Genomic DNA, 72,089 nt, shown 5'->3' with positions numbered 1-72,089 from the left:
TGGCATTAGCAAAATTGTTTGCCCCTAATTATTTGATGACCTTTGTTTACTTGTGATGGAAACTTCTTCCATTAGGCTCATTTATAAAGTTGACAATGAATATTCAAAATACCAAATTCTTGTTTAATTATATTTGTAAATTTGAAGCTGATTTATTTTGTACGTTTGTTTTTGAAACGGAAAAATGAGAATAGATATTCATTAGTTAGAGGATAAATTGCATGCATTGGGAATCTCCACATTGTTCTGTCATGTGTACTTGAACTAGATACAATTCTGACCATGTTGTAAAAATATTAGTGTTACGCTCTCTTTGGCTTTGATAGTTATTGTTGCATATTCGTCTTACAATATCTACAATAATTGCATTTAATAATCAGAGTTAGGTTATGTTTCAAAAGAGTTTTCTTTGTTTTTGGTGCAGGATGCTTGCAACTTTGGATGCAGAACATTACCTCTCCAAGGGGTTGGTTCACAACAGGCTAAGAGTGATTGACTAGCTAAGGGGTGTCCTGAACTCAGATTGTTTGATTTTAAATAAAGATTGAAAACAGCTCTTTGTGTACTCTGCTAGCATCTTTATTTGTTCGTTGTTATTCAAAATTTGTTGGTGAGTTAGACTTGCATTATTTTAGAAGTATTAAAGCGTATAGACAATGGAATGAGTCTCTCGTTTTCATGGTGCAAAGATATTTGTTTCCTTAGGTGTGTTTGAAAAGAAGAAGGGAAAAAAATGGGATATGACAACTTTAGTTGTATTTTTTGTCACAAGTTCAAGTTGCCTAAAATAATAAAATAATCAGTTGTCCACCGAACATTGTACATGACAAAAATTTGTTTAATACTTTAAAAATTTATCTTGTATTGTTATATTTTGTGTTGTTCTGTTAGGATTTACCTTTTGCAAACCAAACAGACCTTTAATATATAGTACAACGATGTTGTTTTCGTACTTCCCCCCTTTTCGCTCTAACATTCTATGACCTTAGTCTTTAAGGTCCATTTGAATTTAATATTGTTTTCACAAATTTATCCATCATCCTAGTATTTTCTGTTGGTTGCAAAAAAATTATGTGAAATAATGAGATATAATTGCAAAAAATTATGAATAATGCTACCAATACTCATTTTAATATACATATTTTTTAATATTCAGTTTTTTATTGGATGAAATACAAATGAATCTCACATCTTTATCTTTATGTAGTCTCTATTTCCAAAATATTGTGATCCATATATCTTTCATCTAATAAAAAATGAAATGTTAGAAATAATGTGTTAAAATGAGTATGACAAACATTACTTGAAAGGTGAGAATGAACATCTATGAAAATGAATTAATGTACTTTTAAACTTTTTTTCAATTTACTCTTAAGATCTTTATGTTATGTTTTTTATTAAATTGGAGAAGAGATAAATTATGATCATTTTTCTTTAAAAAAAAAATCATGATTATTTAAAGTGACATTAACCGTCGTTTTATAAAATTTTGTTTGTCACGATGTAATACCCAAAAGGATTTTTATAAGAAAATGAGTGAAGGGGTTGGACTACTACCTGTGTTACTTTCATTGTTTTAATTGCCAAAGGAAATTCTACCAGCTCCAAATTAGATTGTGATGTCAATTTTAAAAGAAGAAAATTAACTTGTGCTTAGTACGGGTCATTTGTGTTAGTGTATTTTAATTTTTAATGTTTAAATTACTTATTTGTCAAATTTATAAAATTTTAGCTCTACATGTATCTATTTTTATTTCAAACAAATTTTGTTTAAAAAAACAAATTTGATTTTTTCAAATATATAGTTTTATACTATTTTTTGCATTAACCCTTCAATTCCCGAGGAAAGAGGAATGGTAGCAACATTCATTTTCGAACACTCTATTTAGCAACCACTCTTTTATTTGATGAAATTAATGTATGTCCCACCACTTTGTGTGGGTTCTATTTTCAATGTGCATACTCAGTGATATAAACCGATAAAAGAGTGAGTATTAGAGAAAGTGTTCAAAAGAGAGTGTTTTTTTTTTTTTGTTAGAATTCAAAAGAGAGTGTTGCTAGCACTACTTGCGTAGGAAAAGGACTCTATCAATTTTTTCCTTTTAACACATCTCTATTTAGTGAATAGGCATTTTGCTCCTCAAATTTTAGTGAATAGGCATTTTTCGAAATAGTCAATACGTCCCTGGATTTTATAAATGTCAATCAATATAGTCCCTCCGTCAAGTCTTGCCGTTAACAGTGTTGACATGTCACGTTAAGCACTGATGTGGAGTTCCAAATCAGCTTCCACGTTTACAAGGACAAATTTGATCGAATTTTTTTTAACTTTTTTATAAAAAAAAATTTAAAATGAAAGTCAACACAAATTGTTACAATGTCAAATCGATCCTTGAATTATTCATTAAAAATCAAGTTGGTCCCTAAATTATGTTATTCACTATCAAATCGATCCCTGAATTATTTATATTATCTATCAATTTGATCCTTGATACTGTCAAATAAGTTGGATAAACAACTTAATTTTTAGCTTGTAGCATAAGTGCTTATTACGATATGTGTTAATGGATAAGCTATTCCTATAACAAAACATAAAATAAAGTTAAATTGTTTTCCTATAAGCTATTTTCATAAACTATACTACTGTCAAATATGTTGAAAACGGCTTATGAACTTGTCAGTGTTTTTCCTATAAGTTGTTTACGTAAGCTATCTTGAAGAACTTATAAAAATAAGCTGGAAACAGCTTATGTACTGTCAAAAGGTGTTTTCAAAAGTTCTCCTAAACAGTCTCAAGTACTTATGCTAGTAGACAATCTCAAATAACTCAATCCAGACAAGCCTAGTTTATACATAATACCTTATACTATAAGCACTCAATTAAGTTGTTTATCCAAATAATGCTTTAGTAAAATACTTTTAGTAACAACTAAAAATGGAATCATTCACCTCACTATAAACGGTAATCAATACATTGAACCTCTCTTTTATCATTCATTAAAATTTCAGAGTATAGACATACAAATTTTGAGGAAAATCATTTACCAGAAAAGTACATTCAAAAACAGCAACTACTAAACAACACACAAAGTTGAATGTCTTTTTATAGCAACTACTCAACAAAAGTACATGAAATTTTAAACTAGTGAAATCACGAAATAATTTTTTTATAAAAAAAAAAAATGAAATGTGGTGAACATAAAGAACCTGTATCTGATTTGATTTGATTACGGCCAGATTAAAATGGTGTAACAAAATTAGAAGAGTTTGAGCAAGGTTTAATCTAAGTGAGACGAAATCAAATCAAATTCTTCACATTCTTTTAGAGCGTGTGTTGAATGAGGGAATGTTTTGAGGGAATTCAAATAATTTTAGGTGAATCCCATTATTGGGAATTTGGATAATAATTTAAAGAATTTTTAAAATGATAGAAATTTATGAAGTATTTTGTTAAAGTTAAATTTAGAGAATTTTAAATGACACCTAAGAGTTAAGAATTTCAAATTTCTTCATTATTATAATTTTTCAAATTTTGCATTTTGATCCTCAAATTTTCCAAAATTTTCAAATTGACCCCAAAAATTGCAAATTCACCCCTCAATTTTTTCAAAAATTATAATTTCACCCCTAAAAATTTTTGAAATTTACAAGTGACCCCTAATTTTAATTTTCAAATTTGGCCATAAAAAATTAAAATTTATAGAAGTAGCCTAAAAATGATGACAGTGAATTTTTTTAGGGTTAATTAAGTTTTTAGTCCCTATAAATATTCACAGTTTTGTTTTTAGTCCCTACAAAATAAAATCACACTTTTTAGTCCCTGTGACATTTTTCTTAAGCATTTTAGGGACTAAAAATGCTGATGGAAAAATTTTATAGGGACTAAAAATGCTGATGGAAAATTTTATAGGGACTAAAAATGTTGATGGAAAAATTTTTAGGGACTAAAAAGTGTGATTTTATTTTATAGAGACTAAAAACAAAATTCTGAATATTTATAGGGACCATTTACTTAATTAACTCATTTTTTTATTACTCCATCCAAACAAAAGTATTGAGAAATGAAAGTAATTTAATTGAAAAATTTAAATTGCTTAAAATTTTAAATTCTTTGAAATTTCTCCATTACCTCATCTAAACACACTCTTAGTTTTTAGCATTGATTTGATAATATGAAGGATCAAATTGATAGATAAGATAAATAATTTATGGATCAATTTGATAGTGAGTGATGTAATTCATGGACCAGGGATCGATTTGACTGTGTAACAATTTGTATTGACTTTTTTAAAAAAAGGATATTCTAAAAAAAAATTCGATCAAATTCGTTCATGTACTTATGAAAGCTGATTTGGAGCTCCATATCAACGCCTAACATGACACATCAACACTTGTTAACGCGGATACTTGATTGATGGACTAAATTGATTGACATTTATAAAGTCGGGGAACGCATTGACTATTTCAAAGAATTGAGGGACCAATGAGTACAAATTAGAGAACCAAAATGTCTCGCGTTTGACCTTCTTCTCTCCTCTTCTGTCAAGAAACAAAGCCAATCAATGCAATGAGTCTCTCTTCTCTTCCAGTCTCAGTCTCAGGCAGCAGCATCTTCTTCTCTCTTCGACTTCTTCTTCTTCTTCAAACCTAGGTAAGTCCATTCATTCTCTACTTTCTCAATTCTCATTCATTCTACAATGGCTTGTTTTAGGGTTTTATAATTGAGAATTGGGCATTTGTTTAGGGTTTCGGAATAGGGAATTGACTGTTGAGAAATTGATTCAATTTAAATATGAATGCATTATGCTTATGCATTGAAATCATTTGTAGGCTTTGTTTGACTGTTGAGAAATTGATTATTGGACAATGGTGCTTTCGTATTTTCAACCAAGTGACGGCACCGACATTCATTCCTTGCTAGCTTTACCATTTCGTTGATAAGTTTTTTTTTTTCAAACTCCAAACGATGCTCTACGATTCGGTTGTTTGAAGTTCTGTTTAATAGACCATTCTGTTATTTTTGGAAATGTTTTTTGTTTGTTGCAATTGCATCATGAAGATGATGATATATGCACCTCATTGTTAAGCTTCTGCAGTTTTTGCAATTTTCACTTTTGTCCTTGTATTATTCATTTTTTATTTCAATTTTTATGTTTTTTTGTTTGCATTTTTTCAGATAAACCAACGCACACTTTAGAATTTGTGCTAATCATTGCTATATTATTATTAGGAGCATCAGTTTCCATGGCGGAGGAAGCAGACTGGTCTCAACTTCCAAAGGATCTACTCACTCTCATATCGCAACGAATCGACACCGAAATCGATCTCATTCGCTTTCGATCAATTTGTTCCAACTGGCGTTCTTCCTCCATCCCAATTCACCATAACATTTTACCCTTCAAATTCCCACTCCTCAAAAATGAAGATGATTCCATCAAATACAGCGACAACGAGATCAGTGATTCTATCAACAACACCAACTCTCCATTCTGCCAACTTTCCAAACGCAGTATCTTCCTCGTCAAACCACCACCATCGCAACTAGAGGAGGATCAAACCCTAATTCCTTGTCGTCCTTGGTTGATTAGATTTACCCAAAACTCACATGGCAAAACCAAACTCTTTCACCCACTCATCAAATATCCCCGACGATATCAAAAACAAACCCTTGTTCGTCCTCCTGTGCTTGACTTCAACAAACTTTCCGTTATTCATTTAGGAACCGATTTCATCGTCGACGAAGACGACTTCACATACCAAAATCAACGCGGTACCTACATGCATCCTGGAACGGTCCTTGCTGTCACATGCCATGGGAAAAACCCTCTCGTACTTGGCACATTGAGTTATTGTTCCCATCAGCCGCTGCTTTTCCGTGACCGCGATGAGCATTGGGAACTGATTTCCAACATGTCATCTCTCTACGGAGACACCTGCGTCTTTAAAGGGCAGTTGTACGTGGTCCGCCAGTCCGGCCAGACTGTTACAATTGGACCGGACTCGAGCGTCGAGTTAGCAGCTCAACCTTTGGGTCATCTAATTGATAGTGGGTGGAATAAAATGCTAGTGGAGAGTGAAGGTAGGTTGTTGTTATTGGCTATTGATGAGTCATCTAATTTTCTTAGTATTGATTTTTTTGAACTTGATGAGAAGGAGAAGAAGTGGGTGAGGTTGATGGATTTTGATGAGAAGGAGAAGAAATGGGTGAAGTTGAGGAATTTCGGGGATAGGGTTTTTTTCTTGGGGCGTGGATGTTCGTTTTCTGCTTCTGCTTCAGATCTATGTATTCCAAAAGGGAATTGTGCAATCTTCATTGATGAATCTGTCCTCTGTATTGACAATATGATACGTGGCAACCGTGTTTTTCACTTGGAACAAGACTGGCTTTCGCGTGTGTCTAAATATCCTGAATATCTCAACTTGTTCTTGCCACCGGAGTGGATCCTCAAAATCTGAACTCTTGACAGAGTATGTTATCTTCTATTGAAAAGTTTCTAATTTGATAGTGATTCATAGTGCATTATTGTGTTACATTGACTAGTATCTACACTTCTGATTTTTCACGAACTCAATTCATTTTTTTATAAATGCAGCTAGCTTTTTCTGAAATCTGAATGTATTTGATGAATTTTGTTTTTAGGGGTAGCTTATGTAATAAAATGTATAGATATATGAACATATGGAGTACATCACCATGACAAGTTGTTGTTTTTGTTATGAAGTTTCTAAACTAGATGTAACAATGCTGTTGGGTTTGATTATCTTCTTTCATTGTTACTTTTGCAGACTATATGTTTACCAAAAAACTCCTAATTACATATTCATATCAAAAGATGCTGGAAAATGAGGTTGCATTTGGATTGCTGGATAAGCGTTCTTATAGATTTTTCAACTCTCTTATGTAAGAAAGTTGTTGGTTATTCAGATGCTATTTTGATTTGATGTTGACCTCTTGCATTATTACGATGTTGTAAAGTTGAAACTTAATTGGTTAGTTGAACATATATCTCAACTTAGTTTACTTAAGGTTGATCTTTGTTATGTTATTTTGTTGTTGACCACCTGCATTGTTATGGTGCTGTGAAGTTCAAACTTAATTCATCAGTTACACTTATGTATCAATTAAGTTTACTTAAGGTTGATCTTGGCTTGTGATTTTACAAGTTCTTCAATTCTATCAAATGACTTAAAACTGTGTGACTTTCTCTATGAATATGGGATAAAATCCATTTCCTTAGTTAGTGATTTTCAGTTGCCACTATACATGTTTTATACATTGAAGAGCTAATTGATTATTGTTACTCATCATTTTCTTGACTTTTCTCTCTATTCAATCCCTTGTCTTCATATGAATGATTCACTTAATGCAAAGCTCTTGTATTTGTTAGAACTAGTTTACATTAAAATTTGCATTTTTTTTATTACTGTCAAGCTGGTTGGCTTTAAGTTTGTTTGTTACGAATGAAATGAGTAGAATTGTCTAATCTTTATGGCTGTTATGCAAGGGCGGACCTGGACTCGGAATATCACCGGGGCACAATTTTTGTATCAAATAATTAAATAATATATTAAAAATAGTTGTAACAACCAAAGTTACAAAGAAAATGCGCTATTTTCCATTTGTAGAAAATAAGCTAAAATTACATCATTATTAATTGTTTCAAGAACATCTCTTTCTATTTACGTTACAAGACGATCATTTAAACATTGATCACCCATCTTGTTACTTAGTTAACATACTTAATTTTGCTAGGTAACCATACTTAATTTTGCTGTATTTTTTATTCATTGACATGTGCAATCAACCAATGACTCATACATTAGTTATTGGACTGCAATTGCAAGTTTTTTAGAGATATTGCTCAAAAAGGACAACTATCGTTAAATTACAGTATATTAGATTAAGTAGCAAGCTAATTTATAGACAGCAACTAACATTTTAGCAGGTCTCAGTAGCAAGCTTAATATATACACGGCAACTAACTTTTCTGCATAATTTAAAATAAAAAAAAATTGGGCCTGGGCTGGTGTGGCACTTGCCACAGTAGGCCCAGGCCAGGTCCGCCCCTGCTGTTATGGGTCTTGGAGCTTGACAACATGGTAGAGCATAGATAGTTTATAGATCTTAAAGGAGATTAAGAAATGAAGTATGCAAGTTACTTTCTTCTGTGGAACATTCTTGGTTTTAGAATTACTGTTTTTTTTTGTTACATTCTGTTACTATGGGAGCTTTTGCTTCTGTAGTATTGGAAAGGACACTCACTATAGTGCAGGAAAGTCGAATTGCTTCTGAAGGCATGCAATTTATTTTACTAATTAAACATTGAAATGCTCTTTTAGTATCTACCTAGTTTTCTTTTTTCTTTTGCCCTGTCTCTTACTTTTGTACTCCCACCGTTCCAATTTAACTGAGCTAGTTTAGCTTTTCACACAGATTAAGAAAAGTGTATAAATGAGAGAGAAAAATGGTTTTTGAGTGTCTTTGACAAGTATTGGTGCATTCTTCTTTATCATAAATGTAAAGTAGAATATATTGAATTGGGAGTGGTGAAAGTAGTATTAATTAGAGTTATAATTAGAAAAAAGTAATTAATGTTGTATTGAAAACTGAAATGGGTCAAGATTCCTGGGACAATATTTTTTTTACAAATGGCTCAGTTATTACGGGACGGAGGGAGTATTTTATATATTAGAGTTTCTTTCATCATTTAGTAGAGGTTTGAACCTGGTAATAATCTCCTCACATCTTATTTTCCACCACACATTGCCTCATTTATATCTGTCAAAATCTAAAAATATTTTACAAGAGTGGCAAAGTTTAAGGATGTTTTCAACTGTTGTTTCTTGTAAAGCTGGACTGATATGAGAATGCAGGTTCTTTTACTGTTCATGGTTTTAACGCTAAGTATTATTTCATGGTGGTTATATGGATATAGTTTGAGATCGAGTAACTGTTTGATGAGGAAATGCAAATTTTGAAACGATTCATTCACGAAAATATAAACAAATTTTGAAAGGGTCATCATCCTAACTTTGTTAAGGAAATAAATTTTTGTATTGAAAATATAAATTATTAAACTTTTACAACATTGAATACACAATTTTTAGGATAATATTTCGTTGTTTTTTTTTTTTTTTTTTAAGTTTTTAACTTGTGCGTTAAGGACACAAATTAGCATTTTCTTCATTTTTATGTGTCTAAATATTTTTGATTTGAGGTTATGAATTAAATATTTCTCACATATCTATTGCACATTCACACGATGAGTATATGGAATAAAGATGGCAAAATACCTCTTTTATCCTTAAAGGGTTAGTCCTTTAAATTTTTTAAATTTCAAATAAGTCTTTATTGTCTTTTTAAGGACTTATTTGAAACTTAAAAACTTATTTTTTTTTTTAAAAAAAAAGGTACATATGAAATTAACAACTTAAAAGACTTATTTAAAACTTAAATAAATTTAAAAACCTATTTAAAACATAAAAAGTTTAAATGACTAATTTAGTATTTTTGTCAAAGTTAAAGTAGAAAAATGTATTTTACCGATAAAGATAAAGATATAATTTGCTGATCCTTGTTGCTTTGAGTCGTGTGTAAATGGTTAGAGCATCCACAATGGAGACTCTCACATTTGAGGTCTTAAATGGGTTCAACATGGATATATCACTTTTTTATTACTCCATCCGTTTCAAAATGAGTGTCACTTTAACCAAAAAAAATTGTTTCAAAATGAATGTCACTTTACATTTCAAATACAACTTTAATTTTTTTCTTCAAACTTTACCCTCAATAAATACTTCAACTTTTCTCTCACACAATTTTCAATGCAACTTTAAGTTTGTCTTTTTCTTATAAAGTAAGAGTAGTTTAGTAAAAGTGTTATGTCTAATGATTATTTCATTCCATTCCTTAATATGTGTGCAATTGGCTAAAGCGATACTCATTTTAAAACGGAGGGAATATAAATGGGTCCCACCAATAACTACTCCCTCCGTTTCAAAATGAGTGTCGTTTTAGCCATTTGCACACAGATTAAGGAATGTAATAAAGTAGTCAAATGTCATAACAATTTTACCAAAATATCCTAATCAACTATTGGTTTTTTTTTTTTTGGCTTTCTCACCGGTTTCCGACCCATCAAAGATGGACGACTAATCCGGCTCATGCGTAGAGGCATGCACACTAACCAAGTGTTGTTCCTCCTGAGAATCGAACCCGGTATTCTCCGGGTACGTCCTTGGAAAGAGCTCCTTGCCACTGGAGCCCAATCAACTTGGTTAACTATTGGTTTGTTTTTCATTAAAGAAAAATAATACTTTGGAAGTAATGTAACATAGTATTAATTGAAGGGTACAATTGAAAAGAAAAAGGTTTTTATTGCATTGAAAACCGAAAGTGACATTCATTTTGAAACAAATATTTTTGGCTAAAACGACATTCATTTTGAAACGGATGGAGTATTTATTAATGAAAATCAACTCAAATAATGATTATTTTATTAAAAAGTTGTATGGGGTCAACTTAAGATTGATGGTCTTAAGTGAGACCTTGGGTCTTAAAAGACCCCCAATTTTTTTTCCCAATGGGAAACCTATTAGGCACCGGAAAGACCCTAGCAATGTGGATGTTTTTAGATGCAATGAAAACTTTCTTTAATTGTTGTTATGTTTTCAAAGCAAGTAAATTAATTACAATGTTGGTTTATCATTTACAATTTATGGTATCTCCTAAGTTGATAAACTAACTGCAAACCTGTGCACCCCCAAACAAACCCTAGCATGCATGGCTGTAGATTGGTCTCACCTTCCTTCAGAACTTGTTCAACTAATTTCACAAAAACTCGACAATGAACTTTGCCTCCTTCACTTTCGTTCTGTATGTTCAACATGGCGTTCTTCTTCAATCCCTAACCACAAACACAAAAACCCTTTACCCTTATATCTTCCACCATTCCCACAACCCAAAATGTGATGTCTCTACTAATTGAACTATCTTCAATTAGTAGAGACATCACATTATATATGTAGTTCAATTAGTCTTCTGAGGCTTATCTGCTAGCTACTTTTTACTAAACAAAGCCTTAGATTAATTTGATGGACCAAAATGATGCTTAATTCATTCACTTACCCTATTTTATATATCACACTCATGAAAATAGTCTCATCCTTTGAAAATGTTCACAACAACCGAGTTAAGTTTAATCATCTTTATCTAAATACTATGTATAAAGAAAACAAACCCTTTCATCATTTTGGGTTGGATTTTTTCATTTTAAAAATAGCCTCAATTTTTAATACAAATAACATATGTAACAAATAGATGAGAATAAATTTAAATATTAAAATAAAAGTGTAACAAACACAAATGTCTAATTTTTTTCTTTTATCATTTAAAAAGTGTAACAAACTAGATGAGTGTATCTATACTTACTTTTTCATTATCCCAATTATACCCTTAAACAACAATTTTTTCTATAATAAATATTATTGTTGGTGTCATTAAAAAAGAAAGAATTTAGATTATATTCTTTTGTTAAATTGTTGATTTCATTGAAATAGATAATCATGATTAGTTTGATTTATTATAATTTGAAAGCAAAAAACATTTATATTTTTACTTTTTTCCTCAAAAAAACTGTATTTTTACTTTTAATCAAAATTAAAAGTTCATAAAAAAACACCGTTCATAATTTTCAAACTTTAACGCAATAAAAAGAGCAGAAAGACGTGTGTGCCCGTCTTTTTGCTAGTCTCTATAATAAATATTTGTCTTCCTTGAAATCAATAGTACATATGGCATATTCACACTACACATCTCATTTAATGTTTATACATTTATTTTATAATTGAAAATTAAAATGAATAAATGAAATATTTTATAATAATTCAAATTTTTACCAATTTTGAAAATCTACTAATAATGACCTTAACTTTTCATTGATTGGATTCACTTTATAGGGACTAGCGAAAAGACGGGCACTCCCGTGCCCGTCTTTCCGCTTTTTTTTATTGCGCTAACTATTGAAAATTATTAACGGTTTTTTTTTTTTATGAAATTTTGATTTGGATTAAAACAAAAAATATAAATGTTTGTTGCTTTCAAACAAAACATTATTTTATGCAATGACACCAACAATATAACAAAAAAATATAATCTAAATTCTTTTTTTTAATGACACCAACTACGATCTTTATTATAGAAAAATTTGTTTAAGGGTATAATAGGGATAATGAAAAAGTAAGTATAAATATATTCATCTAGTTTGTTACACTTTTTAAATGATAAGGAAAAAAAAAACATATATTCATATCATGTTTGTTACATTTGTTTTAATATTTAAATTTATTCTTATCTATTTGTTACATGTGTTATTCGTATTGAAAAATGAGGGTATTTTTGGAAAGAAAAGTCCAACCCAAAAGTGTTGAAAGAGGTAGTTTTCTTTATATATAGTATAGATGTATATGACTCGTTTCATACGCACAAAAGAAAGAAGAATGACAGTTAGGAACATTCCAATCATATTTTTTTTGTCGTCCAAAATTGTTTTTATTTTTATTCTTTCATTTCTTGCATAAACACCTATTTTTGTAATACTTCTTAAGTTTTATTTTATTTTTCGTTGATATGCAATCATTGTTGATCGTTGTGGATAAAACTTCATTATTTTTTGTTACAAATTGGTTTTCTCTTTTAAGGCTTTGATCGAAAAGTAATTTCTTTTTAAGTAGTGGTTTTGATATTTTTTAGCCATCTAACTTCTATTGTTTGTCTTTTTCTTTTGTTCTTTTTTCTTCTTATAGCCTTAATGTAATATTACCAACAAATTCACCTTTTTTCTTTCTTTTGAGTTCAAGTAGAATGATTATGAAAGAATGTTTTGTTTTTTCTTTTTGTATTTTTGTTGTTGTTATACTATATCTAAATATCCTACCTTGCTCATATATCTAGAGGTTGTAAATTTAGACAAGAAGTTTGATGATTCAAGATAATATTGTTGGTGATTTCCAAAATAATGGAATCACTTTAGAATCAAAAGTTGTAACTCTTCATGTAAATCTTTCATATACATTTGAACCTTTGGCAAAGGGGTGCTTAATGAACCTTAGCATTGATTCAAGTGCATATGATTATAACTTTTGACAAATGAGTGCTTAATGAACCTTAGCATTGATTCAAGTGTATATGATTATAACCTTTGACAAAAGGGTGCTTAATGAACCATAACATTAATTCAAGTCAAATGGGCGCTTTCTCTCATGTGAAGGGTCATATAATCAGGGTCGGCCCATAGCCCGTCGAGGCTGGGCTATGGCACTGGGCCTCGATTTTTTGGGGGCCCAAAAACATTTTTTTTTTTTAAATTGTAAGGCACTTAATTAATATTTATATAGATATAATGCGAAAACATTTGAAGTAGATCGAAGTGCTTCAGTGGCGTGTGCATTTATGATGGAGTCTGGTGATGTGGGTTCAATTCCCACCAGAGATTTTTTTATTAAAAAAATTCTTTATAGTGTTTTATTTAGTTTTTTGGGGCCCAAAATTTAATTTTTTTTTCATCCCTTCAAATCTAAACCAGGGCCAACAAATTTGTTAAGACGGCCCTGCATATAATGCATTATAAATGCTTGGCATTTGGGCATTAATTTGACACACAACAGAAACAAGAATTTTGTTGCATTAACAACATAATTCTTCCTCATTTTGTGGCAACCCCATGCGCTTTGAGTTTCACATGCATAACCATTAAACTTTTCAGGTTTCGAGTGCAGCAGTCTCTTCCCAACAATCAAGTTATATAACAAATAGAAAAGAAATATGTTTAATATGAAGCATATGTACATTCTTATGTCCAAGAGTCGTGTTCTTATAAAAGATAATCTAAATAGAGAATGAATAATTTTCATACAGCTCTTTTCAATAAAAGAAATATGTTGAATTTTCTCAATTTTCAGACAAGTTACATTGATCTTATGGCAACTAAAATTCGATCATGCAATACAATGACATGTTTGACATTACTCTGACATTGTATTGGACGGTTTCAATAAAAAAAATACCCCATTTACCAACAAACTTTAATGGATCACATATAAAAGAAGTGTGACGAAATTACTCCAACTTTTAAATTAGGCTAAAAAAAATTGTTATGTGGGTATTTTGTATAGTTAACTAATAAAAATTAGTCATTTAGAATATGATATTATCATGTGTTTGCCAAGTTCATGTATCTTTAATAAAAATAGAATCATTAAAATTTGTGGTGAACAATATATCTGAGAAAATCATTAATAAAAATATAATTATTGAAGTTTATGGTAAAGAAAGAAGGTTTCTGAGAAAACCATGTATTTTACGAGTTTGAATTTTAGATCGAAAATTCCATTTCACTTTTCTTGGGAACCTATTGAAATTAAAATGGATTTTCATTTTTCTCATTCTCTAGTTTGTTTCTTATATTTATTTTGGTGCAATCTTATCCTATTCCATCATCAATAAAAGCCTATTTCACTATCATTATGTTAAAGTATTTCTTCTATGTATTTCTTCCTTTGTTTTCTGAGAAGATTTTATTTTAGTTTGTTCACCCATTTTATAATAGTTTCATTCTAATTTCATTTTTTTACATTTTTTTTTGTGTGTTTATACAGAATTATTGTTGTTGTGGTGAAAATACACGCATAAGATTTTAGACAAACTTACAAGATTTGGTGTGTTTGTGCTTTGGTCTTTTTTTACAATCACAAACAATTGCTTTTAATAGTATAAATCTATACTTTTACTATAAAAAAAAAATAGTATAAATCTATACTTCTTACAAAGTATTTGATTGAAATTCCACTGTGTGGCTATGGTTTGGGTTAGGGGTGGCAAAAATACCCATGCCCACGGGTACCCGTGGGTAAAATCCGTCACGGGCATGGGGCGGGTAGCTAAACGGGTATCCACGGGTATAATAACGAGTATTTGACTATCCATTATTATATGGATATGGACATGGATTTGATTGTATCCATACCCACGGGTACCCATACCCGATAATGAGTTATGTAAATTACTAAATTATCTTTATATATCTTATGTTATTACTTAAAGTTGTTACCTTATTGAAGGAAATTTTACCGCCCACCTAAGATTTCTCATTAATAACCTATTTTTATTTTTAATTTTTTTAATTCATCTTATTAAGTTCACCATTTTCACTTCATTCACATCATAAAATATATTCTATGGATTATATAAGAATCATAAATTTTCTATGGATTATATATGATTTATGAAATTTTGAATGGATTATGTATGAATGTTTAAAAGTTGAAGTTTTTGGTAGGTAATTAATAAAAGTTATTATTTGTACAAAAAAAAAAAAATCAAAAATCCATGGGTACCCATGAATACCCATGGATACCTCAATACCCGCGGGTACCCGCATAGTGGGTACCCACGAGGGTATGGGGCGGGTACGGGTATCATATTTATCCAACGGGGCGGGGACGGGTATCATACTATCCATACCCATGGGTACCCATTGACATCCCTAGTTTGGGTGTGTAACATTTTTTCTCTAATTTTGTGTGTATTTTTAGTTGTTAATGTGGAAATTTTTTTTTGTCTGCCCTATAATGAAAAAAAAATTCTAAATCTGCCCTACATGAAAAAGAAAGTCCAAAACTACCCTACTTTTTCTCTTTCTTTTTATTCCCAGCAAAACAGGTTTGGAGGGTGTCCTTCCCAGCAATTTCATTTTGGGGGGAAGACCTTGTTTTTTTGTCTTATTATGGGGGAAGAACATAATAAGACAAAAAAACAGGGCCTTCCCCCCAAAATGAAATTGCTGGGAAGGACACCCCCCAAACTTGTTTTGCAGGGAAGAACATAATAAGACAAAAAAACAGGGCCTTCCCCCCAAAATGAAATTGCTGGGAAGGACACCCCCAAAACCTGTTTTGCGGGGAATAAAGAGAAAGTGAAAAAGTAAGGTAGTTTTGGACTTTCTTTTTCATGTAGGGCAGATTTAGAATTTTTTTTTCATTATAGGGCAGACAAAAAAAAAAAATCTGTTAATGTGTTAGATTATGTTTGTTTTTGATCAAATTATGTGGGGGGAACAGACGGGTAGTTTGAATTTTGCCCAAAATCTCTATTAAAAAATGAAATGCGGCTCTATCTTGATTATGTAGTCAGAGAAGTTTGAAATTTGGTAGATTTTGTGCCAGTGCTATCAGAAAACCATGAATAAGTTGCCATTGTGTCAACAACTTTATCTTTATCCGAATTGCCATTGTTTTTCTCTGGTTGAAATGGCTATAAATAAGTGCCTGGCTACTTCGGTGAACTTCAATATCTTCACAACACGGCAAACAAATTAAGATGAGAATTAACCAATGAAATTATTTCGTCCATTTGTGAAATCTGCTCAAGAGAAGCAAAATTAGGATTTTTCCCTACTGATTACATAATTTTTCCTTCACAAACAAGTTTTCCATATGTTTCTTCTTGCTTAAACTCTTTGAATATAAGATTCTAACTTTCTGTTCACCAAAAAAAAAAAAAAAAAAGATTCTAACTTTCTAGAGATTACTGATCAAAGTGTAATTAGTTTTCAGTATAAAATTTGTGTTAAACTTGGTTTATATATGTAATAAACATAATAACAGCGAAACAAGTATTTAAAAATGGAGAAAGAGCAAGATTGATCGGAGAGGAAGAATCAAAATTGTCAAAGAAGATGAGAACGTGGGATCTGTGGAGACAAGAGAGTAGGGGTGGGCAAAATTAACCAAAAACCATTCTGAACCGGTTAACCGAACCGATCCATACTAAAATTAACCGAACCTTTATATTGGATATTGAACTAAACCGCTATTTTGAAGACAGTTTATGAACCGAACCGAACCGTTATCAAAACTCAGTTAACCGTACGTACCGAACCGAACCGAAACATACAATTCAATTAATCTTATCCCACAAAAACTCTAAACCCTAATTTCACTCTTCACCTCTTCAATGGAATTTCACTCTAAACCCTAATTTCACTCTTCACATCTTCAATCGAATTTCACTCTAAACCCTAATCAAGCATAAATCGAACCTCGTCAATCTCAATTGAAGCCTAATTCCTGCTCATTTGGCGACGGCACTGGAGCAGCTTCAATCTCAATCGAACCTCTTCTCTGATTTCACTACGATTCCACCTCTTCTTCTTCTGAAGATTCATATGGTACTATTAGTTTATGGGTATGCTTGATTTTGATTTTGGTTAATATGGGTATGATTATTTTTTTTAGTTTTGTTTATGGGTATTCAAAATTTGATCATACACATTTTTTTTTTTAGTTTTGTTTATGGGTATTCAAAATTTGATCATACACATTTTTTTAACCTTTATGGGTATGATTTTGATTTCGGTTACTATGGGTATTCAAAATTTGATCAAGAGGCTTGAAGAGAGAATGCGAGTGGCATATTTATTTACGAACTTCTTGGTACATACTTTTCATATCAATCATACACATTTTAGATATTTATACAAAAGTAACTCGCATTAGGATATCATTTATCATCTTTTAAAGTGGTCACTTCCCCATGTTGTCTGGTGTTCGAGAAGCACAATTTAACATATTATTGTTGATATGAATAAATTGATATTTTCTTCTTTTAGAAATTGTTAGCTTATTGTATATGATTTGTAAATATATGATTTTGTGATTGTGGGAACATAAATTACAACTATTTTTGGTTCGTAGTTGAAGATCAACTATTTATTTTACACTGAAGTTTAATAAAAATAATAAATCTTGTAGCAATTTCTTATGGTCATAAAATGGATTTATGTGGCGATTTGATATTTTTATGAATACGTCTACACAAAACTTATTTACACTGAAAATGCACTATCATTAAACTCTATTACAGGTTTGTGGCGAAATATATAGTATTTTAATTTGTCGCAGCGTAGAGTTATTCAGGTTGATGATACTGTGTGTGCTTATGGATGCGGTGAATCTGAATCAGCTAATCCTCTCTTTTTAGGGTGCGACGTGCCCAACACGGTGTGGTTACATGTGCGTCATTGGATAGGTATACCGACGGTGTTTCCTTGTCAGGTGAGGGATCATCATACTCAATTCACTTTATTGGCGGGTATGCCTCGATTCCTCGAAGCTCCCAGTGTGTCTTCAAAGTAATTTGGTTTGCTTGTGTCTGGGTGATTTGGAAGGACCGTAATGACCGTGTCTTCAAAAATACGGGCTCACATTCTTCCGTCCTCATAGAGAAAATCATAATGCATTCTTATTTGTGGTTGAAAGCTAAATGGCCGTCATTTCAGTTATGTTATCATGATTGGTGGCAACACCCGCTTCATTGTATGAGTTTTTGCTTGTAATTATTTTGTTTTCGTGGTGCCTCAGCTTTCTTGGCATCCTCTTGTTGTAGACTTTTAAGCGTTGTTTTCCTTAGCACACCTTGTGCAGGGAATTGCAACGTCATTGTTTATATATATATATATATATATATATATATATATATATATATAAACAAAGTTTAGGTTTTTGTCTCCCTTATTTTAAACCACAGGATCTATTAATTTTAATGGTTGAGATCTGGTGTAAGTTTTAAGACTTACATGTCAACGGATCCTGCCATATATATATATATATATATATATATATATATATATATATATATATATATATGAGGAGGGATCCATTGACTCCAAGAGTAAGTATAAAGAGTTACTCCAAATCTGTGTAAGTTTTAAGACTTACATGTCAACGGATCCTGCCATATATATATATATATATATATATATATATATATATATATATATATATATATATAGGGGATGTTTCAAATGAGAGGAGTGTTATTGTGAGAGGGTGAGAGGAGCTATTATTAGCCTTTGGATGAAAATGAAGGGTCAAGATCAAATTTAAGCAAAAAAGGCTAGACACATGTGATTTCTTATGATTATCTTCTTCTTTTCGTTGGTCTCTCTTCTCTTCCACCTGAGATCTAAACCATCAGAACCTTCACCATCAATAACCTGATTATCTGCCATCGACCACAAATTCTATGTGTTTTTATAAACCTCCATGTAAATCTACCGATTACAGACTCTAAATATCCATGTCTATTCATATCTTTAATTCCTTCCAAATTCCAATATCCAATCTTAATCTTTAAATTTAATTTAATGCACAGATTAATTTCGTTTCTCATGTTCAGGTGTGCTAATTTAATTTAATTAATTAATTTCAAGAAAAACACAAAGAAAACCAGAACAAAGATCAATAGAAAAATCGAATAGCTCAGATTCAAACAAGAAAAGATGCAGAAAAAGAATTAGAGTTGATTCAACTAAGAACCAGAAAAAATGGTAACAGTAATACGAGAGAGAAGAGGACGATTGGGTTTTTTCTTCTTGAACTAAGAACTGAACAAATTCATCGAAGCCCAAAAATTGAAAAAGTCAATATTGAAAAAAGTTGCAATAGTAACACACTAAAGATAAATGCAGAAGGTGATTCTTAATTTAATGAGGAAAAAATGTAAAAGCAGAAGCAGCTGAGGGTAGGCGAGAGTGGAGAAGATGAAAGGTAGAGGATGTAGTGCATGACCCTTTTTAAAGAACAATTAAATCTGAAGCGTTGATTTTAATCCAATGGTCCAGATTAATTCCTCTCATCCTCTCATTATAACTACTCCTCTCACTTGATATGCCCTCTCTCTCTCTCTCTATATATATATATATATATATATATATATATATATATATATATATATGAGGAGGGATCCATTGACTCCAAGAGTAAGTATAAAGAGTTACTCCAAATCTTAGCCATTGATTTTAATGTAAATTAATGGTTGTGATTAATCACTAGTAATGACTAGCATAGGGTTTTAATGCTCCTTCTTCCCAAATAACAACTACACAGAAATCTTGATTCTCAAATTAATGGCTTACTCTTTGGAACATGTCGTTATATGCCTCTACCTCAATAAGAAACAATGAATGAATCACAAGATGAAAACTATATACTATTTGTTGGAAATCATGCAATTCCGTGATCATTTTTCTGCATATTTCAATTTTAGGTTATCTATATGAATAGGCAAAGAATCTGATTCAATCAAAATAAAAATGATTTTCTATAGAATAAAAAAAACTGATTCAATTAAATTCATTTTTTTATGGGATTCAATAAATTGTGTTCTTCATCCTTAAAAAAAAAGTTTGATTCTTCAAATCATCTTGCAGAGTTCACGATTGCAAAAGTTCATGGTTGAATAAGTTTTTTTTCCTTTAATCTTCTATTGAATAAAATGGCTGGTGATTTACCTTTTTATTTAATTTAACAGCAAAAGTTGAAAATTGCAATAGCCATTATTTAGATTGTTTTCACGTGTATTCAGGTGGATTGTTTAGGAAAAAGGAGTAATAAAACCTTATGCTAGGGATTAGTGGTGATTAATCACAACCATTAATTTACATTAAAATCAATGGCTAGAATTTGGAGTAACTCTTTATACTTACTCTTGGAGTCAATAGATCCCTCCTATATATATATATATATATATATATATATATATATATATATCATTTTGATTTGTTCAAAAAAAAAATTAGATTTTAGTTATATGTAAGTGTAAAATTGATTTACACTTAAAATGTATCCTTTCAAGTTATATTAAAACAACGTCATCCAGAAGTCCTAACTCAACTAGCAAAATGTCGAAGTTGTTAGGCCGGATGTCATGACCGGGGTTCGAACCCTGGTACCTTCACTTGTATCCTTTCAAGTTATATTAAAACAACGTCATCCAGAAATCCTAACTCAACTAGCAAAATGTCGAAGTTGTTAGGCCGGATGTCATGACCGGGGTTCGAACCCCAGTACCTTCACTTGTGTGTATGAGTTTATAATGACTTTCTTATTTCGTCTATGGAGCAAACAACTATCAAAAAATGTTCTTTGCACGATATAGCTTCAGATTTAATATACTTTTGATCAATAACAATGCTATATTCGGCAAGCCAAAATATTTGTGAAATTGTAAAAGCATGTGTGTTAGGATGTGTTTTTTTTTTTTTTTTTTGGGTAAGTAAATCATTTACAATTTACGGTCTCTAACAAACCCTAGCAAAGCTGTGCACCCCCAAACAAACCCTAGCATCCATGGCAGCAGATTGGTCTCACCTTCCTTCAGAACTAATATCACAACAACTCGACACTGAACTTTGCCTCCTTCAATTTCGTTCTGTATGTTCAACATGGCGTTTTTCTTCAATCCCTAACCACAAACACAAAAACCCTTTACCCTTAACCCTTCCACTATTTCCAGATACCAACTCTGACCTGTTCAAAATTCTAAACAGCAAATATTGTACTAGCAACCTCATCAAACACACCATCTTTCTAATCAAACCACCACAACACCAACCATCTCTCAACCCTTGGTTGATCAAAATCGGTCCTGATTTCAACGGTAAACTTCAACTCTGGCATCCTTTCTCATTTAACCAAAATTTATCTTCAAATTTCAATAATGTGCTTGACTTTAACAAACTCTCATTTCGAGTTCTCGGTTGCATGTCCTACTTTTACATACACCACCTAGTCGGAGAACATCAGACTTTCTCTAGCTTTTGTGTTGCTGCCGTTTGTCGGGGGGAACAACGTCCTGTTATCGTCACTCGTGGTGACTTCACTCATTGTGACATCACTCAAAGGGTGATGATGTTTCGTTGTGGGGACAATAGTTGGACTACCATCCCCAACATGTCAACCTCCCATGGAGGAAATGTTTGTGTTTTTAAAGGGCGGCCATGTGTGGTAGACAAAACTGGTCGGACTTTCATGATTGGACCAGATTTCACCACTCATTTGATCGCTCAGCCGGTGTTTGGTGGGCAAAGTAAATTCTTGGTCGAGAGTAGTGAGTTTGAGCTGTTGCTAGTGGATAGATATGAGAATTGTTGTGTTCCTGTATGGATTGATGTGTTTAGGATTGATGTGTTTAGGCTTGATGAGAAGGAGAAAAGGTGGGTCAAGTTGGCAAATATAGGAGATAAGGTTTTGTTCTTGGGGAATGGATGTTCGTTTTCTACTTCTGCTTCGGAGTTGGGTTTTGCTCGTGGGAATTGTGTCATCTATAGTAAATCTCATAGCTTCCACGATCTTAATATCAGGAAATGTAAAATGAGCGTTTTTCGCTTGGATCAAGGTCAGGCTTTACCTTTGTCGGATTATCCTGAATATTTCAAGTTGTTCTGGCCACCTCCAAAGTGGGTTACTGAGTATTAAGAGAAGGTACGGTTTACTATTGAACCTAATAGTTTTAGTTTAATGGCATTATGCGAATAACAGTGATGGATTGAAAATAGACCTTAATTAAGAGAATGTAGAGTAGTTATCTCTTGTTTCATGGCTTAGACTAAGTGATGCAGATAGGTTAATGGATAAATCAAAAATCGAAGTTGTGTACTCCTAGTTGTTGTAGTCCATATCATAATGCTACCCTTCTATGAATCAAGCACACATTTTATTCAACTTTCAGTTAAGAGCATGATTTTATCTCTATAAATATAACCAAAAAAGGCAAAAGCAGGACCATGTAATTTTAAAACTATTTGCAATTGCACTGTGTTTTGCACCTGCAATTTATGTGCTAGATTTTAGCAACTTATTTACAGATCTTTTGTTATATATAAACAGATCTTTTGTTGTATATCTATAAATTTATGTGCTTCTTTCTCTCTGATATTTAACCACTGTACCTGTTTTTGAATCACTTTTAAATTGTCATCATAGGTCATTATATCTTTTTGAATCACTTGTAAATATGAAACGTATTTGTGGTTTATAGTTTAGTATAAAAAAACTAGTCATCTAGTTTGTTTTATAGTTTTCATCTAATTTGAGGTTTGTTGTAGTTTCAAAGGTGTTTATACTTTATAGTGGCAGCTTAAATTTTTTTGTTTCATTATATGTATTGAAGTCGACCTTTAGTGTTTCTCCTATTCTTTTAGCATGATAGTTGGATTCATTCCCCACCATATTTCGACTAGTCTTTGCAGTTAGAGCAAATCACAATAGCTTCCGAAACTGACCAAATGGTATAAGCGTCACCTAAAAATGTTTCTTGCTATCTTTTGAATTGAGATTCATGTTAGCAATAATATATCTTGAGAATCTAGTTAGATAAAATGTATATATGATTATATGCAGGACATTACCATGGCAAGTTATTTTTATGAAGTTTGTAAACTAGATGTAACAATGTTGATGGGTTTGATTATCTTTTACAATCAATACTTTTTCAGACTATATGTTTAACAACAAACACCCAAATCCTGATTACATATTGATATGAAAATATGCTGGAAAATGAGGCGGAATTTGGGTTGCCGAATTAGCGTTCCAACAGGTTATTCAACTCTCCTATGAAATATTATGGACTCAAGGCCATCTTCCAAAGCCTTACATACTTCTATGTTTTAAAAGGGTCATTGTTTGCCAAACCTTATGATGTCATTTAAGAGATGACTTTTGGAACATAATCAACCCATCTGTTGTCTAATAATATAAGTGTTTGGAGTGCTATTTTCTCCATAGTTTTTCTTCGAGGGCATGATATATGTAACGATGATAGAAAAATATTATTTCTTGTTACCTTATTAGAAAGAACATTGTGAAAAATGCAGTTCTGAGTAACTTATTTATGACTTTAATTTAACTGTCCTCTTTGTTTCTCCTTTACTTTGATTAGGTTTTGATAGTTCATCCTTTATTTTTATCTATTTTGAAGTTTTCTTCATTGTGCATAAATCATGTACTTATTACTTAATAGAAACTTTTATCACTTTTTGCAGGGGTGAGGGAAAGAAAGAGGACATGAGACACATCATCGGGTCCATGCACAAAACATGGCAACATGCAAATTTAATCTCTTGTTATTGAATTGGCAAAAGTGTTCTATTTTATAGAAGACTTGGTATTTTATTTCAACTGAGTACTGCTCATGTTTAATGTATTAAAAAGAGTTCTAAATGGTTACTGGTTTCAGTCTTTATTTCCAATATTTTGATCTTCTTCTCTACTTGGTAATGAAAAACAAAGCTTCCTTTTCTTTTTTTTCATTATATCATCCTTTAAAGGAGATCCAATGCAATGGTTTTTTAAACTGTTCTTACAATATTAGTAGATATGGTTTCTGGCTTTTGTTTTCTTACTATGATATATGTCAGACCATTATGACATTGTTTGATCCATGTGGTCGACCCTACTTAGTGGAAATTGATCCATACATTTTTGTTTTTGATTTTTTAAAATTTTACTGAACGAAGGAAGAGCCAATGTGCTACAAGTCATTTTATACCAAATAATGTCTTTATGATACAGGTATGTCTATCTTGTTAATTTTATCCCTTCTGCTACTGATTTTATAAATTTTGACTGGTATGTATGATTGTATTTATGCATATTATGGAATGAGTTTATTAAGAAATAAGTTCATATTCTACAAGAATATTATTACATGGTGGCTAATATATATGGTTTGAGATTAAGTTATTGTTGGACGAGGAAAGCTATATATTAGCAACAACTTTTTCACACATTCCTTTTTGAAGAAAACAAGAAGTGATATTGACGGAAAACATGTGGTGAATGACCAATAAGATGATTTTGCATTTTTGTTGTGGGGAAATTGTTAAGCAAGTTTCTTGTTGGATTGATGGAAATAGAAATTTGATGTCGAGGACAAGATCATTTTTAAAGGGACCATGTGGTTAACATAGACAAACACGAATAATTTTATGGTGGCACGTGAACGTTTTAGATAGAGTTAATTCAATTTGACGGTAAGAACAAACTTTTGTTACATAAGAAACCAACTTAAAACTTAAAAATGTCAAAAACTATTTTTTTTTTTTTTTGAATCAACAAAATTTATTCACGTCGAGATTGTGCAAGACGCGGATTGAACCAAGGAACAATACAAGGCGCAAAAACAGAACTGCCAAAACCAAAAAAAACCCATCCACACCGCACAGGGAGGGAAAAAAGAAAACAGCACCCCCCAAAATACATAGCAGGTTGCGCAAAACAAAATTACAGCAAGACCAGACAAAAAAAAAACATACCAGCAAGGCAACAGTGAGGCTGTCATATACCCCCTAATCCCACAGGAACCTCATAGCATACCGCAGCATCACCACCCTCTCTACAAACCTGCACAACCTGATCTGTCAGCAGGAGGGCCGCCAACCTGCACCTTTACCGCAGCAGACAAGCCTACGGATTCCACGTCCATTCGTAAAATAAACAAAGCGGCAAATTCAAGCGACTCAATACCCACCTCCAAGCTAACACCTTGATTGCCTCCACCACTTCATCAACACCACAGACAGAGTTATTAAAGATAAAATCATTTCTAATTTTCCAAATAGTCCAAACCGCCGCATGCCAAATGATCCGATAACCCTTCCTAACCTTCTTATTCCTAGCCAAGTCATTCCACCACTGCCAATGGTGGAAAAGATCCGGTGGTGGATGGTAGTCAAAACCAAGCCATCTCAACAGATTAGACCAAACTGTTGTTGTCGTCACACAATGGAGGAATAAGTGATCCGACTCTTCCGGCACACCAACGCAGAGAATGCAGTTTAAGGGGGAATCTGGCGGTAAGGCATGCCTTCTAGAGAGATTACCCCTAGTCGGTATCCTATCGCGAAAGAGCTTCCAAGAGAAAGAAATCACCTTTACCGGTGCCGGAGTCTTCCAAATATCTGTAAACACCTTCAGCTGCCCCTTCGTACGAGGATGCACAACCAGCCTCATCTCATCCAACTTCCTATACATGGAGCTCACCAAGAAAGTACCCTTATCCTCCAACTTCCACCACCACCTATCCGTAACGCTCGACCTCCTAAAACCCCCCAAGTCCTCCATCAAATCACCTAACAATGTAGCTTCCCAAATAAAAAATGGCCTTCTCCAAGAGAAACCCCACACAGACTCCGCATCCATGGAACCGCAAATATCTCCCACGTTAGCCTCTTTTTGATTAGATAACGCAAAGAGTCTAGGATACTTGACTCGAAACGGGATTTCCCCTCTCCAAGGCACCTCCCAAAAACTAGTAGTATTCCCATTCCCCGCCTTTCTAGTCAATTCCAAGTTGAACCAATTTGCAATCTCCCCCACCTCCAAACCCCTCAACTCCTTCCACCAATGGGACGCAAACCTAAAGCACTCACGGTTATGTCCGTCCATCAAATCTCCCACATTCCCACCATACTTCTCCACCAACACCTCCCTCCAAAGGTCACCACCCTCTTGGTGTAACCGCCATCTCCACTTAGCCAATAAGCTCAAATTGACCCTCCTCACATCCCTCACACCTAAACCTCCTTTGTGTTTTGGAAGGCACACGTCATTCCAACTCACCCAATTGATCGACCTACCTCCCTCCACACGTCCCCAATGAAACTCTCTTTGGATTTAAACAATCTTCGTCCACACTTTCTTAGGCATCTTCATGAATGACAAGTAGAAAATTGGGATGGCATTTAACACCAAGTTTAGAAGCACTATCCGACCTCCAAGACTAATATACTTATTCCCTCAATTATTCAATCTCCGGAATAAATGATTCAAAAGAGGTTCACACATTAACGCCCTTCCGGAATTAGCTCCAATCGGTAACCCCAATTAAGTAAAAGGAAGAGAACCTTCGCTACAATTCAAGAAGTTGCAAGCTAAGTCCATGAAATCTCTAGGCACATTCACCCCAATCAGACAACTCTTGAAGAAATTAACCTTCAAACCCGATGCCAATTCAAAACCCCTCAACAAGGCCTTTAAGGTCCAAAGATTATCCACCATCGCTTTCCCATTACAAAGAGTGTCGTCGGCATATTGGCGGTGAGAGATAACCTTTCCTTCCGTGGAGAACCGAAAGCCCTCAAACAAATTAAGATTCACCACATTCCTCATCAACCCGCTAAAACCTTCGGCTACCAAAAGAAAGAGAAATGGTGCTAACGGGTTACCTTGTTTAAGCCCCCTTTGAATATTAATTTCCTCCGTCGGACTTCCATAGACATACTACCCCCAAAAACACAACCCTTCATCCACCGCACCCTGATGATTGTGCATCAACACTAGTTTTTAGTTATGTTTATGTCGTTTTTATGGCATTTAGAGAGTCAACTGTTGTGATTCATGGTGAAATCAGACCAAAATAGGAACAAGAGCCCAAAGAGAAGAAACTGATAAAAAGATGAAAATTTCCTAAGAGTGAAGAATCGTGCCACGTTGAAGGAAGTTCGTGGCACGACATGGGAACGTGGGACAATAGGATTCAGCACTGGAAAATTTGTGGCACGAAGCTATATGTAACGTGCCACGATGCTAGGTTTTGTCTGCTGCCACGTAGGATTAATGAAACCATCGTGCCACGATTGGATCGTAACGTGGCACGATGATGGGCATTCTGAAACCCTAAAATTATTTCTATATAAAGCTATATGCAGCCAAGGATTAGGGTACCGATTATTACTGCGATTTTGAGCATAGAAGACACAAGGAGACCGAAGAACAAGCCCTGAATCTCATACCAACTCTCCGTTGGTCAGATTTATGTATGTTTTCTCTTGTTTATGATTATGATTGTTTAGTTATGAGTAGCTAAACTCTTAGTTTGATTAAGCCATGATGAACCTATTGTAATATATGAATCGGTAGTTTAACTCTCTTTATTATCAATGTTATCCAGTCTTTATTCAAAATTATTTGTGTTCATTGCTTTTCATATGATTGTTTGTATGACTATTAACCCTAGCTTCTTGCAATCAAATAAATTGATCTTAGGAATTGAATGACTACTAGCCCTAACTTTTAATCTTGAAATAATAATTCTGTTTAACTCAACACTAGGAACCTAGTGATAGGAAATTGAGAGTTATGACATATAAATTAACGTTCTGACGTTGCTTCCACGGTTATTCAATCAGGTTAAGAGATTAATACGGTTATAACTTAGGAAAGGGTTTTGAGTCGAGAGATTGATCAAAACCACTTAGTTAATTTGTCATAAAGAATGAATAGTAATTGAGAGTAAATAGAGGTAAACTAGTCATATAAAGCAATAACGGATTCACCGACTTAATCGTTCATCTCAAAGTAATTTTCTCCACATTTATTTACCAAGTATTGAACCAAAAACCTTCTGTATAGGGCAACCATTATAATCTTTACACATCCGAACGAATAACGCACTTGCTAGAATTGAAATTAACACAATCCTTGTGGATCGATATTTATTACTACTTCGATAGTTTTGGTACACTTGCCAAGAATCTATCATGTTTTTGGCGCCGTTGCCGGGGACTATTGATTTATTTCAACAAGGCAATTACGTTATAATTTAGGATTTCTGCAAATTTAATTTTCTGTTTTAAAAATTTCTTTGTTTCAGTATTCATTAATTACTTTGTTTCGTGCAGTGCTACTAAGGTATTTTGCTGTTTATGCGAGGTAAAATAAGCTCTGACGACTTAGAGTATGATCCGAAAATAGAAAGGACTGCTAGAGCACTTCAGAAAGCTGTCCGGTTGCTAAGGTTGTCTCAATCAGTTCCACCGAGTGCACGAGTACCGATACCAGAGCCGACACCTAGTAAATCTGAAACAATCTCTTCTCCTAAATCCATCATTATGGGAGAACGTGTACCACCAAGACTGAAGTTGGGAGACTATGGTTTAGCTACTCATCGTGGTCGCCTAACTCATACTTTTCGACCTGCTAATCCTGTGGCATTTGATATCAAGACATCTGTTCAGAACAAGTTGAAGGAGAAACAGTTTGACGGGACAGACAATATGAGTCCTCATGAACACCTGAGTCACTTTGCTAAAACATGCGAGTTTTGTGTACCTCCAGCTAATGTTACGGAGAGTCAGACGAGACTTAGGTTGTTTCCATTCACCTTCACCGGAAGTGCCAAGGATTGGTTGCTATCTTTGCCAGCTGGAACAATTCAAACATGGGATGAACTGGAGCTAAAATTCCTAGAGAAATACTTTCCTATGGCAAAATATCTTGACAAGAAACAAGAGATCTCAAACTTTAGGCAAGGGGAAAGTGAGTCACTATATGATGCTTGGGAGAGATTCAACTTGCTTCTTAAGAGATGTCCTAACCATGAATTCACCGACAAGCAATACCTCCAAATCTTTACTGAGGGTTTAACACATAACAATAGGATGTTCCTTGATGCCTCTACTGGTGGAAGTCTGAAATCCAAAATTGATCATGAAGTCCAAGCTCTAATTGAAAGTATGGCTGCAAATGAATATCGTGCTTATGCTGACAAGAAGAAAAGGGGAATTTTTGGGGTGAGTGATCAAACTGCAATATTAGCTAACCAAGAATCCATGAACAAGCAATTGGAGACTCTAACTAAGGAGTTTCACGGTTTCACTATGGCTAACAAGCAACATCAAGTGGCTGCAGTCAAATGTGATTTGTGTGGAGAAAGACATGCTAACGGAGAATGTGTACCTGAAGGATCTAGTGAGGAAGCCAACTACATGGGGAGCTATCAAAGGCAGAATCAATACTATAATCCAGGCTTCAACAAGCATCCCAACTTAAGCTACTCAAATAACAACACCTTGAACCCTCCAATGCCTAATCCTCAACAACAACAACAAAGAAAGCCTTCAGCTATTGAGGAAACTATGATTGAGTTCATGAAGATGACTCAAGGAAACTTTGAAGAGATGAAGAAGTGTTAAGAGGCTGAAAGAAAGAACAATGAAGACTCCAGAAAGATGCTTGAAACTCAACTGGGACAATTAGCTAAGCAGTTGGCTAAACAAAACAATGGGGGATTCTCATGAAACAATAAAGAGAACCCTAAAAATGAGTCTTGCAATTCTATTGAATTAAGAAGCAAAAAGGTTTTGACACCTTTAGTTCCAAAAGTTCCAAAGAAAGTTGATGAAGTAGTAGTGGAGGTAGAAAAAGATGGTGAAGGTGAAAAGAATGTTGAGGATGTAGTTGAAAAAGAAATTGAACATGGTGTAGTTGAATGAGAATGATCAAGGAGTAGTTGAAGATGAAAGGAAGAAAAAAATAGATGGAGAAAAAAGTGAGAAATTAATAGATGAAGACTCAATCTTGAGGAAGTCTGGGAGCCAGATATTGAAGGATGGAGATAAACCAGAAGTTGTTCCATCACATGTGAAGCTTCCCTACCCTCATTTAGCCAAGAAGAAAAAGAAGGAGGAAGGCCAATTCAAGAAGTTCATGCAACTTTTCTTACAACTTCATGTGAATATTCCTTTCGGTGAAGCTCTTGATCAAATGCATGTTTATGCTAAGTTCATGAAAGACTTATTAACGGGTAGAAGAAAGCCAAAAGATGATGAGAACATTGCTCTTTCCGAGAATTGTAGTGCTATTCTCCAGAAGAAACTCCCACCAAAGCTAAAAGATCCTGGTGCTTTTATTATCCCTTGCTCCATTGGACCGGTAGACATTGGTAGAGCTTTATGTGATTTAGGGGAAAGTATCAACTTGATGCCTCTTTCAATGATGACGAAGCTTGGATGTGGTGAGCCAAAGCCAACAAGAATGACCCTCACTCTAGTTGATCGGTCAATATCTTACCCTTTTGGTGTGCTTAAAGATGTGCTCGTTAAAGTTAATGAGCTAGTATTTCCTGCTGATTTTGTGATCTTAGATATGGCTGAAGATGAAGACATGCCACTACTTCTGGAAAGACCCTTCCTTGCAACAGGTCGTTCTTTGATTGATGTTGAAATGGGCCAGCTTATGTTGAGATTCCACAATGAGCAAGTGGTGTTTAATATCTTCGAAGCCATGAAGCATCAAGCTGAAAATCCTTAGTGTTACCGGATTGATGTTATTGAGGAAATAGTTGAAGATAAGTCCCGTGAGCCTCAACCATCACAACCTATGGAGAAGATAATTGTTAATTCTATAGAGAGTGGTGAAAACGTTGAAGATGTTGAGGTAAAGGAATGTATTGAGCAACTTGAGGCAAACGAGCAGCAGATACAACCTCCAAAAATTGAAGACATCCTTGGTGAAAAGTATGGGGGTCACAAACTTTGAGTAGTGAAAAAGAGAAAAATCTAGAATTAAAAGAATTCCCTTCTCACTTGAAGTATGTCTTTCTAAGCAAGGATTTTTCAAAACCAGCAATCATCAGTAGTACATTGACACCTTAGAAGAAGAGAAACTAATGAGGGTGTTAAGAAGCAACCAATGATCTTTGAGATGGAACATATATGATTTGAAGGGTATTAGTCCAGCTTATTGTATGCACAAAATACACATGGAGGCTGAATCCAAACATGTGGTTCAACCTCAAAGAAGACTAAACCCAACAATGAAGGAAGTGATGAAGAAAGAAGTTTTAAAGTTGCTGGATGTAGGTATGATTTACCCTATCTCTGATAGCTCTTGGGTAAGTCCTATTCATTTGGTGCCTAAAAAGGGAGGTGATGATGCCATCCTTTGCATGGTATTTCAACATCAGATGAGAGGTTGAACATGTGGCGCCCAGCTGGGCAAGCCCAGTTCTCCTTATAATGCAACTATAGAGAGATGGGCAGTCGATCACCAAGAATAGGGTCTTTATTATCTTTTTGGCCTCCTTTTTGCTGAAGGTGACCAACAGCTCTACGTAGCCCCAAGGTTGAGTGGAGGAGCCGTTGAAACCGTAGAGTTCGTTTCCAACATATGGAGAAAGGTTTTTCTCTGTTAGTTAGAGAGTTTTGAACAGCCTGGTGAACATGATGTTGCACGAGGCTCCCGTGTCTATCAGGACTCGGCGGACGTCGGTGTTGGCCATTGATTCTTGAACGAGCAAAGTAATGGCTGAATTTGAGGGCCCACCAGGTAGTTCGGAATCTTAGAACACCAACGGTGGTCTTCCTCTTACGTTGGAATTGGATGGGATCCGCAGGTTGTCACTCATGAGCTCTTCGAACTTTCTCTTCAGGTTTCCCATGGAGATGTTCATCGTTCCTCCCGTGATGACGTTGGAGGTGGGGAACTGCTCCCATGTGCATGAGTAAGGGACGACTTCCACGTTGTCAGTAAAATTGCCCAGATGTTCCACATACATGGCGACTACCTTGTCTGCTTCGCTGTCATCGGTGATGAGCTCGATGGTATTTTTCTCCAACTCTGGGCTCTTGATGAACTGCTTGAGCCTCCCCCGTTGGATGAGGAGTTCAATAGCATCCTTCAGATGGATACAATCATCAGGAACGTGCCCGTGGCACTTGTGGAATTGACAGTATTTGGTTTTGTCGACCCCCTTCTTTTCCTGCGAAGGAGCCTTTGGTGGCTTGACGCTAGCTTCCTTCAGATCGGCTACAACAATCTCGACAAAAGATCTTCTCCCTGGACATGGCCAAGGGCGTGTACTCGGTGGAGCGACCAATAGGTCCATTTCTTTCACGAGTTTCTTTGCCTTCCTTCTTTTTCTCATGGAAGGGCTTTTTGGAGGATTCAGCAACTGGCTCCTCCTTCTTGGATTTGTTATGGTTGTCTGCGTACAACACCTCTTCGTACCTTATGTAGATCTTTAAGATCGCTAGTAACTCGTTGAGAGCCCTTGGGCGATCCAGGCAGACATCTTTGTTGACGTCCGTGCCTTCGCGCAGACATTTGGCAATGAGGTTCCGTTTCATTGTTTCATCAGCACCCCATACTTGCACGACCTATTTATTGAACCTTTCGATGTAATCTCGAAGACGTTCGCTCTTTCCTTGGACAATAGCTTCAAGGGACACCTCCGTCTTTGGTTGTGTCCTTGAAGCAGTAAAGTGGGTTGTGAACTCGTCACAGATGTCGCTCCATGAGTCAATGGAGTTTCTCCGTAAGTTCTTGAACCACGTGACGGCTCCTCGTCTCAGCATGGTGAGGAAGAGTTTGCATTTAACGGCGCCTTTCACCGATCGATAGGTGAGAACAACCGCGATGTTCTCAATGTGCTCGTCTGGATCCGTTGTTCCGTCGTATGAATCCATCTGAGTAGGCTTCTCTAGTCCGCGGGGGATGGGAGCTTCTTGGATGCGCCGTGTGAATGGACCGTACGCATTACGGTCATTCTGGGCATCACGGTTGTCCACGCATACAACGGGAAAAACAACCAACAGATAAGAACAAAACCACAACCAGACAAGTATCGAAGGTAACTCATTACCGTTCGTATACTAACAGGAAAAATCAACGGATACTAGTACGGACAAGGACTAACCACGGCTCTGATACCAACTTGTAACACCCTACTTCTAATAAGCGGTAAAATGCGCGAATATACAAATATATTCTAGAAATAGATGCTACGTCATCAAAACAAAAACAACATACATGTATAAATTGTCAAGTCTCATAAACATAGTAGCTGAACATATATATAACCATGTGAATAACATCTCCAAATCTCATGACAATAAATACATCTCTCAGATACAATCAATGTCTCAAATCCAACTACATAATCAAAACAAGATCCAACATGCAAGTACTACCCTAGATCAGCCCTAATCTAGACACTTGCGTATAAAAAGGAGGAACTCCGCTACTCGACAACATCAAGCACACAATCTAAGCACCCTGCACTCCATCTACCAGTCCATACGGAAAGGCAGGTGGTAAACCACTGAGGGTTAGCATTACATCATCATAATCCATATAAGATTTAACAAGAACATCCGAAATGAAAGAGGCTATGTAAGCATTTCATCGGCCAAATACGACAGATTCATGAAAATCAAAAAGTTCGTCTCACCTTATCACTTTTCAAGAAAATTTCCATTTTCAAAGCAAAACAAGTTAAAACTTGGTGAAACCATTCACAACCATTTATAGAAGTCATATAAACATCATACATACTTAACCCTGCTTCATTTTCTTGAGAAAACAAGTTTCGAAAAAATCAGCGTTCTTGGACACTTCTTGAACAATCAACAATAAGCTTGATTAGATCCAAGGAGTCAAGTTCAACCCAATTCTTTTGATGTTTCCAAAGGTTTAGAAGACCTAGAAAATAGCGAAAAACATCAATGGAATCGGTTTGGAAGTCCGGAATTGGTCTTGAAGCGCCCAATCAAGGAACAACAAATTGTTGCCCTGAAGGGGCTTCCTGGCTGCGCCTGGGCATAGGTGTGTTGCGCTCAAGCGTGAGCAGCCAACAACCTGACGGCTGTGCTGCAGTTCAGTGCAGTCCCGACTTTTCCGGTTCGCTGTTTTGTTTGTAAAATCTCTACTATTAACCCAAATTCAATTCCGTTTTCGCCTACGCGTTCTACTCAATTAATCCTATCATATTTTTCTGAAAAACTATACTTTCACATTCTTAAACTAGCTTATCCTAGAATCACTTATTTCCAAATGCACTTAAAAATCACTTTTACAAGAAATCCTAATTTTCTCCCAAACGATTTCTCAATACTAATCAATGGCCAAAAACAGAAAATCATAATACCATAACTCATCATAATCAACTTGTTTCATTCATTAAAAATCATCAACATCACAATTCAACTTAATTTCATAAAAATTCACCAATTTGCCACAACTTTTAACAACAACAACAAACTCATCAATAATTCATCATTCCAATGACACCCATTGCATCAATTCAGCAACAACATATGCCAAGATAAAAACAACATTTGAACATGATTTCATCCACAATTAAACAACAACAACTTCATTCATCATCAATTTATCAACCACAACATTTTTCATCATCAATTTCACTCAAGAACATGTTGTATGCATATAAACCCATTTTGTCATGCAAATTCAACAACAACAACACAATTATCATACAAATCATGTTCTCAAACATAACAACAACAATCATGCACGAAGTTACACCAATTGAAATCAATTCATCAATTTCATAAAAATGGGTAAAAGGGAAAAGTTATGAAATTATGAGTGAAGCCTAACCCTCTTACCTGTAGCACTAAGAATCTCTAACCCAAGCTTCAATTTAGCTCGTAGATGATGAATTCCCCTTCTAGCTCTAGCCTCCAACCCCTTTCTCTTGTTCTTCTTCTTGAACCCTTATCTTCTCTCTATCTCTATCTTTTCTCTATTGTAAAATGTTGATGAAAAAACCTTATTTCTCTACTAACATGAGTTTATAATGGTCCTATTTAATTGGGATCAACTCAGAATATCTTAATGGGCCTAACCCATTTCTATTCCAACCCCAAAATGTTACTACTCACTTAACGGTAAAAAGTAATACCAACGGTCACCTACCGGTAAGTAAAATAAATTACTACAACTCCCTAGCACTTAGTAAAATAACAACTCTCACTAAGTACCAAAACTAATCCTCAACCAAATTACAAAATTACCCCTACTCTCAAAATGACCAAAATGTCCCTAAGTCCAAAATGACTAAAATACCCTTCTAACACCGAATTCTACAATTCCCTTCTAACCCCCTCGAAAATTACCTGAAGGAAATAACTCTGGATACGCAACCCTTATCCTACTCTCTGATTCCCAAGTGGCACTCTCACCAGTTGGTCCAACCCAAATTACTTTAACCAAAACGATCTCTTGCCACGCAAACGCTTCACCTCTCGATCATCAATCCTAACTGGACAAGTCTTAACGGTTAAATTATCTCTTACTTCCAAATCATCCTCTTGGATCACATGAGATGCATCATACACATACTTCCGCAACTGAGACACATGAAACACATCATGAAGATTCGACAAAGACGGTGGTAACGCAATACGATACGCTACAACCCCAACCTTCTCAACAATCTCAAACGGTCCAACAAAACAAGGAGTCAACATCTGACACTTCAATTGACGACCAACACTGGTTACAGGATTCACTCTCAAAAACACATGATCACCAACCTGAAACTCAATGTCCTTCCTCCTCTTATCATGATAACTCTTCTGCCTACTCTGAGACGCTTTCATCTTCTCTTGGATCATCTTAACCTTTTCTGTAGTCTCTTGTACAACTTCTGGTCCTAACAAAGTGTAACAGCCCGATTTTCGCTAGTTTTTATTTTATTATTTATTTATGTGTGATATATGTGCTCTTATGTGATTATTTGCCTCTGTGTGTATTCTTGGTTGGGAATTGTAGAATTCGGTGTAGAAGGGTATTTTAGTCATTTTGGACTTAGGGGCATTTTGGTCATTTTGAGAGTAGAGGTAATCTTGTAATTTTGGATGAGGATTATTTTTAATGTTTAGTAGGAGTATTATTTTACCAAGTTACAAGAGAGGGTGTAGTAATTATTTTAATTACCATTAAGTGACCGTTAGTGTTATAATTTACCATTAAGTGAGTAGTGACATTTTGGATGTTAGAATAGAGCTAGTATATAAACTCTAGTTGTTGGTAACACTAGGTTTTACAAACATTATTCATTTCATTTCATTTGGGAAGAGAAGAGATAGAGACTAGAGGCAACAACAACAACAAGGGTTAGAAGGCAAAGAGGGGATTCAACATCTAGGAGCAAAATTGAGGCTTGGGTTAGATAATCTTGGTGTTAGAGGTAAAAGGGTTAGATTTCAACCATAATTCATAACTTTTTCTCTTTACCCATTTTTGTGAAATTGATGAATTGAATCTAATTGTTGTAAATTCGTGCATGATTGTTGTTGTTATGTTTGAGAACATGATTTATAAGATAATTGTATGTTAGTATCTGACTTAACATGTTTAAATGCATAGTTGTTGGTGTTTTGTGTTCTTGAGCAAAATTGATGAAAAATGAAGTTGTGATGTTGAATTGTGCATGAATTTGTGTTCATTAGTTGTTGCTGATGATTGTTAAACTGTTAGAATCGAATTGGTGTAACTGGAATCATTATTTATGGATTCATGAGGAGATTTGTGGTTATGTTGGTGTTTTGAGAAAATTTCATGATTTTGATGAAATGAGTCAAATTGTTGTTTCTGATGCATGATTCATGTTTGTTTAAGTGTATTGAACCTATTTTGACCCATAAACACTTTCTGGAACTTGGTTTGGGAATTGGGGGATTGAAAATTGGATTTTGGGGTGAAAAGGGGTAGAACCCGTAACATTTTTTGCTGCAGAACTGTGATGGTTCGCTTAAGCGAACGCGTAAGCGAACCAGCTTGTAGGTTCTGACTTGAGTACGCTCAACCGAACTGTGACTTCGCTTAAGCGAACCTGCGCAGGTTTAGCCACTTTTGATTTTTCGTTTCGTGCACTTGGGGACCAATCCGATACTTCTAAAATGTTTCTTTGGACTTAATTAACCTCAGTTTATACCTATAATCCTACTGGAACATGATTTGAATTGGTTTGGACTTGGATTTGTGAAAATCGTCTAACTTTTATAAAAACGGTCTAAACGTCGATTTTTTTTCCGAAAACTCGTTTTTCTCCGGAAATTGCAGTGGGATTAGAGTTGTATAATGTTTATATGATTTCTAAAAATGATTGTGATTAGTTTCATCAAGTTTGAACTTGTTTTTCTTTGAAAATGGAAAATTTTGGGAAAGTGATAAAATGAGACGAACTTTGAGTTTTTCAAGAATTCGTCGTATTTGGCCGATGAAATGCCAAGGTATCCTCTACTACACTCATATGTGGTCTAGAGGTATGCTTAGTTGAGGCATTGGAACTTGTTTACTTGGTTTTGACTTAAATGTTCAATTAATTTAATTGTTGTGATTTTGAGAGACGAACTTAACTAAAGATGATTTTTGAGAGCCAATTGCTTATGAACCCTTTATGAATAGATTAATATGACTATGAAATGGTGTATGAATGGTTATTGAGTGATGAATATGATGTTTGTGATCATATGTTGTATTTGTTCCTTTATTTGGATTGTAAGGAATTATGTGGAATTGTGGCAACTATATGTTGATTGATGTGGAGATGATTGATGATGTATATATGTGAAAACTATATGTTGATTGAATTGTGGATGTTGTTGGTGATTGTATATATGTCAAGTGGTGGTGAATTGTTGTCGATGTATATATACTAATTGAATGGTGATGAACATGTTTATGTTATGTTGTTTGTTGAACATGTTAAATGTTGATTGTTGGTGGTGTAATTATGTGACAACTTCATGTTGTGTGATTTTTGATGTTGTTGGTGATTGTATATATGTTAAATTGGTGGTGAATTGTTGATGATTGCATATATACAAGTATTGGTGATGGTGAAGTGATTATTGTTTGTGTGAACATATGCATTTGTAGTTGAGTCATATGTTCATGCATTCATGACTGATGGTGGTGGATTTTATATCCAAGACTGATGGTGGCGGATTTTATATCCAATTAAGGTGAGTACAATGTTTTTGTTGCATCGAAGGTGATGACCTTGAGGTGTTTTGGTACCACATGCATCTAGAGAAGAGTCTAGAACATTGCATGCATTTGAATAATTGATGAGTTGTGTCATAATTGAATATATGACTTGGCGAATTTGTGTATTGGTGAAATTTGGTGAATGTTGTGATTGTGTGGATTGATGTATAAGTACATTGGTGAAATTTGGTGAATGTTGTGATTGTGTGGATTGATGTATAAGTACATTGGTGAATTTTGTGGATGGTTGTGAATAATTGATTTATGCTCTAATTGCATGTCTTAATTGTTTGTACTTATACACTTGGTGAATCTATTTGATGATAATTAATTGGATAATAATGATGAGGTGAGAATTGTATATATACATACATATGATATGGTGATTTCTTTGATAATGATGATTGCTTGCTTATAATTTGGAAATGATGAATTGTACTTGTTGAGATAAGCATGCTAGATGAGTAATGAAGTGAGTAATGTTTTCATTGATTGATGTTGATAAATGATGAGCTTTTGTTGATGACTTGATTAGAGGTTGAATATGCATGCTATGCTATGATAATAATGTGATAGCTTGAAATGTAAGTGATGGGGGATAATAATAATCATGTGATGCTAGTTTTCTAGGAGGAAGGGTTATGTATATGTGATACGTGTATGGTACACTTGTTGATATGAACTTGGAATGATGATATGGAATGGTTTTGAATGGTATGAGAATCATGAATACTTGTGAATACATGTATGATTTGTTATTCTGTATTCTTGAATATATCTTTTATTTCCAATGTTCTTGTTTAAATCTTTTATGGATTATGATGATGTAATGCTAACCCTCAGTGGTATGTGGTGGACCGCCTACCTCTCTGTATGGATGGGTAGACGGCGTGCAGGTGTAGTTTAGTCGTTTGCTTGATGATGCCGAGGAGTGGAGTTCCTCTTTTTCATGCAAGTGTCTAGATTAGGGCTCTGATCTAGGGTAGTTCTTGCATGTTGGTTTTTATTGGACTATGTATTTGGAGTTGAGATGTTATTTGTTATTTGAGAATTGGAGAATACAATTGTATTTTGTTGAGATCTGCAGATGTTTTTATGAATTATATGTATGTTCCGCTGCTATGTTGTGTAACATGATCTTTATGCATGTATGTTTTGTGGTTTATTCAGAGACGTAACATCTATTTCTAGAATATGTCTGATGTATTCACGCGTTTTACCCCTTATTAGAAATAGGGTGTTCCAAGATGGTATCAGAGCCGTGGTCGGTCTTGTCCAGACCAAAACCCGTTGAATTTCCTGTTTGTATGCGACATGTACGGAAGTATTGTCGGTACTTGTTTAGCTGTTCCGTTCCTTTAGGTGGGTTTGAGCATAGTGGGGGAGTAGCAGGTTGCTTCAGGTGTGTTAGTCTGGCAAGGGAAGGTATCTTTGGCTGCAGAGGCTCAGTTGGTTGTGGTTTGTGTTAAGGTTCATGTTGATTTTGAGTTGGATCTTGTGTGTCTTCCGTTGAAGCATATGGATGTTATTTTTGGTATGGATTGGATGTTGACTTTTGGTGTTAACATTAATTGTTTGACCAAGAGTGTAACGTTTTCTAAGCCGGTAGTTGAGGAAGATGGGAGGTTCTTGACCGCGGAGCAAGTGAAGAAGTCTTTGGACGGTGAAGCTAGTGTGTTCATGATGTTTGCTTCTTTGAAGGAAAGTGGAGAGAAAGGAGTTGGTGATTTGCCGGTAGTGCAAGAGTTTCCAGAAGTTTTTCCGGACGACATTACCGAATTACTGCCGGAGAGGGAAGTTGAGTTTGCAATTGATTTGGTGCCTGGAACAAGTCCTATTTTGATTGCGCCGTATCGGATGTCTGCATTAGAGTTGGGTGAGTTGAAGAAGTAGTTGGAAGAGTTGCTTGAGAATATCTAATGCGCCAGGTGTCTTCATGGAGTACATGAATAGAATATTTCATCCTTTTCTGGATCGTTTTGTAGTGGTGTTTATAGATCATATTTTGGTGTATTTTAAGTCTGAAGAAGAGCATGCTGAGCATTTGAGGATTGTGTTGGGAGTTTTGAAAGAGAAGAAGTTGTTTGCTAAGTTGTCGAAGTGTGAGTTTTGGTTGCGGGAAGTGAGTTTCCTTGGTCATGTGATTTCTGAAGTTAGAAGCTTTCTTGGATTGGCAGGTTATTATCGGAGGTTCATTGAGGGATTCTCTAAGTTGGCGTTGCCATTGACGCAGTTGACTCGGAAAGGACAAGCTTACGTTTGGGCTGCTAAGTGCGAGAAGAGTTTCCAAGAGTTGAAGAAGAGGTTGACGTCAGCTCCAGTGTTGATTTTGCCGAATCCGAAGGAATCGTTTGTTGTGTATTGTGATGCTTCTAAGATGGGTCTTGGTGGTGTACTTATGCAGAATCGTCAGGTTGTGGCTTATGCTTCAAGGCAGTTGAAGGTGCATGAGAGGAACTATCCGACTCATGATTTGGAATTAGCGGCCGTTGTGTATGTGCTGCAGATTTGGAGGCATTATCTGTATGGTTCTAAGTTTGAGGTGTTCAGTGATCACAAGAGTTGAAGTACTTGTTTGACCAGAAGGAGTTGAATATGAGGCAGAGGAGATGGTTAGAGTATATTAAGGACTTTGATTTCCAGTTGAGCTATCATCCTGGAAAGGCCAATGTTGTTGCTGATGCTTTAAGCAGGAAGTCGTTGCATATGTCCGCTTTGATGGTGAAAGAGTTGGAGTTGATTGAGCAGTTTCGGGATTTGAGTTTGGTTAGTGAGTTGACACCGGATGGTGTGAGGTTGGGAATGTTGAAGCTGACGAGTAATATTCTGGAGGAGATCAAGAATGGTCAGAAGGGAGATTTGGAACTTGTTGATCGAGTAGTATTGGTTAACCAAGGTAAGAGTGGAGATTTCAGGTTGGATGAGCACGGTGTTTTGATGTTTCGTGATCGTGTTTGTGTGCCAAATGTTCTTGAGCTTAAGAGACAGATTTTGGAAGAGGGTCACAGGAGTAGTTTGAATATTCATCCAGGAGCGACTAAGATGTATCAGGATTTGAAGAGGTTGTTTTGGTGGCCTGGAATGAAGAAGGATGTTGCAGAGTTTGTGTATGCTTGTTTGGTGTGTCAGAAGTCTAAGATTGAACATCAGAAGCCGTCAGGTTTGATGCAACCGTTGTTCGTGCCAGAGTGGAAGTGGGATAGTATATCAATGGACTTTGTTGGAGCGTTGCCGAAGACTGCTAAGGGTTTTGATTCTATTTGGGTGATCGTTGATCGGTTGACGAAGTCGGCACATTTTGTTCCACTACTAGAAAACAGTCATTTAGAGACCGATTTTGACACCAAAATAAATTAGTCTCAGTAGTGACCGATATAACCACCATTTATTATAAACAATTAACCAAAACAAAGACTGTCTCTAAATCGTTCACTAAATTTATTTAGTGACCAATTTAAAAACTGATTGTCCAACAACCAAAATTTCACTGTATATCCTCTCACTCTTTTTTTCAATTTTTAAAATAAAAATTGATTATAATAATTAGCCACCGAATTTTTGGTCTCAAAAAAGAATAATTTTTATTTTATTAATATTATTATTATTAAACCTACTCAAGATTGTGGAACAATTTCATTTGAGCGGGATTGTCAAAAAATTCCCCCCCTTTGATATTTTCATCAAAAGTGATACCTAAAACTTTCCCTCTTGAATGAATTTTCTTCTTCATATTTTCATTAAAAATTAAAAATTAAACCTTTATTACCCTATTTTATCTTTCTCTCTCTTTTCACTTCTCTTTTATCTTTCTCTCTTTTCACTTGTACAAAAGAACGTATAACCCTAACTCAACAAGAAATTTCCCCTTTTCATAATTTTTTCTTGAAATCAAAATCAGTAATCATGAAATCAAACCCCATAATCAAAATCGAACCCCATTGATAAAGTTCCAGTTTCTCCATTACTTGTTCTCACTGTACTGTTCATGTTCTTGTTGTACTGTTCACGTTTTTGGTCCCATATGAATCGTAGCTTGTTGTTGCTGTTCAAGTTCTTGTAATTGACATCTGACTCACAAGGTTTGTTCCTCTTGTTTGTTTGTTCATATATTATATGAATATGGGTCCTTTATGGGTCATTCTATATTAGTTCTCTATTCCCGTGTATATGCGGTTTCAGACTTTTCTACCTAAAGGGAAAACTAAATTATTTTTATTGAGTTGATTGTGGTAAAGATTATGTCAATAATATTTGTTTCTGGAACTTGAATTAATAAGGGTTTATATTTTTTATGGTCATTTGTGTATTATGTGAATCTGAGTCACTGTACTATTTGTTTCATTGAATGACTCTATTAAAAATCTATAGTGAATATGGGTCCTTTATTATTCACATCAATCTATAGATTTTTTGTATAGTTTATTAAAAAGGTACTAAATTAGAATTTGCAACTACTTTTTTAATCGAATGATTAAAGAAGGTACCTATAGTTAATGTAATTTTTAATAGCTCATTAAAAAGGTACTAAATTAGAATTTGCAACTACTTTTTTTAATCGAATGATGGTTAAAGTTTTTTTTTTAACAAAATGATGCCTGTAGGTACTAATCTTGTAGATAGTAGATTATTTTTGTTAACAAAAATGATGCCTATATTAGCGTTGGATGGTCAACTAATTTATATAACTTGTCCTGGTTGCTCCTAATCTGTTTGGGTCGTTGTTAAGCTTTGTTCTGTTAGGTTTTGTTACTTCTGCAGAGCTCTGTTATGTTGGTATTTAGCTTATGTTAGACTATTTTTTTTTTGGATTTGGGACACGTCTATTATTATAATTCATATGTTTATAAAGAAATTAAATGACTAAGACGATATCCAAGCTAATCTGTTATTGGACTAATATATATGTCATTCCTCCCACATTTGTTCATGCTTTAGATGTCTAGTTCACATAGAGATGAAACCAAAGTAGTCCTTATAAGCTAGCTTTTTTTAATAACTTAGAAAAAGGTGTGGACGAGATTGTGGAAGAGGTTAAGGTGATGTTGTTGTGACTTCTATGAATGGAGTTGGAATCCGAGGGAATGCCTTTTGAGGTTGTGAGGTTGGGGTGCTCGGCGAGGGGCTGTTTTAGGTGTGCTGTGCTGTTGTGGCAATCTGTTAGTGCATGCATGTGCTGCGTTTTTAGGCACCTGCAGAGGTTGTTTGGTCTGTGTTTTTGGTGCTGTTTTTCTGTTCGTTCCTCTGATGTTTTCGTGTTGTTTGTCGAGCGCCTATGTGTATGCACTGGGTTGTATTGTTGGTTTTGTTCCTTGACCAGTTCTACAATTCTTTTGCAGCTGGTCTGTCATGTATAATATGTTGTTTTAAAAAAAACGCAGGTAGAAGTACAATTTAGATGACTAAGAAAATATAGATTGCATGGTTTTATCCATATCATCAATTTTCTCATTGACAAATTTTGTTTTTTTTTGTGTTCAGGAACAACTAAGGAAAGGGAAACTCTATTTGTGAAAGGTGAGTTTCTTGTTCCTCAACTTTTATATGGTTCTGATTTTAACTTATGAGATGCCAGGTTATTTTGCTTTATATTATGGGTTTAAGTTGTCAACAGCATCCCTGTCTTCTTTGTAGTACACAATATGTTGTTAAATAGTATTTGTAATGACAATATAGCTCTAAAGCATAGCAGAATTTGAAAAAATCGCTATTTTTATGCAAGCCGTTGTTGTCAACCTTGAGGTAAGCATAAGTCCTATTCATAGTTGCTGCCAGAACAAAAGAAGCATGATACTAGCAGTAATATATAAAAATAATACTATGACAAGCATAATTTTCGAAGCCATTTATTGTGATTTGATAAACTTGTATGTATTGTTCTTGATTGTTTATTGTAATCTATAAATTTTGCTGCATTATATGACAGAATATGGATATTCGTGTAAGTCATAGTTGGATGTATAATAGATTAATGCCTGGACGGAAAGATTATACTCGTGAATTTGAGGTAGGGTTAGGTGAATTTATATCTTACGCAATCCAACAACCAGGCACTTCAAATGGAAAGATTAGGTGTCCTTGTTCTAAATGCAAAAATCTCGATCACTTATATCCAGATGAAGTTATAGTTCATCTTCACAATCAGGGGTTTAAACCTGGTTATTGGTATTGGACTTCCCATGGAGAAACAGATCCAAACTTGTGTGTAAAATCCAACACTCATCATAGGACCACCACTAGTACACAAGAGCGACAAGGTGAACATAGTAGATTTGAGAGTATGATTTATGATACTCTTTGTCCAGAGCGTAGAATGAACGATGACCAAGAAATGGTAGACTCTCCAAATAGTGACGATCAAAAGTTTTATGATTTATTACAAGCAGCTCAAAAGCCATTGTGGCCGGGATGTACTAATCACACCGAGTTATCTTTTGCTGTAAGATTGTTGACAATTAAGTCGGAGGGAAATATGTCGCAGCAATCTTTTAATGAAATGGTGGCATTGTTGAAAGAGTCGCATCCTCCAAATAATCTAGTTCCTGAAGATTATTACAGGGCAAAGAAAATAGTTTCAAAACTAGGTCTCACGGCACAAAAAATAGATTGTTGTGTGAATGGTTGTATGTTATTCTACACTGAAGAAAATTTGGAATTAAAAGAATGTAAGTTTTGTAATGCACCTCGTTATACAAAAAAAAAGGTTGGTAAGGGGAGATTCAAAGAGGTACCTGTGAAGAGGATGCATTATTTGCCCCTAATTCCTAGGTTAAAGAGATTGTATGCCTCGATGAGTTCGGCTCCCCATATGAGGTGGCATCATAAAAAGAGACAGCCTGGAGTGTTGTGTCATCCTTCGGATGGAGAGGCCTGGAAACACTTTGATTAAACATATCCTAACTTTGCAGCTGAACCAAGAAATGTAAGGTTAGGTCTATGCACTGATGGTTTTACGCCGTTTAATCAATCAGCCACACCATATTCTTGTTGGCCAGTAATTGTCACCCCTTACAATCTTCCTCCCGAACTTTGCATGACAACTCCTTATATGTTTCTCACTTTAATTATCCCTGGACCACATAATCCTAAGAACAATATAGATGTGTTTTTGCAGCCATTGATAGATGAGCTAAAGTTGTTATGGAATGAAGGAGTGTTGACATATGATATTTCCAAGCAACAAAATTTTAACATGAAAGCTGCATTAATGTGCACCATCAACGATTTTCCAGCATATGGTATGCTGTCGGGTTGGAGTACAGCAGGAAAATTAGCATGTCCATCTTGCATGGGTAAATCAAAGGCTTTTCCTTTAAAATATGGAGGCAAGTGTTCCTGGTTTGATCAAACTCGTAAATTTTTACATATGGATCATCCATTTCGAAAAAACAAGGACGCATTTATCAAGAATAAAAAGGAAAATTCTAAACCTCCACAACGGTTGACTGGGGCTGAAGTGTGGGAAAAAGTTTTTGATCTTCCTCAAATAATTGAGGTTGGTCCTTGTGATGATAAATGTGATGGGTTTGGTGAGACTCATAATTGGAAAAAACAAAGTATATTTTGGCAGTTGCCTTACTGGAAGACAAACCTAATAAGACATAATCTTGATGTGATGCATATTGAGAAAAATGTGTTTGATAATGTCTTCAATACAGTGATGGACATCAAAGATAAGACTAAAGATAATTTGAAGGCTAGAATGGATTTGAAGGTGTATTGTCGAAGAAAGGAGCTAGAGCTACAAGAGCAGTCTAATGGAAAAGTTATAAAGCCTAAAGCAAAATATGTTTTGTCCAAAGACCAGCAAAATTCTGTGTATAAATGGGTCACTGAGTTGAAAATGCCTGATGGACATGCCTCTAATTTGCGTAGATGTGTCAACATAAAAGAGGGAAAGCTTGTTGGAATGAAAAGTCATGATGCCCATGTATTTATGGAGCGATTAGTACCGACTGCTTTTAGTGCACTTCCACGTCAAGTGTTAAATCCAATTGCTGAGTTGAGTAAATTCTTCAAAGATTTGTGCTCAACAATATTGCGAGTGGATGATTTGTTGTTGATGGAACAAAATATTGTCACTACAACATGCAAATTAGAACAAATCTTTCCACCTGGATTCTTTAATTCCATGGAACATTTACCTATTCATCTTCCGTATGAAGCAAGGGTTGGGGGTCCTGTTCAATATCGTTGGATGTATCCATTTGAAAGGTAGTTATTGACATCACCAATTTTCAATTTTTTTTTTGTTTTTTTTTTTACAATCAGTAGTTAACAGTTTATATATATTTTGTTTTAGGTACTTGAATCGGTTGAAAAGAATGGTTAGAAATAGATCACGTGTGGTGATGAGTCTATATTTAGTCTATTTTTATGCATTATTTAGTTTAGTTTTATTTAGATTTGAATTTATTTTATTGCAATAATATTTCCTTTTTGAATCTTTTTACTACATTTTCATATTTTATATTTCAGGAACGAATATATGATGGAAGGTGTCTTGGAGCAAAAGAAAGGAGTCTGGAGCTGATTTGGAGCAAAAATACGAAAGATTCGGAACAAAAATATAGAGCCTCCAAGTCAGAAGCTTGGCACGGCCCGTGCTAAGGTTGGCACGGCCGTGCCACCTCTCTGGATAACTTTTGCTGCTTTTGCTTTAGGCCCAAGTTACCCTGTTGTAGTTTTACCGAATAGCCCTTATAGTTGCTTAGATTTTAAGTCAATTGTAAAACTATAAATAGAGTAGCTCTCCATCATAAACATTCATCTTTTGTTCTTGGAATAAAAGTTCACTTTTATATTATTGTTCTTTTACTTTATTGCTTTCTCTCTTCTTCCCCCATGTCTACAATGAACGTTAGTGAGTAGACTCTTCTTTGTCTTGGGATTGTTGGATAAGTCTAATGACGTAATCCGGATCAAGCCAAGTCTTAAACCCTAATTATATGTTACCTTAATTCCTAATCTAAATTCACCGTTTTAACATGAATTAATTATTATCAAACTGTGGAAGCGAACGCGGAGGGTTTGATAATGATTAATTCATCATCTTAGATATCAATTCATAAAGCGAACGCGGAGCTTTGATATCCGAACAAGTGAATTTAGACAAGGTTTGCGAAACATGAGAATAGTCTAGCAAACCTTGGGACACATAAAATTTCGATCTTCAAGGGTCCCAAAGGCAATCACCCATGAGAATAGGTGTGGTTGTTGGAGGGATACACTCACTGACTTCGAGAGAAGCTGTGATATGCTAAAGAGAAACTTGTCCTTAGAAATTAGGATTAACGCATAATTATAAGTTTAAGGCTTGCTTGTGAAAAGATTCCTTGTTATGATGAACCAATAATCCCAAGGCTCTTTTATTATTATTATTGTTATTTACCTTCAGCAACTAAACCTCCCTTTTTATAATCTTTCTTCTTTCCTAATCATTATCTAAAAGTTAATCGAATTCATAACTCCCTAGCGGAACGATACTCTTTTACTACTATTACTTCGATAGACCGTGCACTTGCGGTTTGGCCTATCAAGTTTTTGGCGCCGTTGCCGGGGAGTTATTGCAATTGGGTTAACTTTTTTTTAACGATTAGACTAAAAAAAAAAATATCTTTTTCGTTATTTTATCCTATTTTATTTTATTGTGTTTCTTTTTATATTTCTTTCCAAAAAAAAACATATATATATATATATATATATATAAAATATATTATTTCCTCTTTTATTATTATTTTACTTTTATTTTAGAAAAAAAAATCTCTCTCTCTCTCTCTCTCTCCATAAAAAAAAAATCTTTTGCTTTATCTTATTTTATTTTATTTCTTTCTTTCTCTATTTCTTCTTTTTCCTTTAACTTCTTGGGAAGATAATAACGATATGACTAAGGAACGCTCTCTCAAAGAGTATGCAATCCCATCTTCAAATGAGTCATACGATGCTATTGTGTACCCAAAGGTTGAGGACAATTTTGAAATAGAACCTGCACTTGTTCACTTAGTGCAGCAAAATCAATTTTTCGGATCACCCACTGAGGATCCGAATTTTCATATTTCAACCTTTTTAAGACTCAGTGGAACCTTGAATGCAAACCAAGAGGCCGTAAGACTGCACCTCTTTCCTTTCTCCTTAGGGGGTAGAGCTAGTGCTTGGTTTCATTCATTGGAAATTGGTTCTATCTTTTCATGGCAACAAATGAAGCAAGTTTTTCTTGCACGATTCTTTCCCTATTCTAAAACCGTCCAATTAAGGAATCAAATCACACAATTCACTCAAAAAGATGGAGAATCTCTTTACGATGCGTGGGAGCGTTTCAAAGAAATGCTTAGACTTTGTCCCCATCATGGTTTAAAGAATTGGCTTATTATTCACATTTTTTATAATGGTCTTTTGTATACCACAAAAATTTATGTTGATGCAACTGCAGGTGGAGCTTTAATGAACAACAATTACACAGAAGCATACGCCTTGATTGAAGACATGGCTCAAAATCATTACAAGTGGACCGACGAGAGAGCCATCATTAATTCTTCACCCTCCAAAAAGGAGGCAGGTATGTATGAAGTCTCTAACTATGATCACCTTGCCGTTAAGATTGATGCATTAACCCAAAAATTTGAAAAAATAAATGTTAGTGTCATCTCTTCTTCTTCTTCTGCATCTCCTTTTTGTGAAATTTGTGGTGTATTTGGTCATATTGACATTGATTGCCAACTAGGTAGTGTTGTTAGAAGTCCTGAGCAAGTAAACTATGCTCAATATAATCAAGGGTTTAGAAACAACTAAATTTTTTTTCAAACCCCTCAAAATCTTTTTGGTCAACAAACACCACCACCCAGTTATGAAAACAACCAAATAGTCCCTCAAAAATCCAGCTTGGAACTTTTTTTAGAAATTTTTTGTATAAATCAATCCGAGCAGCTCCAAGAGCTTAAAAATCAAACTGAATTTTTGAGTGACTCTCTTGCCAAACTTACATCAAAAGAAGACTCCATAGTTACTCACAGTCAGATGCTTGAGACTCAGACTTCTCAAGTGCCCCAACATGTGGCTACTTCCTCTCAATCCTCCGAAGTCATCCTAGACCAAACCGAAACCAACCCCAAAAACCATATAAGTGCTATTACTCTTAGGGATGGTAAACAATTAGAGGACCCCGTTGTGAAAATTAAGAACAATGAAGGAGAGATAGGGAGTGATGAGCCTCAAAGTGAGAAAGCCATAGGAGAGAATGAAAAGTCATTCGTTTCACCATCTCATGAGCATGAAATTCCATTAACACAAGGGTTTGATGAGTCCAAGTTAGATGAGCAGTTTATGAATATAATTGAAATACTTCCAAACAAATTGCCACCTAAACTTAAGAATCTAGGAAGCTTTTCCCTACCTTGTGTCATAGGATCTGAAACTATAGACAAAGCCATGTGTGATTTGGGAGAGAATGTTAGTTTGATGTCATTGTCCCTTTCTAAAAGATTGGGTATAGGATAGATAAACCACTTTCTACATCGTCAAGCTAATGACTCTAAACGAGCGCTTCGTGGGAGGCAACCCACGTATTTAATTGTTTTTGTTTGTTTGTTTTTACTTGTTTTAAGTTGTTTTGTAGGTACTTGTCCAAGATGATGCAAAGAGAAAAAAAAAACAATTTGAAAGAAAAAAAAATTTAAAAAAAAAAAAAAAAGTTTTGTACCTAAATTTCAGAGGCTAGGCACGGCCCGTGCCTATGGTGGCACGGCCGTGCCTAAGAAAAATAAAATTCAAAAAAAAAAAATTTTTTTAGGGAAGAAGATTGCTGGCTCAGATGATGATGCAAGGAGGAAGAAATCAACAGTCATGAACCATGACATCAAATTCAAAGATACCGAATAGGTATAAAACTCTTATCTCTAGACCTATATCTACTTGCAGGTACCCTGATCGTAATACTATGATTACACTAAGTATTAGAGATACTATGGTTAGATTGTTGAACACATTGACTTGCACCATATGGAGTAGGAAATAGTTAGGGATGATGAGGATTAATGAACTGTTTATGTTGTGGGCTATGCTGTATAACCATCATATTAACATTTGCTATTATTTGCATGATTATCTTGTTTCAATTGTTAAAAAGAAACAGGATGATTAGAGTGATATAATGGTAGGTGGAATCATCACTTTTATTGCTAGGAAGTTTGGGGTGAGTGTGAATTAAGGGATCAAGAGGATAGAGGGGAACTATTATCTAGACTACTTTGTCCTTCCTTAGACCTCATGACCACAATTACCAATATGAATGGAAAATTATTAGAGCTTATTGTTTGATTATTCTATCTAATCCGGACTTAAATAATTCGGAGGTGATGGAAAATTTGCTTTATGTTGGTACTAACCCACAGGTACATAATGATGGTGATGATGGTGGTGATAAAGCGGAGGTAGGTGCAAACTTGCACCATGAACAAGAAGCCGGTGGAAGCTATAATGATGAACGGCGGGCATGGATGCAAACCAAAGTTCAAAGAATAAAGCACCGAGCAACAAAGACAAGGTGTTGAAAGAACCAATGTCCAAAGGAGCAATCGAATAAATGAAGAAAACAATCAAATGCTCCGAAACATGATGCAACACCTTCACCTCCAAAGTCCACTATGGACCTCAATAAAATTGTGAGCTTTCCTCTTCCTCTACTCTTCTCTATTCTAATTCTTCTTCTTCTTCTCCTTCTTCTTCTTCTTCTTCTTCTTCTTCTTCATCATCTTCTTCTTCTTCTTCTCTTTTCTTTTCTTTTGAATCATTGAGGACAATGCTTCTCCTAAGTGTGGGGGGGCCTAATAAAGTGTCTAGAGTCGTAGTGTTCCCAAACTCCCTTGAACTTTATTCTTTTGTTTTGTTTTTATAGCAAGAGGCATGATTAGTAGCTTGTTTTTAATGTAAAATATGGCATAAAATTTTTTGTTTTGTCTCTTCTTTAAAAGTTATTTGTTGTACATGAAAGTAGTTTCTTGTGTTTCTTGTGTTCTTGCTATACCCACATCTTGTTTTATTGTGAAAAATCTCCAATGAGAAAAGCACCCAGTTGCAATCTTTGAGCAAGTGTATGAATAGGTATTTTAAGGAGCACGTTCTATCTTTATTGTTAACTTAGACCCTTTAAAGTCTTCAGAGTAAAAGTAATATAAGTTTGTGTGGGAAAATAATCAATGTTCTTAATTGTTTTATGCTTAATTGTTAAAGTTAAAATGGGGCGGGAGAATGGCACCAACATGTGGGGGAAGGATAATCCCTAACTTCCTAATTGTGGTGGTGACTCCCTGATTTGAACTTAAAGTGAAACAAATTCATCAATGCTAGGGGGAAAGGACAATTACATCCAAAAAGACTTCCTACGCGGAGATGAAACAAATAATAATTTTGCAGCACTGCTTAGGGTGATTTTGAATCTAGGGGGAAAGGACAATTACATCCGAGAAGACTTCCTATGAGGATAGATTGCCCCTAAGCATCTGCAGCCCCTTTGTGCTTAATTGTTAATTTAATTTAATTTTAACTTAAATTCCCATCACTCTTATATGAAATGAAGAAAGGACTTTTCTCGGTTACTTTAGCATTAAGGATAGAACCTGTTCCTCATAATATCTGTCTTATACAGGAGCAAGAAAAGGGTTGGACTGCACACACACACTCACTTGAGACTTGATGTTGGGTTGAATAGGTTCACGAGGAATGTTTGAAATTGTGATTAGTGTACTTGAAACAAAACCTTCAAAGAGACTTGTGTTTTCAATTGCATTGCCATAATTAATCCTTTTAGTTGCTGCTATGTCCATTGCCTTTTGCTTGAGGACAAGCAAAGATTCAAGTGTGGCGGAGTTTGATGAGTCTATATTTAGTCTATTTTTATGCATTATTTAGTTTAGTTTTATTTAGATTTGAATTTATTTTATTGCAATAATATTTCCTTTTTGAATCTTTTTACTACAATTTCATATTTTATATTTCAGGTACGAATATATGATGGAAGGTGTCTTGGAGCAAACGAAAGGAGTCTGGAGCTGATTTGGAGCAAAAATACGAAAGATTCGGAACAAAAATATAGAGCCCCCAAGTCAGAAGCTTGGCACGGCCCGTGCTAAGGTTGGCACGGCCGTGCCACCTCTCTGGATAACTTTTGCTGCTTTTGCTTTAGGCCCAAGTTACCCTGTTGTAGTTTTACCGAATAGCCCTTATAGTTGCTTAGATTTTAAGTCAATTGTAAAGCTATAAATAGAGTAGCTCTCCGTCATAAACATTCATCTTTTGTTCTTGGAATAAAAGTTCACTTTTATATTATTGTTCTTTTACTTTATTGCTTTCTCTCTTCTTCCCCCATGTCTACAATGAACGTTAGTGAGTAGACTCTTCTTTGTCTTGGGATTGTTGGATAAGTCTAATGAAGTAATCCGGATCAAGCCAAGTCTTAAACCCTAATTATATGTTACCTTAATTCCTAATCTAAATTCACCGTTTTAACATGAATTAATTATTATCAAACTGTGTAAGCGAACGCGGAGGGTTTGATAATGATTAATTCATCATCTTAGATATCAATTCATAAAGCGAACGCGGAGCTTTGATATCCGAACAAGTGAATTTAGACAAGGTTTGCGAAACATGAGAATAGTCTAGCAAACCTTGGGACACATAAAGTTTCGATCTTCAAGGGTCCCAAAGGCAATCACCCATGAGAATAGGTGTGGTTGTTGGAGGGATACACTCACTGACTTCGAGAGAAGCTGTGATATGCTAAAGAGAAACTTGTCCTTAGAAATTAGGATTAACGCATAATTATAAGTTTAAGGCTTGCTTGTGAAAAGATTCGTTGTTATGATGAACCAATAATCCCAAGGCTCTTTTATTATTATTATTGTTATTTACCTTCAGCAACTAAACCTCCCTTTTTATAATCTTTCTTCTTTCCTAATCATTATCTAAAAGTTAATCGAATTCATAACTCCCTAGCGGAACGATACTCTTTTACCACTATTACTTCGATAGACCGTGCACTTGCGGTTTGGCCTATCATGTGGAAGGGTCCATTTGTGAGGCATATATTTGTAACGAGACATCTTATTTTCTCTCGTATTTTTTTGAGCTTCTTGTTCAATCGTTGAGAAATAGAGTAGGTCGAAATGATGATGGAGGTCAAGATGAAGGTCAAATAATATTATCTATTTTCAATCATCATGGCCGCTCAGCTAGAGCTTGTAAGAGTCGGTATTTGACTGATAGAGAATTAAGGGCTGCACACTTGCATATCCTTTTAAATTGTGAAGAAGTTCAACCATATATTGAGTAAGTAAGTTTAATTATATTTTATTTATTCATACTATGCTAAACAGATTTATAACAATATAATATGTAATATGTTAGACGCTTTGTGCAATATTTGGAAGATGCTGATCCAAATATATGTCAAGCTGAAGTTGATAGTAGGATTGCGTCAGAATTCCCAATCTGGTTCCAAACTTATGTAAGTTTCTTACGATTGCAGTAATAAAATACATCTTAATCATGCAGTGTTGGAATATAATGAATACTGTTGGATATTGGCAGGTACATGATAAAAATAACTTGGTACGAAATCAGCATTTGCATCACTTAGCATGGGGTCCTAAAAAGAAAGTTCATACTTGGCCTATATATTTTGTTAACTCTTTTAAGTTTCATACTGAAGACTGGAGTTATGGAAAGAAAACCATTAATTGTGGAGTTTGTGTTAAGGGTGATGATGAAGGAGCCGATGAGAATTATTATTATGGTATTATTAAAGAGATTATGCAAGTTGAATACCCGGGAGAACCAACCAAGCAATTAGTTTTATTAAATTGTGAATGGTTTGATGTTGCTGTGAACCGTGGTGTGAAGGTTCATCCCCAATATGGTATTGTTGAGATTAATCATCGTAGAAGATATCAAAAATATGATCCTTTCATAATTGCAACAAATGCAATTCAAGTGTATTATGTACCTTACCCAGAAAAAATAAAAGAAAAGGTTGATTGGTGGGTTGTCATTAAAACCAAACCAAGAGGTACAGTTGATGATCGATATGCATTAGAGGTTGCGTATCAAGATTCAACCACTAATGTGGATTCTGTAGCAAATGGTGACGTACTTTGCAATTTGGGAGATGAAGGGGAATACCAGGAATTAGAAACAATCATTGAGGTTGCAGAAGACATTGAGGATGAAGATGAGGATGAATATGCAGATGTGAATGAATATGAAGATGTGGATTTCGATGAGGAGGATGATGAAAATGAAGATTAGTAAATTATAAGTCTCAGTCCATGAGCTATTTTTAAATCATGCCTATTGTGTTGTTTTTTCTTCTTTATTGTGCATGCATTTTGTGTTTTTGTTGTGACACCACATGTTTATCATGTATGTTCCTGATGTTTTGATATGATATACTGTTCTTTATTGGGGGGCTTGGTGTCTTTTTGGTCCGGTTGCATCTTTTACCACTACAGGGGTTTTAGCCAATAGACTTGAGTAGTTTACCTGCTAGCTAGTTGCAGTGCTTGTAATCTTTCTATCTCTTGTTAATATATATTTTGCTTATCCAGAATATTAAAGGTAGTTGTTTACATGCCATCTCTTTATTTTATATATGGTCTTATATAGTTCTGTCTTAAAGGTAATTATTTTTATCTCTTATCTATTATTTTTGAACATGTTATATACATAGTGCTTTAATTTGCTTATTGTTCTTCAAAAAAAAATTTCTTATTCTTCTCAAGTGGACTTTGGTTGTTAATTTGAATTTTATATTGTATTCATTGCAGATGGTAGACAAAAGAAAATCTTCAAAGAGTCCTCCTAAGTCCAAAAAACCTCATAAGCGTCCAGCTCACATAACTCCTACTTCTGAACAATCTCAAGTTCCCCTTCCTTCTACAACATCTCATGTCCCAGATCCTTCTACAACACTGCACGTCACACCTAGTTCAAGGACACCTAATGGCATACCTACTTCAAGAACACCTCTTGTCCCACCTACTTCAAAGACACTTCATGGTGCACCTACAACTAGGAGAAGTCTTGTTGGAACTAGAACAAGTCATGTTGCACCTACAGCTAGGACAACTCATGTCTCACCTACAAGTAGGACAAGTCTTGTCTCACCTACGGCTAGAACAACTCATGTCTCACCTACACCTAGGACAAGTCTTTTCTCACCTACGGCTAGAACATCTGCTACTACTTCATCACCTAGAACATCTCAGGTTGCAACCCTTCCAAGTTCATCTCATGTAACACCTCCATCTTCCATAAGAGGTGTAGATTCACCATCAGTTTCACAACCATCTCATTCAGAGGAACCTTCCCCAGGAACTAGTGAAACTGTAGCTGCATCAGAGACACAAAGCAATGTTGGCAAGATAACTTTGTTTCTCAATGGAAAAGGGTATATATTTCCTATATATTATATTTATTTATTATATTTACATAACTTGTTTCTCCTTATTTACTATATATTGTATTGTTCACTTTGTAGATTCTTGCCCTATTACCCGGCAGCTAATTGTATTGGGGAAATTTTTAAGAGTCACTTTAATGGGCCATGGCTATCGTGGAAAAAGGTACCTAGTGCGACAAGAGACATGTGGTTTGGAGAATTTAAGGTATGTCTTCCTTTTCCGTTCAGATTTTATCCGCTTAAACCTCACATACACCTATTTTCTCCCTACTCATTTTTGTTTATGTTTATTCGTACAGAAAAAGTTTTCAATTTGTCCACCCGATGATAGATGGGCAAGAAAGAACTTTGAAATGAGAGGTGCAGCAGTTATGAAAAATAATTTAAACAAGGCTCGCACGGTTATGAATAGGCCGAGTTGGATTAATGAGGATATTTGGCCTAACTTATGTAATCATTGGGCAAGTCAAGGATATATAAAAAAGAGGATACAAGCCAAAACCAATCGAGCATCCGATTGTGGAGGGTTGGGAGGGTCCCTTCACACTTGCGGCTCTATCACCGCTTCTCAACATAAAGATAATATGGTAGTAACCTTTCTTTTACTTTATTCAAACATGAATATTATATTGTAACACTTCAATAACTGCATTATGGTCTTTTATCATGGAGTAACGATCTCGTTTATTGTTTTGCTTGACCGTAATTTTGTGAGGGGTTTAATTATGACTGTTATGTTGTGACGAGTGTGTGTATGACCCTTATGTTGTGAGGGGTCTATTACTGGTTTTAATGTCCTTTTTTGATGTCCTTTGCTATTGTATTTGATTGTTATGGTGTGAGGGGTCTGTTATGTTGGAACAAAATGTGTTTAACAATGAACCTTAAAGAGTTTTGATGATAACAAGGTATTAAAAATTGTAAATTGGACTAGCTAATATTTGTTCAAGTGTACAGGACCACAGTTAAAAAAAAGTTACATCATTAATTGGTTCTGAATGAGCAAATAAAGAGCAAAAGAAGATGAAGCTGAGACGATTCTGAAGGCAATACGCTCCTGAAAGTAAAAGCGCTCCTGAAGTCAAGCTGCTCCTGAAGAAATAGTGCTCCTGAAGAATAGTGCTCCTGAAGACAAGAGGTCCAGAAGCCACATCATCAGAAGCTGAAGAAGCCACATCATCAGAAGCTGGAGAAGCTGCTTCATCAGAAGCTGCATCATCAGAAGGTGCCTCATCAGAAGTCATTTCACCAGAAGCTGAAGATCAACTGGATTTGGAGAAGATTCAAAGATTGAAGAATCTACATTGCAAAAGCTGTCTATTGGATTCGAAAACACCGCAGAAAATTAGTGAAACATTGCAACAGTCATTTCAAAGGTGTTTGAAGGCATGTGCTTGCAATTTGGACGAAAGCGTTGACATTGTACTTTGTACGAATTGTACAACCACGTTTTCCACTACTCTGTTTTGTGTCCACGCTACAAGACAAGAAAACAGCTTCAGAATACGGCTTCGCCTGCAAAGATGTTCCTTTGGATAAGGAATGCATTTCAAATTTGTTCTTCATAGGACAACAACCAAATCAGGCAAAATATCATTGGTGAATGATCAAGCTTCAACAACGACTCTTTGGTGTGCTGGCAATTTCACAACGTCTCTTTCACACCTCTATATAAAGGAGTGAAAACTTAGAGTTTTGGTAATGCAAGAACGCTGAACGAAAGACTCACAACATTTTTACAAGTGCCAAACCTCTGATGAAATTGTTCTGCATTCACTTAGAATTTCTGTGTCTCAAAGTCATATCTTAGAAATTCTTAAGTCCATTGAATCTGTATCTGATTTATATTGTGAGCACCTCTGATTGTATATCAAGTGTTCAACCTTAAACAATTTTCTGTGTAATTTTGTTTAGTTAGGAAGTCTCTTGCAGTTGTGCTTGAGCAGGAAGTCTCTAGCTTGTGTGCTTGAGCAAAGGAAGTCTCTAGCTTGTGTGCTTGAGCAAAGGAAGTCTCTAGCTTGTGTGCTTGAGCAAAGGAAGTCTCTTGCTTGTGTGCTTGAGCAATTGTAATCAGATATTACTCTTAGTGAAATCTCCTTGGAAGTGCAAGGGGGACAGGACTACTTCCGGTTTGTGGAAGGAACCTGTATAATTGCTTTGTGTCGTTCTTCTTTTCTCTCTCTGTTTTATTCCGCTGCATATAGATTCTGATAAATCACTTCAGAAGTTGTATCACCTAGCTTCTGATCAGTGTGTTCAGTTTTTAGGAGAATTGAAGAATTTTTCAAAACACAATTCAACCCCCCCCCCCCTTCTTGTGTTTTTCTCACCTTCAATTGGTATCAGATCCCTGGTCTGTTGTGTCTCACTTAACCGTGTAACAGTCAAAGATCTGAGAAAAACATGTCTACTCCTCCTCCTACTGGTTCTGGTGATACTAGCTATAAAAATGTCTCACATGATTATAGTGATAGTAAGAAATCTAGTGTTGGAAAGATTCCAAAATTCAATGGAGATGCTGAAGAATTCTCTTGGTGGAAAACCAACTTCTATAGTTATATCATGAGCTTAGATGAAGAATTATGGGATATACTAGAAGCTGGTGTTGGTGACTTAGTTCTTGATGAAGAAGGAGCTGCTGTGGATAGAAAGAAACATACTCCTGAGCTGAAGAAACTCTACAAGAAGCATCATATTATCAGAGGAGCTCTTGTCACTGCTATTCCTAAAGCAGAGTACATGAAGATGAGTGACAAATCCACTGCCAAAGCTATGTTTGCTTCTCTCTGTTCAAACTACGAGGGCAGCAAGAAGGTTAAAGAAGCAAAGGCTCTCATGCTTGTACATCAGTATGAGTTATTCAAGATGAAGGATGATGAAACTATTGAGGAGATGTACTCAAGGTTTCAAACCTTAGTCTCTGGGCTACAAATCCTAAAAAAGAGCTATGTTGCTTCTGATCATGTAAGCAAGATACTCAGAAGCTTGCCTGCCAGATGGAGACCAAAAGTTACTGCCATTGAGGAAGCTAAAGATTTAAACACTTTAAGTGTCGAAGATCTTGTTAGTTCTCTCAAAGTTCATGAGATAAGTCTTAATGAACATGAGTCTACTAAGAAGAGTAAATCAATAGCTCTTCCATCCAAAGGCAAGTCATCAAAAGCGCTCAAAGTGGTTGAATCTGAAGAGGAAGATCAATCTAGTTCAGATTCTGAACCAGATCCTGCTGAGATGGCTATGCTCTCAAGCAGACTTCAGTATCTGGCCAAGAAGAACAGAAAGTTTCAAGCCAGAAAGGGTAACTACAGAAGCTCAAGGAAAGAAGATCAGAAGGGATGCTTCAACTGTAAGAAGCCTGGACACTTCATTGCTGAATGCCCTGATCTTCAGAAAGAGAAATCAAAGGACAAGTCAAAGAAATCAACGTTCAAACCAAGCAAATACAAGAAGCAGATTAAGCAGAGTTTAATGGCAACCTGGGATGATTTAGGAAGTGAATCTGGATCTGACAAAGAGGAAGCTGATGAAGATGCAAAGGTAGCTGTTGGGTTGGTAGCAACAGCAACTTCAGAAGCTGGATCAGATTCAGAAGATGAAAATGAGGTATATTCCAAAATTCCCAGAGATGAACTTGTTGAGTCACTTAAAGAACTTCTTACACATTTTGAAGTAAGAACCAATGAGTTGAAGGATTTAAAAGAAAAATATGCTGATTTGGTACAACAGCAAAAATCAACTCTATTGGATCTGAAGGCTTCTGAACAAGGACTTAGGGGCTTTGACTTCATGTGTAAAACGTATGAAGATCAGCTCAGATTCTTGTGTCAGAAGCTAAAAGAAAAGTGTAATGAAAAACCTTTAAGTAACCATGAAATTGCTCTTGAAGATTTTATTATATCTGGCATTGACAGAAGCAGAGTGGCTTCTATGATTTATAGCATTTACAAGAACAATGGAAGAGGAATTGGTTTTCCAGAAGTGAAACTTGAGAAAACCAATCTAAAATCTTGTTGTGAATGCATCAAGGAAGGTCTGAAAACATTCTTTGTACTAGAAGGTGCTGAGTTGGAAACTGTTGTTCAATCAGAACCTTAAGCTTCTAGTTCTAAGGCTAAGATTACTTCAAGGCCAAAGAACTCTATGTCAAAGGCTATGATCAAATCTGATTCCAAGACTTCAAAGGTTAGGATCCTAAAAAGATCAGAACCTATTCCTCAGAGTCTGGTGAAACCAAAACCTGAGGTTCTGAAGTCTAAGTTTCAGAAGAAGACAGTTACTGCTTCTGAAGTACCAAAACCTAAAGTAATGGTTAATCAGAAGCAACCCAACTCACAGCACAAGGTACAAGAAGTGAAGAGTAAAACCTTAAGTACTAACCTTCCAGGACCCATAGGACAATGGGTACCTAAATCTAAAAATGTCAATAATGCAGGTATGTCTAAGAGCAGTGCCAAAACAAAGATCATGGTACCTAGACAGCGGTTGCTCAAGACACATGACAGGAGACAAGTCCATGTTCCTCAGCCTAACAATGAAAGAGGGAGGAAATGTGAAGTTTGGAGGCAACCAGTCAGGCAAGATCATAGGTACAGGAACTATTGGTAATTCCTCTACCTCAATTAATAATGTATGGTTGGTAGATGGTCTTGAACATAACCTTTTGAGCATTAGTCAATTTTGTGATAATGGTTATGATGTGCTTTTTGAAAAACCCAACTGTACAGTAATCAACAAGGAAGACAAATCCATTGTGTTCAAGGGAAAGAGAGTTGACAATGTCTATAAAATCAATTTTTCTGAACTGGCTGATCAGAAGGTGATTTGCCTGCTATCAGTGAATGATAAGAAATGGATGTGGCACAGAAGGTTGGGACATGCTAACTGGAGGTTAATCTCTAAGCTTAGTAAGTTACAACTTGTGAAAGGGCTACCAGACATTGACTATCATTCAGATGCACTCTGTAGTGCATGTCAGAGAGGGAAAATTGTGAAATCATCTTTTAAAACCAAAGACATCGTTTCAACCTCAAGACCTTTAGAATTACTCCATATTGATTTATTTTGACCAGTGAGTACTGCATCCTTATATGGAAGTAAATATGGATTAGTCATAGTTGATGATTACAGCAGATGGACTTGGGTGAAATTCATAAAGAGTAAATATGTTGCGTGTGATGTATTCAGTAGCTTCTGCACTCAAATTCAATCTGAAAAAGAATCAAAAATTTTGAAAGTCAGAAGTGATCATGGTGGAGAATTTGAAAATGAGCCATTTGAAGCTTTTTGTGAAAAACATGGAATTTTCCATGAATTCTCTTCTCCTAGAACACCACAACAAAATGGGGTTGTAGAGAGAAAAAATAGAACTTTACAAGAAATGGCCAGAACCATGATTCATGAAAACAATTTACCAAAACATTTTTGGGCAGAAGCAGTGAATACAGCATGCTATGTTCAAAACAGGATCTTTATCAGACCTATTTTGGAGAAAACAGCATATGAACTTTTTAAAGGAAGAAAACCCAATATCTCTTACTTTCATCAATTTGGATGTACATGTTACATTCTGAATAACAAGCTCTACCTAAAGAAATTTGATGCCAAGGCCCAAAGAGGAATCTTTTTAGGTTACTCTGAAAGGTCAAAGGCATACAGAGTGTATAATTCAGAAACACTCTGTGTTGAAGAATCTATGCACGTTAGATTTGATGACAAAGAGCTTGAATATAAAACTTCAAAGCAAGGTGAAAGTTTTGCAGAGATACAGGTTCCTGAAGCTACCTCAGAACCTGATCAGATAGCTGAATCTAAAGATAGTCCAGAAGCTGAACCCACATCAGAAGCGCAAGATGAAACTGCTTCTGATGAAGCACAAGATGGCTCACATCAAGCAGATCCTCCCATAAACACATTCAAACACAAGTCTTCACATCCTGAGGAGCTAATCATTGGAAACAAAGATAGTCCAAGAAGAACAAGATCACATTTCAGACAAGTAGAGTCAATGATTGGACTAATCTCAATGATTGAACCTACAACAGTTGATGAAGCACTTTCAGATGATGGATGGATCCTAGCTATGCAAGAAGAGTTGAATCAATTTCAAAGAAATGATGTGTGGGATCTGGTACCCAAACCTCAGCACAAGAACATTATTGGAACAAAATGGGTATTCAGAAACAAGCTGAATGAGCAAGGTGAAGTAACAAGAAACAAAGCCAGGCTTGTTGCACAAGGGTATAGTCAACAAGAAGGCATTGATTACACTGAAACGTTTGCTCCAGTTGCAAGATTGGAAGCAATCAGGTTACTTCTTTCCTACGCAGTTAATCATGGCATAATATTATATCAGATGGATGTCAAGAGTGCATTTCTCAATGGTGTCATAGAAGAAGAAGTGTATGTCAAGCAACCTCCTGGATTTGAGGATATTAAATATCCTGACCATATTTTTAAACTGAAGAAATCACTATATGGCCTGAAACAAGCTCCCAGAGCTTGGTATGATAGACTAAGTAATTTCTTAATCAAGAATGATTTTAAAAGAGGACAGGTTGATACTACACTCTTCAGAAGGACCCTTGGGAAAGATATTCTTGTTGTGCAAATATATGTTGATGATATAATATTTGGTTCTACTAATGCGTCTCTTTGCAAGGAATTTTCTGAGTTAATGCAGAATGAATTTGAAATGAGCATGATGGGAGAGCTGAAGTTCTTCCTTGGCATTCAAATCAATCAATGCAAAGATGGAGTCTATGTTCATCAATCAAAATACACAAAGGAGCTTCTGAAGAAGTTCAAACTTGAAGATTGTAAAGTGATGAACACTCCAATGCACCCTACGTGCACCTTAAGCAAAGAAGATGAAGGAGCTAAAGTAGATCAGAAGCTGTATAGAGGTATGATTGGTTCTTTGTTATACCTCACTGCATCTAGGCCAGATATTTTATTCAGTGTATGCTTGTGTGCAAGATTCCAATCAGATCCTAGAGAATCTCATATGACTGCTGTCAAGAGAATCTTCAGGTATTTGAAAGGAACAACTAATCTGGGACTCCTTTATAAGAAATCCTTAGACTATAAGCTAATTGGATTCTGTGATGCTGATTATGCTGGTGATAGGATTGAAAGAAAGTCAACCAGTGGCAATTGTCAATTTCTGGGTGATAATCTTATATCCTGGGCGAGCAAAAGACAAACAACTATTGCTATGTCTACAGCAGAAGCAGAATACATTTCAGCTGCAAGTTGTTGTACACAACTACTTTGGATGAAACATCAGTTGGAAGATTATCAGATAACTGCTAACAGTATTCCCATTTATTGTGATAATACTGCTGCTATTTGTTTTTCTAAAAATCCAATTTTCCATTCAAGAGCTAAGCACATTGAGATCAAACACCATTTTATCAGAGATTATGTTCAAAAAGGAATTTTAGATATACAATTCATTGATACTGAAAATCAATGGGCTGATATATTTTCTAAGCCTTTAACTGTTGAAAGATTTGATTTTATAAAGAAAAATTTGAACATGCACTACGTGTCTGATTAGATGTTTGCTTGCTCCTGAATAGGATTTTAGGTTCTGAAGTTAGTTCAGAAGCAGTAGTCCATCAGAAGCTCTTTATTGAGGTTCTGAGGAAAACTCGCTTCTGATGATGACGTCAGCATCTGAAGTCCAGAAGCTGGATTTATTGCTTTCAAATAGTTCAATTAGTGGAAACGTTGGGAGTTACTTTTTAAAAGTAACTTCTGGCCCACTAACTTGGTAGTTACTCTGTGAACTTCTTACGTGGCCTGTATGTGTTGGTGTATAACTAAAAGGGCAATGATGATTTAATAGCTTTGAAAGTACTTTTCACGCGCCCCCAATTTGTCATTAATGTTATGTTTGTTTGTCTCTTTTGAATTGCAAACGTTTTTACTCTTAAACACTTTTTCAATTCACACACTACTCACTCACAACAAACACATTTTGCTCTCAAACCTCTTGCGAAGTAAGCGCAAAAACCTTAGAACCCTACATTCTCTAAATCTTCTTCAATCATCATCAAATGGCATCATCAAGCTTAAAAGTTTCAGAATCTACGTCAAGCAAGCAAGGCGCACCATGATCTGGGTCAGTCTACAAAGAGAAGACTATGGATATTCCATGGAAATCCTTAATAGTTCAAGTAGAGTCACCGGTGGACTTCGCTTCACTCAAGAAGTACAAGGTGAACATGGAAGGAGTGATAGAAACTCAGAAGCTGTCTGAGTACTTCAAAATGCTGAATGGACCAACATATGTGAACCTAGTCAAAGACTTCTGGTTAAAGGCTGAAGTGTACAATGGGAAGCCTGCAAAGGTCGTGGGTAAACAAGCAGCTTCAAAGAAGGGAAAAATGACGGTGGAAATGAATCCTACCTCCTTTGAAAGCTTGGAAATAAGGTCTGAAGTGATGGGCATTCCTATAACCATCACTGAGAATGTTATAGCCAAAGCTTGTAGAGTAAATGCAGAGGGAAGATTTCAGGAAATAGTCAAGAAGGAAGATGTCCTGCTCAACGGCTACTACAACACTCTTCTGGGTGGGAACAAAGATGCTAAGCCTTCTGAAATTGAAATTCACAACAGGATGTTAGTGAAATTCAGTAATGACTGCTTCTTTCAAAGAGCAGGAGGGTCTGACCAACCTAACAACCAACAGAAGCTAGCAATATACTTCATGGTTGTTTTGGAGAAGATAAACTTCCCAAGATATGTAATGGATCATCTCTGCTGGGCTATAAATGAAGGCACTGTTAGAGGAAGGAAACAAGTGCCCTATGGAAGACTGCTTTCTGAGATCTTTCATCAAGGAAGGGTGGTGGAGTTCTTAAAGAGGACAAGGAGTGCTTCTGATAGATGCTTCGAAGTCTCTACTGCTGAAAGGACTATCAGTAGCAGGAGCTTATGCTCTATGAAGGTTATCAAGGAAGTCTCTAAAGATGAGAAGTGGTTAGAGATGACAACTGCAGAAACTGAGATTATCAGAGACTTTCCTTCCATCTTTAAGGAAAGCAATCCTGAAATCTTAGCCAAATCAGTAGCTGAGTACGTCTTGGAAGAAGATGCAAGCTCTCAGGAAGTAACTACTCCTATTAAGACCAAAGGGAAGAAAGTTAAAGGAGTTATTGCGTCAGAAGACACTGATAATAAGCCCAAGCAAAAGAAGGATGCTAAGAGAAAGAGAGGGAAAGCTGAAACAGTTTACTACAAGGAAAAACTGGATGAAGCTTTGGATGAGATAGAGGAAGAAGAGGCAGAGCCTAAGCTAAAAAGAAAGAAGGCTCCACTTGACAAGAAAAGCTCCATGGTTCAAGTAACTCCAACCATGAAGAGAACGGCTAAGGAACTTTCTGATGACTTTTTAGCAAATAGGCGAGAAGTGAAAGGCATGAAAGAACTTGAAAGAGAAGAGGAAGGAGAAAGGATGCTAATCGTGGATGAATCTGATGCTGACAATGTAAAGCAAGTTCAGAATCTTGGAACTTCAGAAGCAGTAGATAACTCATCTATGTTATCTAAGGTACCTCAAGTTTCTCACACATCTTGTACCACATCCTCTATTCCTTCTGAAGACACTTCTTTGTTAGATCACCTAGAAAGTCATTATCTAGGTGAACTACCCCCATTTAGCTTTAACTCAACCTCAGAAAAAGCCTCTGAGACAACTCCAGAAGCAGCTGCTTCTGATAACGTTGTTTCAGAAGACCCCCCACAACAAAAACCTTCACCAGATAAAGCCTTTTCACCCCCTACAACTTCATCACCCCCAATCACTCCTGAGCCATCTGTTCCTGAACAAGTCTCTTCTCAAAAGACCGTTCCTGAACATACTGTTCCTGAACAACCAGTTACTAAACCCACTCCTGAACCTGAACCTGAAACTGCCGTTCCTGAACACATTGTTCCTGAGCCAACCCCTGCTTCCATAACTCCTTCACCAGTACAAGTTATCAAGATCACCCATCATACTGGTGTATGTGATATGGACACAGACTCTGAGGATGATCAAAATGATCATGCCTCTGATATGGTAGTTGACCCCACTCCTGACCAACCATCAACTAGCCAATCATCAACTACAAATGACCAATCATCATCAAACCTACCAATTGTTCCCCTAGCCCCTCCAAAACCCTCTAAACAACCTTCACCTCCCACCATTTACCTGGACTCTCAAGTACTAAGAGATGTGTGGGAAGATATTGCTTCTGAAGTCCTCAGACTGATAGCAGGAAGAAATGACTTGGGTCATCAGGTTAGCTATCAGAAGCAATGGAGAAGAATAAAAGCAAGGGTCATCAACCTAATTTCAGCTTTGCATGATTCCTGCATTGAGGCTCAAGAGCAAGCCAAGCAGAAGCTGGAAGAATGGTTGAATGGAATTGAAGAGAATGATGGAGATGTAGAAATTCTTGGTACTTGGGTGAAGAATCCACTCAGTATCAGAGGCAGAGAACCTGATGAATTCCTGCCTAAGGAGCTACATCTGATGATTCCTTCTGAGATCCTGGAGAAGATTGATGCACCTAACCTGGCTCTAGCTCAGGAAAACAAGGTGCTCAAAGAAGAAAATGAAAGGCTTGAAACAGAGCTACTAGAGCAGAAGCTGAAGATATCAAAATTGGAAGCTGATATGCAAGAAGCCAAGATCAGAGAAGACAACTACAGAAAAGATATGGACAAGATGTATGCTGATGTTCAAGAGCTTCTGAAGAAGATTTTAGAGAAATAAGCCAAACCCATAGTTGCACACTTTTAGCTTATTTTTCTGTTTTTTTTTAGGCTTTTGATATTCTTTGTTCATTTCTGCTTCTGACTTAGTCTTTCACTTCTGATATTATATGCTTCTGAATTATTCCTGCTTCTGAAAATCTTTAACTGTTTATACCTTGTGTGTTATTATTTGATAATAATGCTTGCTATGCTTGTTTATTTAATCTTTGAAGATGGTTAATATGCTTTATAATGATTTGAATTATGCTCTGAACCTTTAATCTTATGTTTTTCTCATCTCTTCTTTTTGTTTATGTCTTTTTGCTAATGACAAAAGGGGGAGTATATGTGATAGTATTTAAAGGCTCTGAGCCCCATTAATAATATTTGAAAATTTTGAAAAAATTTCTATCTTTTTGTTTTACCTTTAAAAGGGTGTATCAAAAAGGGGAGTATCAAATTTCAAATAAAAATTAATTGAACCATTCTTCTTATCTATAAGTCAATTCTTTCAATTTTTTTATAAGCTCTGATATTATTATGCGAAAAATGAATTTAATTAACCTGGATAGAACTTAGGGGGAGCTTACAAACCTCACCTTAAAGACTATCAGACTCAGGGGGAGTTAGAGCTTACAAACCTCAGACTCTGAGCTTACAAACCCTCAGAAACCCCAAAGTCAACTCGTTAATTAGATTAACAACAATTGACCAATTTTAAATACTATTGTTTGTCATCATCAAAAAGGGGGAGATTGTTGGAACAAAATGTGTTTAACAATGAACCTTAAAGAGTTTTGATGATAACAAGGTATTAAAAATTGTAAATTGGACTAGCTAATATTTGTTCAAGTGTACAGGACCACAGTTAAAAAAAAGTTACATCATTAATTGGTTCTGAATGAGCAAATAAAGAGCAAAAGAAGATGAAGCTGAGACGATTCTGAAGGCAATACGCTCCTGAAAGTAAAAGCGCTCATGAAGTCAAGCTGCTCCTGAAGAAATAGTGCTCCTGAAGAATAGTGCTCCTGAAGACAAGAGGTCCAGAAGCCACATCATCAGAAGCTGGAGAAGCTGCATCATTAGAAGCTGAAGAAGCCACATCATCAGAAGCTGGAGAAGCTGCTTCATTAGAAGCTGCATCATTAGAAGCTGCCTCATCAGAAGTCATTTCACCAGAAGCTGAAGATCAACTGGATTTGCATAAGATTCAAAGATTGAAGAATCTACATTGCAAAAGCTGTCTATTGGATTCGAAAACACAGCAGAAAATTAGTGAAACATTGCAACGGTCATTTCAAAGGTGTTTGAAGGCATGTGCTTGCAATTTGGACGAAAGCGTTGACATTGTACTTTGTACGAATTGTACAACCACGTTCTCCACTACTCTGTTTTGTGTCCACGCTACAAGACAAGAAAACAGCTTCAGAATATGGCTTCGCCTGCAAAGATGTTCCTTTGGATAAGGAATGCATTTCAAATTTGTTCTTCATAGGACAACAACCAAATCAGGCAAAATATCATTGGTGAATGATCAAGCTTCAACAACGACTCTTTGGTGTGCTGGCAATTTCACAACGTCTCTTTCACACCTCTATATAAAGGAGTGAAAACTTAGAGTTTTGGTAATGCAAGAACGCTGAACGAAAGACTCACAACATTTTTACAAGTGCCAAACCTCTGCTGAAATTGTTCTGCATTCACTTAGAATTTCTGTGTCTCAAAGTCATATCTTAGAAATTCTTAAGTCCATTGAGTCTGTATCTGATTTATATTGTGAGCACCTCTGATTGTATATCAAGTGTTCAACCTTAAACAATTTTCTGTGTAATTTTGTTTAGTTAGGAAGTCTCTTGCAGTTGTGCTTGAGCAGGAAGTCTCTAGCTTGTGTGCTTGAGCAAAGGAAGTCTCTAGCTTGTGTGCTTGAGCAAAGGAAGTCTCTAGCTTATGTGCTTGAGCAAAGGAAGTCTCTTGCTTGTGTGCTTGAGCAATTGTAATCAGATATTACTCTTAGTGAAATCTCCTTAGAAGTGCAAGGGGGACAGGACTACTTCCGGTTTGTGGAAGGAACCTGTATAATTGCTTTGTGTCGTTCTTCTTTTCTCTCTCTCTGTTTTATTCCGCTGCATATAGATTCTGATAAATCACTTCAGAAGCTGTATCACCTAGCTTCTGATCAGTGTGTTCAGTTTTTAGGAGAATTGAAGAATTTTTCAAAACACAATTCAACCCCCCCCCCCCCCCCCCCCTTCTTGTGTTTTTCTCACCTTCATGTTATGGTGTGAGGGGATCTGTTGTTGGTTTTAATTGTCCTTTTTTAATGTAGTAGCTGATGTCCATTGTTGTTGTATTTGACTGTTATCGTTTATTTTCACGGAATAGATGATTTCGTTTTTGCATAGTGCAGTGCTAATGCTTTTAATGTCTATTATTTTTTCCGTAGACAAAAAGTAGCGGCATCCCACCTTCTAATGTGGCATTGTTTCGACGCACACACCAGCATAAAAAAGATAAGACGTGGGTTGATAAAATATCTGAACATGTGGATGTAAACTCTCAACCTTAGTTTCTGTATTATGTTGGTTTTATTGTGTTTCTAGTTAGTTTGACATATCAATTGATCTTATCTTTTGGTTAACAGAGAGAATTTACACGCAAGTGGGATGCTTTGACACAAGAAGCATCTTCGCAAGGAATGCCTCCACCAAATGAGCTAGAGGTGTGGACTGATGTTGCAGGAGTAAAGAAAGGACAAATATATGGTCTTGGAATGGAATCTTCTGTACTAGAAGGACGTCCACATTATCGTGGCTCTGGTTCTTCTTCAACTGAGTGGGTGCAAAGGCATGAGCTTGAAGAAATGAGAAATGAAAGAGACGAACTTCGGAAAGAATTGGCAAAAACAAATGAGGCTGTTGAACACCAGTTTCAATTGATAAAACAAATGATGGAAACCATGAACTTCCATCCCACCCACCATTCTATGGACCAAGCCAATGAGGACGACCAAGCTAATGATAATGAGGTTGATGATGATGGGGTTGATGATGAGGTTGATGATGATGGGGTTTGTCATACCCCAAATTTTGACCACTTTTCTTTGTTTTTAAGTTTTTATTCGTATTTTAATCGCCGAGTAATTTTGTCATTTCAGACGGAATTTCGGCAGAGAGGTATTTTAAAATACCCCATTTATGTTACCGAAGGGACAATTTGAAGTGTTTTATTATCTTGTTTTATTTTCTTTATCAATTAGTAATTTCTTAATCTTTTTATCCCTTTTAGAATTTATTTCATCTCTTTTTAGCCTTTTATCTTTTAATTTTTGTATTTATTTATTTACTTATTTAAATATTAAATTCTGTTTTTAGTCCAAAATCCTTTTCTTTTGGTCCAAGTTTAGTGGCCAGCTGTCCATTACCATGTGATCCCTTGTGAGGGTATTATTGTCCTTTTTTCACCTGCAGAATTAGACCTAATGTGTCACTATAAAAGCAGCAATCATTGGCTCAGAAAAGGGGGACGAATCACTGTAGACGCATCACAGTCAGAATGTGTCAGTTTAGTCCCTCCCCTCATACAAACACCAAAAACTCTCTCTCTCTCTCCACTGAAAACAGATCAAACACAACAAAACTCATGAAAAATGATGAACCTTCATCAAGTTCATCACTCACCTTCATCTCTAATTTTCCAGTAAACAATTTCTAGACCTAAACTCACTTTTAAGCTCAAATTTCCGATTCAAACGCGATTTAACCCTAATCCTGTTAAACTAAGCCGATTCAACAAAAGCAACGGTCCTTCAGTTCGTGATTTCCACCGATCCTAACAAACAACAACTTTAATTCGTCCAGATCTAAAGAAGAAGATTCGTCCAGATCAAGAAGAAGAAGATTCGTCCAGATCAAGAAGAAGAAGAATCGTCCAGATCAAGCTGGTGAATATCCAGATCGGCGAAGATGTTTGCTGGATCAGAATCTTGTTGAAGTTTTCCGTCTTAAGTTCGTTGTTCCTCCGATCTTAGCTCAGGTATCACCACTTCCATTGTTAGTCCGATCTGTGCTTGAATCTTTTCTTGTTGTGCATTTTGTGTGGCGTTTTAATCTTCTCTGAAACTGTTGTTCTACTTTGTTTGCGTTGAAAGTTGAAACCAAACTTTAAGTGGAATTTCATCAATATGAGGAATACGAGTCTGTGTGTGTGTTTTGTTGTTATCATGTGAAGAGTGTTTGATTGTTTAGGAGGGAGAGCAGAATCGCTGTTAATATTTTTTTTGGTGTTTGTGTGAATGAATCATTTCATTTTGCATGTTTATGTGTATGTGTGGTTGTATGATTATGTGTATGTGTGTTTATATGATTGAATGTTTGAGAAAAGGAAGAAAGATTGAGAGAGTACGGTTGGGAGAAGAAGAGAAAAAGAAGAACGTTTGAGAGAGGAGAGGTTGAACGGCTGAGAGTTTAGAAAGATTAGGGTTAGAAGTGTGTGTCTGTTAGTTGTATTGGCTTTTATACCCTTGCTTAATCCTCTATGTGCATGTTTAATTGAACTTGTGGTGTGCCTCTCTTGCGAGCCGTTAGATCTTTGATCTAACGGCTACTGTGTGTCTTCTCTGTTACTTGTGTGTGCGCCTGTTTAATGATTCCTTTTGTGCACCATCTTTGCTAGCCGTCAGATCGTAGATCTGACGGTCCCTGTGTTCCCTTAGTTTTTAAAACCTCTTGACATGTTTGAGTGGCTATGATGAGTTTGCTGTTGTTTAATTCGGACCCTCTGATTCATCAGACTGTCCAGATTAACTCAGGCTGAGCCAAGTTTGCTTTGTTTGCATTTTAATCCTTTCTTTATGACTTATTTACATTCTAGTTCTTCTTTTAAAAAATTTAAACCTATGTCTTTTAAACTCATAAATTTTTTCACTATGTCTCATGCATTCTTTTTAAATACCTCAGTCCTTATAACATGCATCTTGTAGTTAATTTTGCTTTAATATGTGTTTTCAAAACTTGCATTTCATGCATTATTTTTATATCTAATGTCATGCATTTTACTTGGTAATTATTTTCGTATGTGATGTTTCTTTTAAAAAAAAAAACTTCTTTGATTCAAGATTTAACATTTTGGTATATTTTGTTTTGCATCATCCCTAGTATAATCTCATGCATTTTCTTTATGTTTGCATTTTATTTTAATTCCATGATATTAGTGTGTATAACTAGGAAATGAATGTATATTTTTTACCATTGGTTTGTAGCTTGGCAAAGAGGCCATAGAATGTATATAGGAATTTTTGTAATAATGTAGGTAACACAATCACCGACACTTGCATAGACACTTTATTTATCGCTTTTATCTCGCTTTATTTTTCCGTCGTTACATTAGCTTACCGTTAGTATAGAAAAACATTTTTATCTCAAAAAAAAATCAAATAAGCAAAAGTCAAATTATTTTCTTAATAAACCTTGGATC

General features: G+C 35.4%; 4 protein-coding genes and 1 non-coding gene across 5 annotated transcripts; 4 read left to right on the top strand and 1 right to left on the bottom strand.

The window, feature by feature from the left end:
* Nucleotides 1-4,466: 4,466 nt before the first annotated feature.
* LOC146936635 (F-box protein SKIP23-like) lies at nucleotides 4,467-7,155 on the top strand. Its single transcript, XM_085751347.1, has 3 exons — nucleotides 4,467-4,651; nucleotides 5,231-6,468; nucleotides 6,787-7,155. Exon 2 carries the CDS (start codon nucleotides 5,245-5,247, stop codon nucleotides 6,454-6,456), a length of 1,212 nt encoding a protein of 403 aa, XP_085607473.1. The 5' UTR covers nucleotides 4,467-4,651; nucleotides 5,231-5,244; the 3' UTR covers nucleotides 6,457-6,468; nucleotides 6,787-7,155.
* Nucleotides 7,156-21,186: 14,031 nt separating this feature from the next.
* LOC146936634 (F-box protein SKIP23-like) lies at nucleotides 21,187-22,315 on the top strand. Its single transcript, XM_085751349.1, has one exon. It carries the CDS (start codon nucleotides 21,187-21,189, stop codon nucleotides 22,312-22,314), a length of 1,128 nt encoding a protein of 375 aa, XP_085607475.1. The 3' UTR covers nucleotide 22,315.
* Nucleotides 22,316-43,971: 21,656 nt separating this feature from the next.
* Nucleotides 43,972-69,834, top strand: LOC146936631 (uncharacterized). The gene is made up of 12 exons (XM_085749257.1): nucleotides 43,972-46,629; nucleotides 46,718-46,759; nucleotides 53,467-53,736; nucleotides 53,815-53,914; nucleotides 53,998-54,675; nucleotides 55,028-55,084; nucleotides 55,233-55,855; nucleotides 55,946-56,072; nucleotides 56,167-56,454; nucleotides 69,061-69,165; nucleotides 69,259-69,684; nucleotides 69,772-69,834. The coding sequence occupies exons 1-12, from the start codon at nucleotides 45,449-45,451 to the stop codon at nucleotides 69,832-69,834; spliced, it is 3,960 nt and encodes a 1,319-aa protein (XP_085605383.1). The 5' UTR covers nucleotides 43,972-45,448.
* Nucleotides 44,345-45,304, top strand: LOC146936633 (uncharacterized). The gene has a single exon (XM_085749258.1). It carries the CDS (start codon nucleotides 44,345-44,347, stop codon nucleotides 45,302-45,304), a length of 960 nt encoding a protein of 319 aa, XP_085605384.1.
* Nucleotides 48,661-48,767, bottom strand: LOC146936632 (small nucleolar RNA R71). Its single transcript, XR_015033684.1, has one exon. It is a non-coding gene; the product is annotated as a small nucleolar RNA R71 (small nucleolar RNA).
* Nucleotides 69,835-72,089: the final 2,255 nt, after the last annotated feature.

This window comes from Medicago sativa, chromosome 3 (assembly GCF_051527215.1).
Source record: "Medicago sativa cultivar Bolivia chromosome 3, Bolivia_mono, whole genome shotgun sequence".
Lineage (NCBI taxonomy): Eukaryota > Viridiplantae > Streptophyta > Magnoliopsida > Fabales > Fabaceae > Medicago > Medicago sativa.
Note: the sequence above shows the minus strand (reverse complement) of the source record. Positions and strands in the feature narration are given on the sequence as shown.

What these genes read in the sequence shown, in the direction of transcription:
- LOC146936635 (XM_085751347.1), top strand. Translation starts at nt 5,245, where the DNA reads ATGGCGGAGGAAGCAGACTGGTCTCAACTTCCAAAGGATCTACTCACT.
- LOC146936631 (XM_085749257.1), top strand. Translation starts at nt 45,449, where the DNA reads ATGACAACTCCTTATATGTTTCTCACTTTAATTATCCCTGGACCACAT. An exon ending in ATGTGAATGAATATGAAGAT is followed by an intron (nt 54,676 to 55,027) that starts GTGGATTTCGAT and finishes TATTAAAGGTAG; the next exon opens with TTGTTTACATGCCATCTCTT. An exon ending in TATATAGTTCTGTCTTAAAG is followed by an intron (nt 55,085 to 55,232) that starts GTAATTATTTTT and finishes TATTCATTGCAG; the next exon opens with ATGGTAGACAAAAGAAAATC.
- LOC146936634 (XM_085751349.1), top strand. Translation starts at nt 21,187, where the DNA reads ATGGCAGCAGATTGGTCTCACCTTCCTTCAGAACTAATATCACAACAA.
- LOC146936633 (XM_085749258.1), top strand. Translation starts at nt 44,345, where the DNA reads ATGGATATTCGTGTAAGTCATAGTTGGATGTATAATAGATTAATGCCT.